The sequence below is a fragment of the Glycine soja genome, unplaced genomic scaffold, assembly GCF_004193775.1.
Source record: "Glycine soja cultivar W05 unplaced genomic scaffold, ASM419377v2 tig00006987_1_pilon, whole genome shotgun sequence".
NCBI lineage: Eukaryota > Viridiplantae > Streptophyta > Magnoliopsida > Fabales > Fabaceae > Glycine > Glycine soja.
Window position 1 is genome coordinate 67 of NW_021143632.1, and position 72,089 is coordinate 72,155.

A 72,089-nucleotide genomic window follows, 5' to 3' on the forward strand; every position below is an offset into this window, starting at 1 on the left:
ATGTTTGTTGATCAGGCTAGTATGTTCCGACTACTTATTTAAGCCTGCAAAAATTTAAATGAAGTTGGTCTAACATCCAGCTATCTTCACTTCATTTTATTTCTTATCCAACCATTTTTAAGGTCTAATATCAAAGAGCTTATGAATTTTACACATATTGTTACAGAAACTTTTGTTATACTATTCCTTAGCTCCAAAATTAAGAAAAAAAAAAAGCTTTCTGTCATATATGGTTCTTATTTTGTGGAAACAAAATATTGCTCTATTGCTCTTTCCGGGAGGTTTACTTGCACTGGGAAAAATATAACAAAAAGAATCAGCTCTAAAACATGATGTTAAAATTATGCAATTAAAGTGCAGAATATTTATTGATAAGACATGCAGAGTAGATTGGAAAAAGAGCATACAAAATCATCTTGATAACTGAATTTATTATTCACATGTAGATATCATAACCATTGTCTGTAACTGAGCAGATAAGAATTTTTTTCTCTTTTAAATATAAAGAAATCATCTCGTTTGAGTTAAAAACCAAGACAAGTTCAGAGAAGCGAAAATATAAAATAAAAACAGAAGTTGTAAAACATATAAGACATCACCGAAACTACTAGAACCCTCTAGAACAATATTTGATTGGACCTAACAACAAAATGTCACATCATGAACTTTTCAGCTGAATTTGAATAAAACAGAGCACCAAATCCTATTACTATAGAGCACACCTAAATTTTAATTAATTTTTCTCCCTTAACTCACGTGGATCAGAATATGTTATCATAGATTAAAATAAGAGTTGCCAAATTGTCAACAATCAATCTTGTTATTATTGTGAGGAAGAAATTCTCAACACAATGTAAACTTTTGCCCTATTATTGAGAGGAAGAAATTCTCAACACATAAAGGTACTAAATAAGCAAAAATAAATTACAATCCCGAGAATCAATAGCTAGGCATTGCTATTTTGATAAGAACAGCAATAGCATCCTCCAAACCTTTGTTATGTGCTGCATATTACAAAATTGTACCAGTCATTAATACCATTTTGCATTATGCACGCTATTTCGTTCCCATTGCTGTTGTGGAAGTACTTTTGCTCCAGACATGGAATGAAAATTGATCAGGAATTTTGTTTTTTTGTGCCATCGATTGAGTTTGTATAAGTGAGGACATGTTGATCTTCTGACCAATTTTGTTTTTGAAATTATAATAATTACTAGTTCGCTATCTAAATTCATGGGAAATTGAAAATTGATTCCCACGAAACTGTATTTTTGTTGTACATTACACTTCTCAGGTGTTCTTAGAAGTCCTCTTCCTACTGCTAAGCCTTATCATATTCACTCTCCCCTGCATTCTGATTTTTACTTATAAATAAGTTAATGTCTAAGAGCAGGGCTGAATGAGCATAAAAAAGGGGCTCACATTCAAGTCTAGAACCTGTTTAGTTTGTGAACTAAAACTTTGTTTTGGTTTTTCCTATCTCTTATGCTATTAAAATTATTCTAGAATTCACCTACAGTTTTTTTACTCAAAAATAAGTGTTGGAATTCTAAGATATGATATCAAGTTTATTTATGTAATTTGTTTGATGACCTATTGTGGAATAATAAATTCAAAAATAACATGGAATTACATTAACCGTTAATTAACTTATAAAGATTTTAACAATAAATAATATGTAATTATTTTTAGTAAATTATATTTTTTTAAATTTCTCATCAGTTAATCTAACATCATCAATTATTTTAAACATATGAAAATATAATAATTCAATTTACCAAAAAATTTACATATAATAGCATGTCAAACTATTGATATTGTCGAGAGGACAATGAACTACCAACATCACTCTTACATAATCAGTAACCTATTGATAGTTGATAGCAAACAACAAATTCAAATATTAAAATTACAAGCACTAAAATATATAAAAAAAAAATCTTTATATATTAAAATTACAAGCACTAAAATATACAAAAAACAATTATTTAAACCCACCAAAAATATGATATGTTATTTTGTCGAAGTACGAGGAATGCAATACTAATTTATCTTTACACTAATGTTTTTGCACAATCTTTGCACTTGTCCCCAATAAATAAAAAAGTCCTTGCAGGTTAGAGTATTTCCAAGTCTTTCTAGGGTTGATATCATTATGTGAAAAGTCTACTAAGAACTAAGATGAATAAATATCATTTGTCATTTGGCTAAAGCGCAGAAAATGCAAGCTTAATTAATTTGTCTTGATATAAAATTTCCACAAAGACTAATAATTTTAAAGTCTATACAATCGTTTTACTTTTAAATTTGGATGTGATTGTGTGTTTAATTTTCTAACCCATTAAAGGAGTTAGAAAACAAAAAAGACAAAAATATCATCTTTTTTTATCATTATTTAAAAGTACTAATATATTTCAATACATGTGAAAATTTTTAAAAAACTATAGTTTATACGCTATTTATTTAAAATATAATCTTTATATTATAATACAAAAATATCACTATTTCATACTCATACAATCAGTATGAATATAATAAACACTATAATTTGTCTAAATATTATTATATATATCATTACTATATAACAATAACATTTACAATATTCATAATCTATTACTATTAGATTCAAATAAAAATCAAATTCTCAACTATATTATTTATTGAGAGATTCTTTTAACTAATTTCCTGTAATATACTTATTGGTCTCGAAGCTCCACTCAATTTTATCAGGGACTAACAAACAACGATTAATTCATTATATTGTCATGTCTTTATAAATGTCTCTAATAATTTTATTTTTCAAGTGTGCAAAGCGCTTCGACAAATTTACTATTCTTAGTTGAGTGTAAGTGTCACATATTAATTAATATTTTTAGGTAAAGACATATTCTGAATATTTTAAATGAGAGAAGCATACCGATGAGCCAAGATGATAGGACCCTTGATCAATGAAATAGCATGAGGAGAATGAGCGTAGCAAGTCAGATTCTGAATTTCTCTCAATCTAGCTTGTCGAACCCTTTATATAACACTAGAAAATATACATTTAATGTCATTTATTCCTTAATAGAGTCACATAGAGTCTTGGTCTTGGTGAAATACTTACTCTGTCAAAGGATTCCTTAATATCCATAGCCTCCAGTAGGTGAGGATAGTGTCTACTGTCTAGGAAACAAATATTGCTGCGTATACCACCATCAATTCCTCCATGTGGTCACATAAATAACAACCTCGAAATCACCACGATCTCCTAAATTAGGGACTACCAACATTGACATTTAGTTTATAAATGTATTCATCTGGCTTTACCCGAAATCTCATTGAATATAGAGAAAAACATGAAGACTAGAGACGGAGAACACTATTTTAGGATTGAGAATCTCTTTAAATAAAACGAAAGAGAATAGAGGATACAAGAGATATAAGATGGATGGTGATGATAGAGTAATTGCTAACTAGTGATTAGAATTAAGACATTTATTCCTAAATTAGGGAGACTTCGCCTAAAGCTGCAGAAAAAAGAAAAATTAGTATTGCAATAGATTTATTGTAAATACTTGTGGTGAACCTTCAACGAATCATGATCATGATTAGACAGGCTAAGCCCATGATGAACCATACGTGGTCCACTCCTCTCTTGAAAAGGTAGTCTCCAACAGATATTTTCAGTGATAGCAGTGAGAATATGTACTAAGTACTAATGATACCATTTATTGCAGACAGACTTCTTATAAAACTAGAAGTTTGATAGTTTACAACATTTAGAAAAGTGTATCAATTTAAATGGCAGAATACAAATAAAAAAATGAAAATTGCAAAAGAAATGGCAAAACTGCATGAAATGAAGTTGTGTTTTAGACTGCCTATGATCCTTTCCCTTTTCTTACGAAAATAAGGACTAGATGATGGGATCTAATTGGCACTCTCATATTGGTGCAACGGAAGAGAGAGAATTTCAAATTAGCATTCATTGTGTGAATTTCATTTACAGATATACTCTTTTCTATTTTCGTGATAATTGAGATAAATAGATAAAATTTGATAAGTCCAGCAACCTAACACTAGCTTGATGCAATTTTTAATGCTCTACTTGCTACTTTTGGCAAAGCAAAAGTGCATGTACAGAAGGGGTCTAACACAAGGATGCAAATACACTGGTAGTAACTAGGAACAAATAGGGTATCTTGCATTCTTCTTCTCATGCACAAATTTGATTCACAGTTAAGTATAGCTGCACTAGGAGAATATAGTAGAAAGCATTGTTGAAGATGAATATGAAGTGGTGAAATTTTAGATATCACAGATCTAAGCACAATAATGAAAAACAAACAGCATTACAAATATATTATACAATAAATACAACAATAGCATACTAAGTTTCTGGAAACAAGATTTTGCAGTTCATTACTTAAATACAAAACATTGTAAACTCCTATACTAAAGAATTATCTCGCATTTGTAGCTGCCAACAATGGTTTCTTCTCTGATCAGAAGCGTGCAGCACATCTGCAACAATCAGCATTTTTTTGCACAACAATTAATGTGGTGGAATAATTACAAGATATAAACAGAATTATATTTTTTCATATAAAATTGAAAATTGAAGTATACATGCAGGGACCATGGCCCCCATGTTTTTCACAAAGTGTATTTAAAATACCATGTTAAAAGAATTACGGTCCCCTAAAAATTTATGGAAATAAATATTGAAAAATAATACATGTCATCTTAATTGAAACTTAGCGAGATAAAAAGAAAAAAGAAAGAGAAGTTTATGTATAATAGGTAATATAATGTGATAATGTAATAGTAAAAAGTGAGATAAAAAGAAATTAAAGATAATAATAAAGTATTTGTAATGTGTAGGTGTACATTTATAATTATGGAAAATCATTTTAAAGAAATGCATGTATTTGTTTCTTCTATGAATGTATAATTAATATATTTGAAAGAGTTTATGTTTCTAATAATTAGGAATAAAAAAATGTATTTATTTATTTTCATATAAATGATAAAATTAATTAGATAGTAATGGTTTTATGCTTAATATAGTTGTATATTTTTTCTTTATAAAAAAATTACAAGTTAAATATTAATTAGATTAAATTATTATTATTATTCTTGGCCTCCTCTAAGTGAAATACATATTGCTCTTTTTGATCAGTGAAGCAATTTCTTGATATATGTAAAATAAAACAAAGTCAGAACATAAACCATGAAATTGAAAAATAAATCTAGAACATACCTTTTTGCCTTGGAGCGTTCAGCAAAACTTCCCACCACATTCACCATAACCATACATATACATAGTCTGTTAACCTGTTCAGAAATCTGATGTAGGCAATTCTCCAAGGACGCCACAGTAGTAATGGCCCTAATAAGCCCCAAAATCCAGTGAAGTATCCAATCCCCAAGCTCATGTATAATCCCTCATAGAAAACTGAATCATCACCTTTGACTGGTGGTTCTTGATGCTCTGCTGTTGTCTGATCTCCATCCCCAGGACAAGTTTTGTTAAGTTGTTCGCCACAAAGATCAATGTTTCCTTCAAAACTAGAGGCTTCAAAGGTTTCAAAATGTCTTCCTGATGGGATTCTTCCAGAAAGAGAGTTGTGTGACAAGTCTAATTTTCCCAAATAATCAATTTCAGAAAGAGAAGAAGGAATTCTCCCAGAGATGTGATTTCTTGACAAGTCAACTGATTCAAGGGAACTTAAATTCCCAATCTGAGAAGGAATTTCTCCACTCAAATTGTTTCTTGATAGATTCAAAGAAACTAACCCAAGCAAATATCCTACCTCCTTTGGTATTTCACCCATTAAATTGTTACTAGAAAGATCAATGCTCTTGAGCTCTAACTCTGGATTCTTGAACCCCCGTTCCACACCTTTCCACATCCATGTTATGTCAAGCGTATAACCTCCGAATGAGTAAAGACCATAAATTTCAAAGTAAGTGTTATTATTCCAATATATATGAGACAGAGTGTCACTTGAGTTGATGCTCTGTTCAGACATTGCAGTCCAATTCTTTAAGCATGTTGGAATTCCTCTTGACAAGTTATTCCTTGAAAGATCCAACAATTGAATACGCTTCAAATAACAGAGATGAATGGGTAGATTTCCGGAGAGGTGATTTCCTCGCATGTTCAGGATTATCAATTGATGCATACTTTCTCCAATCCATGATGGTATTGGACCCGACAACATATTTTCACTCAGGTCCAGCATAAATAAACTGCTGCAATTCTTCAAAGAAGAAGGCAACTCACCCATCAAACTATTGTTTCGTAAAACCAAGGCTTCCATATTAACAAGGGCGCCCATGGACATAGGAATCTTCCCTGACAATTTATTGCTGCTTAAATCAAGGAACAGTAATTGCTTTACTGATTTCCAACAATCTGGCAGTTGCCGCTTTATTTGATTGTGTGACACATCTAAAGTGCCCAAATTTGAAGCTGTGCCTTGGTCACATAAGAATGAAAACAAATCTGAAAAATTATTTTCAGAGAGCATCAGCTCGGAAGCTTGTAGTAAAAATGACGGAATTTTACCCTCAAACTGATTGGAATTCAGAAGTATAGACGGTCTGTTAGGAAGCTTCAATGATATATTAGGAATTGCACTAATGAGATAATTGTGAGACATATTTAATAATATCATATTTTGCAACTTATTCCAAAACCAGTCTGGTACAGAGTCATTAATCCCGTTATCAGAAATATCAAGCTCATACAACGAACTTTGAGTCTTGAGCCAACTAGGAAAAGTGGGGCCCAACTCGCAAGAACGGAGTCCCAACTGTATTAATTGGAATGGAGGAACCCAACTCGGGACAAATTTCAGAGACAACTCTGATAGGCGCAAGTATTTTAATTTGGAAAAATTAGAAAGATGGGATTCAGTGACGTCACCCTCCAAAGAATTCCCAGCCAAGTTAAGATACTCCAACTCTGATAGCAATCCAATGCTTTTAGGTAACATGCCAGTCAACCGGTTATAAGATAAACGCAACATCCTAAATATGTGTCTGTTGCACCATGAAGAATTTCGGAAGAAGCTAGAGAATTCCCCGTTCAACTTGTTATTTGAGAGGTATAAACTCTGCAATGCACACATGTTACCAAAGAAAGATGGAATCTTGCCTTGCAGTTTGTTACCGTAGAGCTCAAGAACTTCAAGAGAGTTCATTACTTTCCCAAATCCATCTGGAATGGGACCTTCTAACATGTTATTATTAAGTAAAAGGTTATGAAGATTGGTGGTGGAGTTAAAGAGCCAGTAAAATATAGTTGATGATTTCAAAAGATTTGAGGAGAGATCAAGGGAAACAAGAGAAGATGAAGAACGCATAATGAAAGAAGATGACATAGGAAAACTTCCATCCGTAAGACTACAATTTTGCAAATCAAGATTTTGAAGTTTTGAACTGAAGTTGAAACCACCTTGAAAGACTGATGATGTCATATTATTATAGGAAAGGTCAAGGATAACAAGAGAAGGAAAGTTTGACAACAGTTGAAATGTTGAGGATGTGAGCTTATTTGAAGAAAGATCAAGGATGGTAAGAGCAGTGGAAAAGTTGGAAGGTGAATAAAACAGAGATTGAATATTTGTATCTGAAAGAGAACAACCAACTAGCCTCAACTCTCTTAAGTTTGGAATAAGCTTGCTGATCATTTGTAGCCAGTGATGAGAAGAGGAAAGGTTGTGTAGTGAACTTAGCCTAAGTTTTGTCAAGGAAGAAAGATTTGTCAACCACTCTGCATCCTTAGATTTCACATCAAAATTGCCACCAAGTCCAAGAGTGTGCAACAAACAAAGATTCCCAATCTGGATAGGGAGTGCTCCCGAGAATGAATTCCCCCCCGCAAGATCAAGATACCTCAACTGTGAGAGATTTCCAAGTTGATAAGGGAGTTCCCCATCTAGATCATTATCACTTAGATCAAGATATTGTAAATGTGTAAGGTTTCCAAGTTGATAAGGGATTTGTCCATAGAGATAAAGATTCTTACCTAGATCAAGAGACAGTAAATGTGTAAGCTTTCCAATATCAGAAGGAATAATCCCAATAAAAAAACAATGAGAGAGATTGAGATATCTTAAGTTGGTGAACGAGCCCATGTGTTCTGGGATATGACTCCATGGAAAAGAATTAGAGCTGAGATCCAAGTGTTCAATAATTTCAAGGGCAATCAATGAAGAGATATTGATTGCACCTCTCAAATATTGTGTATCCTGACCACGGAGATGAAGCATCTCAACATGACCAGTTTGATTGTTGCATTGAATGCCTTTCCATTTGCAACAGTCTCTGTTACTGTCATCGTCACTCCATGTAGAGAGAATGCCATAGCCATCTATGAGGCCATGTTTGAAGTTGAGGAGTGCTTGTCTCTCAGTCTGAATGCACTTAATTTCTGCGCTATTGGGAAGGCTGTTGAATCCAAGAATGGATACTGCAGCATGCAATAAAACCAGCAAAAGTGCATAAAATAGTTTCAGAGAATAACAACTCATTATGAAATGACTAAGAGTAAAACAAAGATCGGTTACTGTGACCAGTTTTCTCTTAAATTGTCAAGTATGAAACACCAGGATTTATATAGCTGATAGTATGGCTAAATGACAGAGTCGTGTTAATTCTTGTTCACTTATCGAAGACAACAAAATAAGGATATTTTCTCTTAAAAAAAACTTTATTTTAAAAATTAAAATACGAAGACTCCATATACGAGGCTTATATATTTTAAATTCCTTTATTACACTCAGGTGATAAGCAATTTATAATAAAAAAATTCAATAATTATATAATTGTGTAATAAAATTATCTCATATATTAACTACAGGTCCATCAAACTCTACTTCATATTGTACCAGCAAGTTGTAACAACTAAAATTTCATCAGATAATTCGACAAAAAAATGATGTTACAAATTTTAATAAATAAAAAATATAACTATGATTTTATTTTTAGATTATCAAGGGAATTTTTGTAATGTCATTAAATTACACCACGTGAGCTGCACATTAAAGTATTTGAGTTTGTCACTTTAACGAGCACACGATGCTGAGAAAAGTCTATGTAAAATTAAAAAAAACAAGGCTTAAACAACATTTTGGCTCCTATAAATTATTAGTGTTTTTGTTTTAGCCTTTCAATAATGTTTAGTCCCAGTAAAAATTAAAAAAATAAATCTGTCCATATTATCAAAGTAAGAACATTAATTGACTACATAACATGTAGTTACATTAACCATTCATTGACTTCTCATGCTATCAAAGATCTTAATAATAAATAATGTGTAATTTTTTTAAAATCTCTCATCAACTAATCTAGCATTATCAATTATTTTTAACACATGAGAATTTGAAGATCCAAATTACTACAAAATTTACACATGACAGTCTATCAAATTCTCATTAGTAACGTGACGAGTCAATGGACAACCAACAACATTATTACATAATCCGTAAATGTTGATAGTAAGGACTAAAATCAAGTATTAAAATTACAAGGACTAAAATATAAAAAAAAAATTTATTTAAGCCCACCAAGAAATATGATGTGTTATTTTGCCAAAGTACAAAAATTGCATGACTAATTTGTCTTTACATGAATGTTTTGTATAGACTAGCAATTTCAAGTCTTTGCACCGGTCCCCAAGAAATAAAAAAGTCTTTGCACATGTTTTTAAATTCACCAATGGTGGGGAGATATTTTGCATCAGGTAAAATGAGCTTTTTAAATCAATTCTAGAACCAATATGTAAATCTTGTCTATGTAAAATGTATTTTCTTTTTTACATCAATTGTTTTGTAACCAACATAAAAAGTGTCTTTCTATATCAATTATGAAACAACCAATGTAAAATTATCACTATTTCTGTCATTAATTTTTCTCCCACAATAATCAGCCCAGATCCACATCAAAATCACACCTTAATCCATCTTTCCCCCCATTCAGATCACCCTCTTAAAACTCATGAAAGAGAAATGAAAGGAAACAAAGCAACCACACAATGTGAAGAAAAACCAAAAAGAACAAAACAACCATCCTCCTCAACAAGTAAGTTTGGATGAGTTACAACAAATACAAGAAAAAAAATAAAAAGAAAAGTTGACCCGACACATTGATCCAACATAACTGCCCCTTTACCTACCAAATATATAGGTTGAACCTATTTTAACAATAGGTTGGAAATTTAAACTTATATTGCTTTGTTTAGCATATCAAATGGGTCAATCCAATGGATTAAACTTATTTTGTCATCCCTAATCAAAATCTCACAATTAGATCATTGATCATGGAAAATAAGATAAGGAGCTTTATGTTAATAATAAATTTCTCAAAGTAATCCTTATTTTATAATCAAAATCTACCTATTAGGCTGCTTCAAGAACTTACAAAGATTAGGTCTTAATTCAATCAAATTTCATAATTTCTTGAAATAATTGTTTAAATATACTTTTGGTCCATCAAATTTAGATTACTTTTGTAGTTGATCCCCCAAATTTTAATTTATTTTTATTTCCTTAATTTTAAAAAATGTTTTTTTAGTCCTCCTCCTACAAAAAATGCCACAAGTTATGCATTTAAATCGTCAAAAATCAGTCAAGAGGGTTTAAAAAACATTCTTCAAAATTGAGGAACTAAAAAATGAAAAATTAAGTTTGGAGGAAAAAAACAAAGATAATCCAAATTTAAAGGACCTAAAAATATATTTAAATTAAAAAAATTGATAAAAAAAAAGTATTTTAGAAAAATAAGGGAAATCTTAATGTTTAAAATTACTAGCATGCTCTAAAGTAAAATAAGGTCCTAATATGTTTTCTAATTCAAGAGAATAAATGAAATGACAAAAAAATCCTAAGTATTTAGTATGCTCTCTTCAAGCCTAGAAGACATATTCTCTTAATTGTGAACCAAATTAAAGGTTATATGAAGGAAAAATAAAAAAATGCACTTAGCCAATGTAATAAGAGAAAATTGTGGTTTCAGTGGTAAAGTGATTGCGCCGGTGGAAATATAAAAGAGAAATATCGTTAGTGACAGTGTCTAGTACTCTTTTGTTGGTTATAAAGAAAAAAAAATCTTTTTTTAATGTTGTATATTATTGACTAAAAATTATTAAAAATTATAAATTTAAATTGGTGAGTTCTATTTTTTATTTAATGATTATATATATTTCTTAATTTTGATGTGAAACCATTAATTAAAATTTGTGATTTTTTTATAAATTTTAATAAATAACAGAAAAGAGTATTGTTAGTCTTCCTCAAAGATAAAATAGGTGTAAGGTGTATAAAAGAAGAAAAATAAAAAAGGGGAGTGATGGAAATGTGTGTTACTTTCGGCCAATTAAATTTTCCTTCCTTCTAATTTTTTAAATTCAAATTTTAAACCTTTTTTACCCTTTTTCATTTTCTTTCCTCTCTTCCAAAACATACGTAAGTTGCACGTTAGAATATTTCTAAAACTTTCTAGGATTGATATCATACTAAGAAAAGTCTACTTAGAATTAAGACCAATAAATATTATGTGTCATTTTGCTAAAGCACAGAAAATGGAAGCTTAATTTGTCTTTATATAAAATTTCTACAAAGACTAATAATTTCAAAGTATATGCAATCATTTTACTTTTTAAATTTGATGTGTTTGTGTGCTTAATTTTTTAACCCATCAAAAGAGTTAGAAAACATAAAAGAAGGAAATATTATTTTGTCATTATTTGAAAGTACTAATATATTTCAATACATGTAAAAATTTACAAAAAAATATAATGTATATCCCACATTTATTTAAAATATCATATTTATATTACAATACAAAAATATCAATATTTCATACTCATATATACAATCAGTATGAATATAATAAAAACTATAATTTATCTAATTATTATATATACATCATTATTATATAACAATAACATCTACAATATTCGTATTCTATTGTTATAAGACTCAAATATAAATCAAATTCTCAACTATATTATTCGTTGAGAGATTCTTTTTACTAATTTCCTATAATGTAGTTATCGGTCTTCAAGCTCCCCTCTATTTTTTCATGGACTAACAAACAATCATTAATTCATTATATTGTACTATCTTTATAAATATCTCTAATAATTTTATTTTTCATGTGTGCAAAGCACATCGACAAATTTACTTTTATATTTTCTTCGTTGGATGTAAGTGTGACATATTAATTAATATTTTTAGGTAAAGACCTATTAAGTAATATTTTTAATTTGATATAACTTATATATTATATATTATAGTATTTTTAAAATGAAATACATAATTTTTTTAAAAGGAAAAACGAGAATTCTATTTTCTAACAATAAAAACTAATAACTGGCACACCTCAAGAGGTGGTCCTTCCAACCATAAACATTGTATCGTATTGAAAAAGGAGAAGTCAATACATTTATTAGCTTATTTTCTGATCAACCCTAGTGGGTATAGGAGCAATATAATTGAACTAATTGTCATAATCAAGCAATATTCCATGATGTTATTAATCAATTGTTAATTGAAACAGGTCCAAACCAATCATATTTTTCCTGAAAAAATATTAATTGCAATTTGAGTATCCCATCGTTCATCTCGGCTCAGCTAAAAGAATATTGTGTGTTGCAGAAAGATGTTAATAACTCCGCAATAATGTTGATGCTTCCTGAAAAATCTTTGGAGCTACAAGATGCACGAATAAGTATTTGAATGAGTATTTATAAAAATTAGAATAAAATTGATTTTTAAAATAATAATTTTGATTAAAATCAATTTTAAAGTAAAGTGATTGGATGTCATGGCATTTTTTTTTTTTGCATTTCTTCTAGAATTTCTTTTTAGCACCTCAATTTTACTACACCCACTAAATTTTTATTTTATTTTTTTCCAATAATATCGCTCTTACAAGTGAGTGTAGTATCATTACTTCAGAATTATGTTAAAAATGAAGTGAGTTTCATAATTTAAATTCTAAAAATTATATGCATAAAACCTTTTGATTTTAAATTTTGGAATTATGTAAGCTACACAATTAAAATTAATAGAAATGATAGTTGTGTTCACATGTGAAAAATAATATATTTAACAAGAAAATGAATATTTGATTTTCATTGTGCGTAAAAATTATCTTTGGTCACTGACAACCACATTATAAGCAAAATTAGTCTTTGACTCTCTGAGTCAAAAGATGACCGTGATCTCAGATGTAAGACAAAAAAATTAAAATGTTAGTAATAATGTATCTAAAACACTCTCTTTAACATCTTACTCTACTATTGTTTGGAATATTTTGAAAATTGTAAAATTTTAGTTTCACTTTCATCTAAATTAGAAGAGAGACTTTCATCTTAATATACAAATAGACTTTTAGAAATTTAATCCTGAAATGTGGAATTGACTTTCAAATGTTTAATTCTGAAGCATATAGATAGACTTTTAAAGATTAAATTTTGAAACAACAAAACTATGATTATTAATAAAGAGCATTATTGAAAAAAAAAATAAGGGAGTGTGAATAACAAAATAAAAAAAATGATGTGTTAGAATGTGGGTATAAATCTCTCAATCATATAAAACTGGATTATAATGTGACAAATGTCATCCACTTATATATATTATTTTGGTATCATTACTATAAAACACATTAAAATTTCTCGAGCATGAAATTTGCAAGATTTGATATATACAAGTAGTTCAATAACAACCTGATGTGTAGCCCAACAAGACTTACTAGAATAAGTTCTAATATTATCTTAAAATGTGAATTTGATTCTAATTTAATTATACAAAATCGGTTTGTAACATGTGGAATCTCTAACAGCAGACGTAAAAAGTTACTTCTTTCTTTCTTTTTCTGGTTTCAAGAAGGGGCAAAGCCCATAAACAAAAAATTTTAGTTTGGTTCCTAACCAGCATACTCGTGATGAGATCCATCATGTGAAAGTAAGGATTGAATTGACGAAAACCCTTATAAATAAGGGTGAACAACTGTTCAAGAGACACTCGAATAAGGTCCTCTTAAAATGATTCTCCAAAAAGCTATTTGCATAACTGAGTAGATTTTAGTGAAAAGGTGAAAAGAAGAGATGATTTTCATCTCTCTTGACAAGGACGGAAACAATTCTCAAATCTGGTTAACACATCCGGTAAAGGCTACCCAGTACCCATCTTTCAGTAGATCCCTAACAACAATAACTTGGATTTTACTTTCTGGATCTCCCTTTTTTCTTCTTGCACCTCCCTTTTTTGCTCCTTGCACCTCCAAAGGACCCGAATGGACACAAATACCCTGTCTCTCCCAAGCAAGCCAAGCCTCCACCGAAACCACTGTCGATTGTCAACCCAAACGCCATTGTTGCAACCTCCTTACACCACCACCAAACCAGCCTAATGCAGAAAAGAAAGCACAAAGCCACCGACGAAGTTAGGAACAAAATAAAAGTTCCAAGAATATACAATTTTTTATTCTTTCATAGAAGCCTTTCCAAAAGTATAAAAACATAATTCTGCAAAGGTCTATAAAACATAATTCCTGAAGAGCCTTTTCAGAAATATAAAAACATATTCTGGAAATGCCTTTTCATAACACTAATTTTTTTATATTTGTGGAAAGGCCTTTTCAAATGTACAAAAATATAATTTAGGAAAAACCTTTCTTGAAATATAAAAAAAAAATTAATGTATTCTAGAAAGACCTTTCTGAAAGTTATTTTTGTTCTTCTGGAATACACTTTTCTATATTTCCAAAAAAGCCTTTTCAAAAATATGTTTTTGTTTTTCTAGAACCGCCTTTCCAAAAAGGTCATCTTGGAAATACAAAAAAAAAAAAAGGAAGTTAAGTGTATTTCAAAAAAATCTTTCCAGAAAGTATAACATGTGAAATTCCAGTTTGGCCTTTTTGTAAAATTGATATGAATTTTTTAAAAAATATGTTTTACAAATTAATGGTTCAAGTAAGAATCGAATCTATTATTTTCGCATTATTAGCACAATGTTTTAATCAACTGAACTAATAAACCAATTATGTTATAAAATAATTAATGTCATTATATATAATATTAAAATTTCTAATATATATGTAATGTACATGTAAATTTACATAATGAATTTTGTGACAATTAATTTTATCTAATAATTAATTTTTTATATATATAATTTCTAAATAAAAATCATAAGTTTAATAAAAATTTACATATGTAAAAAAATAAAAAATTTGTTTAATTATCAGTAATAAATATCTAAATACATCATTCAATTAAATATTATATTTGTTTAATTTTCAATCATTGTAATACACATTCAAATACATCATTCAAATAAATACTAAATTTGTTTAACTATTAATTATTATAATAAATATCTAAATACAACATTCAGTCAAATTTGTTTAATTAACAGATTTTGTAAATAAATTAAATGTATAAAAAATTCTAAATAAATTATAATTTTAAAAAGTTCAAAACATACGGATTGGCAATCCGTATGATTCATAAGAATTGACAATCTGTATGGTTTGTACAGATTCATATGAATCATACGAATTGTCAATCTGTATGAATCATACGGATTGTCAATCTGTATGTTTTGAAAAAAAATTTGCACCTCTTCTTCTCCGACAACAAAAAATCACTGAATTTCACTGTATATCTGTAAACAACACGTGTACATCACCGGCGATTACAAATACTTACAAAAGAATACTAACGGAAGAAAGTTACACAAAGGGAGTGCGATTTCCCAAAAAAGAAAGATGTTGTAGAAATGAAAAAACTAATTTGCTGTTTATAATCAAAAATACCCATAAGAACATTTTGGTGGGTATTTTTGGTATTTTTGATATTTTGAAAAACTGTTGGGTGTACCAACAAAAATGATGGGTGTTCCAAACACATCCCTCATATGGCTCATGCTTGCATTTTTTTTTTATAATTTCGGTTAGATATTCTGCCCGTTAATTGGGTCTCAAATGATGGAGTTTTGTTTGATTTACATAAGGCCATTGTTTTTTGTTATTTCACACCTCGCTTCAATTTTTTAATTTCCGATAATACCCTAAATATTGATGAGTGTAGTTTCATTGTTGCAGAGTTTAAATTCTGAAACTAAGCAAAAATAATTTCCAAAATTTAAATTTGAAATTTATGTATGAAAAAATACTTTTTAATATGCATTGTCAAATCATGCTCTAAAGTTACTATATTCTAATTTCAAACAACTTATGCTCAATTTTGCTTAGATATAATTGTTCTGATATCAAATAATAGGAAAAAAGTTAAAATAGAAATTTTTATTTTGTTTGAATATATGAAGATAAGATGACTATCGGCTAGCATGAGACACTATAGGTATGAAACTTCAACTGCAAAGGTAAGGTTGAAGGAGATGTTTTTAAGACTATTTTGTCTATAACTTGTTTTTGTTTTAAAACCTTATTTTGTGTGTCAACTTAAACTTTTGCTCTAGATCTGGATGCTTTTTATGATTTTCTTCATGACAATTCATTTGGAAAACTTCTAATCAATTGTGTTTCGTTGCTATTTTAGGTGCATTTACCTCAATAATACTATATTGAAAGTTAATTAGGAAGTAATAAAAAGAGGATAAGTCGGATTTGGTTGAAGCCAATACTTGTTTTCTGCCAGTTTCACTTTGACGCATTGCTATAAACTTTAGGACAGAGATTACTTCGTCATATAGCAAGATAAATGTAGTTACTATAACAAAACTCCTATTGAACCATCTAAAAGATTAAGATGTATGGGACTGAAGAGATTACAAACGAAATTAATCAAGTTTAAACCATAAGCACCATTACGAAAAGTTTATTGTCATTGTTAGTTTGGCAAATTCGATATGCATGGTCTTATTATTATCCTGCATTGCTTTCATTTTATGTTTCAGAGATTCTAACGTGGTGGAGCCAAATTTTCAGGTAAAGTGTCAGTGGGTGTATAATAATGTAGGTATGGAAAGAAAAGAACACAATAAAAGCCAGATTTGTCATACTGATGAACTGTAATAAACCATGGGTGTCACACTTTCAGATCTTCATTCCTTACATCTCTAATCCTTTTTTTTTGGTAATTATTATTCTAACTATTGTAAATCATATATTGAAAAGTTGATCAGTACTTGAGTTACATGCAGTTAAAGAGGTTTAGTTTGAGAGAGGTACTAATGCCATGGGAAGGAAAGGAATGTATGATTGTTAGCAAATAATATGATTGTTATCACATCTATGATTTTAAATTGTCGAGTTGTGGGTCATCATGAATGTAAAGTCCTGAAAAATCTTAAGTAAAAAAAAAAGTAGTAAAATGTAAGGTAAGTATTGTTGTTGAAATCTGATTTTATAAACCTTAAAAATCTTAATGTTATGGCCGTTATTGCATTAATTTTAGACTGCAGTTTAATTAAAACCTTGATAATATCCTATATATACCCAAATTGATAAAATAGTGTTTTTTCCTCTCTTTCCATACCATACAATTAATATACTTTACACCCACTACCATTAACCTGAAAATTTGGCTCCACCACACATTATTGGAGTCTCTGAAACATAAAAGCAATGTAGGACAACAATATAATTATGCATTCGAATTTGTCAAACTAACCGTGCTAACAAAACTAATTTTGATAATGATGCTCATGATTTAAACTTGATTTTGTTAAAACTGTACATATATCCCTATATAGGGGGGAATGATATATGATGTGAACGTAAAGATAAGTCAAAGTCACAACTTGACCATATCAATATGCAAGCATATCATCTCTTCGATTCCAATCCCAAACCTATTTTGCCCCCACCATCATATTTTAATTAGAATGCATTCATGAAGGAATAAGCATTTATTTATCCAAACTATATTGTTGACAATGACAAGGGTCACCAACAAATAAGACAATAGGCAAAGGCAGGCAACTAGTTATTCCTTTAAAGTGTACTAACAAACAAAAGTAGGGTTCTTGCTAGGAATGTTGCAATCACCCCAAGTTTGGCCCATATCAAAACAAAGTTCAGTCTCTCTCTCCTTTTCCCTCTCTAAGCTAGAAAAGGTAGTTGAGGAGGCCAGGTGGGTGCTGCAAAGCCAAAGTAGCTTATTACTTGGAAAACACTTTTCTTTATGGTACGTCTAATGCATGTATGACTAAAATTGTTCCTACAAAGTTACTTTGTTCAAGAGGGCTAGCTTATGTCTAATGAGTTGCACAAGAAATATCTATTGTTAGTGATTTTTTTTTCGTACAGCACCATAGGTTTACTATCTTCCTTTCAAATATGTCGATAAAAAGAAAATGGCAAAAGGTTTCAATTTTTTTACAATGACGAAAATTACATTATTATTATTATAGTATTAAAATTATAATTAAAATAGTTAAAAAAAAGAAAAGATACAAATAATTAAACACTTAACTTTTGGAGGTAGAAATTAGTTGCAATACTTATAGAACAAATAGAAACTTCTCACACAAGACGTGCTTGGCAAAAGGTGATAAACTTTAATTATGACTAAGTTTTAAATTAAGAATTAATCTTTAAAGAATTAAAATATGCAGAGATACTTCAAAGTCTCACAGAGGAAAAAATGTCCTAATTATGATATTTATAAAAAAAAATAATAAGAACAAACTTAACTGGAAAAAAATCAAGATATGTTTTTTATGAATGTGTATTACTTTGATGAATGTAGTATATATAATCTTATTAATACGTTTAATATGTACGGGATCATTTTGGATGAGCGAAAATCAAAGGGACCCATGCAATCACGCGGGTATCATACTAATTAATGCCTAAAAGTACATATTAAGAACATGTGACTAATTGAAGTAACGAACTCCAATAAAAAATGCTAACTTGTACGAAAACTGTAGTGTAGAACAAAAGCGACTTTCCTTTGATTCTACGTACAATTGGGTATAATAAAATGAAGCCAAATAATTACAATTAACAAATTAATTCAAAAATTCAGAAAGTAATTTAAACCTTACCCAGACAGCAAGGCATCTCTTGCAAACACATCATTTTGTGTCCCTTCTTTGCTCACAATGGTCATCATCATACCAATGACTACTCAAAATGACAAATTCAAACTGCATCTGATTTGGAGTTCAGTTTCCTTTGCTTTTAGCACGAGAAAAGGCTACCAATGTATTGTTGCTCATAAGACAACGGCAACACAGTGAAAAAATCAAATGCAGATTTGAAGGTTTTAAGTACCTTTTTATTCAAATTTGTTGTATTTATTGTCCCTTAATTAGTCCTTGTAAAGGTCAATGTTTGCTGAATTTGTAAATGTCAATTGTTAAGGAAAAAAAACTGTACTAAATTATTGTCTTAATTTGCTTTTAGTATGAAATTAAAGGACTCAAAATAAAAGAAACGTAAGGGTTATAATTAAGTAGTGAGTTGAAGGCAAAGAAGAGGAGAGAAAATAAGAACATGTGGAAAATTAAAGACACCTGTCTTCAACCTCATATATAAATGAATTGCCCTGCGTGCTCTGCGTTGTTAATTACCTAACAAATGTTATTTTTTAATCAAACCATGAGAACAATGTTGACGAAACCTTAAAGGCCTCAGCAAGAACGGTGAAACAAGGTGAACCCATATATCTTATGGAAAATAGAACAATGTGTTCATAGTTCATACACATACCAAAGGTAGTTGAGGAAAAGTTGTTGCCCAACAAATGGTCTTCATCACACAGTCCCTTTTCACTAACCAGTCAACACATTAAAAATTTTAACAATTGGCTCAGAATTTATAATATTATAATTAAATAGATTTCACATCTGCTATAATTTTAGAACGTAATCAGAATAATGAAACTTTCATTTTTATAATCGTTTATATGTCAACTTAATATAAAATAGAGCGCATTTTACACACGCTATAATTTTAGAAACGAAATCAGAACAATAAAACAAGCTTTATTTAAAAATAATAATAGTAATATTTATGTATAAACATAACATATGCACGAGTGTATTATCTATAATTTACTCCAAATAAGAAAAAAATCTAAAGACGCTAATGAGACTGTTCCCACACCTAAGGTCGAAGACAGGTTCAAATGAATATTAGAAATTAGAAGTGAATCCGCCAGCTTTTCACATCTCTGGCATGAAAATATAATAAAATAAATGAATAACACGAAATAAGCACGGAATTTGCAGTTTATGGCCTATTAGCTTCAAAATTTCAATCTGGGATGAAAGCTTTATGAATAGCTGAATGAGTGCGATATGTACTATGTAGTATTGATGTTTGCTATGCAATGCAAAATGAGTGTTTGGAAAAACCTATTGATTTGGCATATATATACCATAATCTTTAGGAAACTTGATACAACTCGTCCTCTATATAGTGTATTTACTTGTCTGTTACATCCTGCTGCACCACATTTGTCTCTGGCTTGATGTTCAGAGACACAACAATCTTTAAAATCGCCACTTTTCTCTTTGGTGCCTGAAGCTTGATCCTGAATAGGAGACTTGGAAGCATAAACATCAGATTAGGCATAATTCTTCATTCCAATTGACGACATGTTACATACATAATATTGTTACAGAAACTTTTGTCATACTATCCTTAGCTCCAAATAAAGAAAAAAAAAAAAAAGCTTTCTGTCATATATGGTTCTTAATTTGTGGAAACAAAACATTGCTCTAGTGCAGCTCTTTTCCAGAGGTTTACTTGCACTGGGAAAAATATAACAAAAAGAGTCAGCTCTAAAACATGATGTTAGAATTATGCAATTAAAGTGCTTGGCGTCTATGTGATAACCATTTCCAGAATATTTATTGATAAGACATCAGAGTAGATTGGAAAAAGAGCATACAAAATCAGCAGTGCTAACTGAATTTATTATTCACATATAGATATCATAACCATTGTCTGTAACGAGCAGATAAGAAATTTTTCTCTTAGAAATATAAAAGAAATAATCTCGTTTGAGTTAAAAACCAAGACAGTTCAGAGAAGCGAAAATATAAAATAAAAACAGAAGTTGTAAAACATATAAGACATCATCGAAACTTCTAGAATCCTCTAGAACAATATTGGATTGGACCTAACAACAAAATGTCACATCATGAACTTTTCAGCTGAATTTGAATAAAACATAGCACCAAATCCTATTACTATTTTAGTTAATCTTTCACCCTTAACTCACGTGGATCAGAATATGTTATCATATATTAAAATCAGAGTTGCCAAATTGTCAACAACCAAACTTGTTATTAATGGGAGGAAGAAATCCTCAACACAAAAAGGTACTATGTAAGCAAAAAGAAATTACAATCCCCAGAGTCAATAGGCATTAATTGCAATTTGGATAAGAACAGCAATAGCATCCTCCAAAGCTTTGATATATGCTGCAGATTACAAAATTGTAGCAGTCATTAATACCAATTTGCATTATGCACGCTATTTTGTTCCCATTGCTGTTGTGGAAGTACTTTTGCTCCAGACATGGAATGGAAATTGAACAGGAATTTTGTTTTTTTGTGCCATCGATTGAGTTTGTATAAGTGAGGACATGTTGATCTTCTGACCACTTTTGTTTTCGAAATTATAATAATTACTAGTTCGCTATCTAAATGCATAGGAAATTGAAAATTGATTCCCACGAAACTGTATTCTTGTTGTACATTACACTTCTCAGGTGTTCTTAGAAGTCCTCTTCCTACTGGTAAGCCGTATCATATTCACTCTCCCCTGCATTCTGATTTTTACTTATAAATAAGTTAATGTCTAAGAGCAGGGTTGAATGAGCATAGAAAAAAAAGATATTTTCTATGAAGTTTTAAAACAAATTTTACCGAATTACATTGTAATTGATCAAATTCCAGAACCAGCCATTCAATATTCCGTTCTGTTAGGCTCTAACGTAGCTAACCCTACTGCGTATGTATACGAACTGGCTTAGCACACTTTACATTAGTGGTTGGCTCTTGAACATATATAGTTTGTTATGCTTTAAATTAATATTATGCATTGTGCTACTTCTATGATTGGGACAGCTAATAGAGGATGGGGTTGGATTTTGGAAATGAGGGGCTCACATACAAGTCTAGATCCTGTTTAGTTTGTGAACTAAAACTATGTTTTGGTTTTGCCTATCTCTTATGCTATTAAAATTATTCTAGAATCCACCTACAGCTTTTTTATTCAAAAATAAGCATGGGAGTGTTAAGATGATAGTGTCAAGTTCACTTATATAATTTGTTTGGTGACCTATTGCGGAAAATCTCTCTCGTATTTACTCTCTTCGATTTTTCAAAAAATTGATATCAGAGTCAATGGTTTGACTTGGTCACTGACATAGACGAGTAAGATGACGTCGATGGATTCATGTATATAGAGTTCTTTGTATCAAAAGTCTTTCTGACGGATAAATTCATGCATGAATGTCAAGTAGCAAAGTTGCAGGTGTTGCAATAGTGCAAGATACTAGAACATGTTGTAACAATGGCTAGACAAGCTGGGGGCAGTAACAATTATGCTCTAAGAGTCATAATTGAATATTCCTAGATTAAAAATGGCTTATGCTCTAGGGGAAGGCTAACATGTGAAAGAGACACAAACTTGAGGGAAAAGATTATTAAAGTACAAGTACTAACCGAAGTCTCACATGATAGAGAAATGAAAAAGTTGAGTACCATATAATAAATGAAGAAAAAATTATAAATATGAGCCTTATAATTTTAGGATAAGATGTGATGTAAAAATCGCTACTCGGGATAAAATATTGAGAGGAAAGAGAATTGACTTAGAGCCTTTGTCTTAGTTTACACGTCGTTGTGTCATTAACAATTGATAATTCTGTCTAGCATGTTATATTGTGAACATAAATATTTCTCTCCTTATTTGTTCATTTTACATATTTCCTGGTGTAAAAATATTCTTTTTATTGTATTTTTATATCCTTTAAAATAAATTTGCTTTTGGAATTTTCTCTTGGACCAGATACCATTGAAAGAATTTCAGATAATGTAAATGCACGGGGTTCTTTCTTATTTTTTATTTTGTGGCATTTATCTCAATATTTGGTTGATATATTTGAAACTTGATAGCGATTAGCTGATGTATCAGTCAACGGACCCTAGTATGGAAAAAGAATACCGTGAAGACAGAATTTTTCCACAAACTAATGTATCAGCAGCATGAGTTTCCTTTAATCTTCTTTTGATTTAAATATTTTTGTGTGCGTGTTTTAATTTTCCTTTTTGATGTGATTGGCGAGCTTAATTTTCTAACCCATATTTTAAGGGTTGGCAGACTTGGAAAACAATTGCTTGGATTTAACTGAAGTGGCTGTTTATACATGTTTTCTTTTTAGAATCATATCACATATATGTAGTCTGTTGATGAAGTAGATAGTGGGAGCTTATGTTTTGGGCAGAAATTGTGTCCTCAAACTTTCATGTGATAAGACAAATTAACTTCTGAATTTTCACAATAATATTCTTCTATGCTATCGTAAGAAGAAGAAAAAACCACCAATAACTTGTAGATGCATGTTCTGTTAAACAGGTGGTATTCTTCTAGACCAAAAAAAAAAGGTGGTATTCTCTGTGTTCAATTATATCTTTTGGCTGGAATCTTCCGTGTTCATATGTTGGGGATTAAAATATTTAATAGGGATTAATTAACATGAACATATCCAGAAAATAAGTAGTGGAGGAGTAAAATAATAACAAGCTTAAAAATACAAAATTATGTTAATTAATAAATGTATTCAACAGGCTTCACCCGAAATCTCATTGAATATAGAGAAAAACATGAAGACTAGAGATGGAGAACACTATTTTAGGATTGAGAATCTCTTTAAACAAAACGAAAGAGAATAGAGAATACAAAAGATATAAGACGGATGGTGATGATAGAGTAATTGCTAACTAGTGATTAGAATTGAGGCATTTATTCCTAAATTAGGGAAACTTCGCCTAAAGCTGCAGAAAAATGAAAAATTAGTATTGCAATAGATTTATTGTAAATACTTGTGGTGAACCTTCAACGAATCATGATCATGATTTGACAGGCTAAGCCCATGATGAACCATACGTGGTCCACTCCTCTCTTGAAAAGGTAGTCTCCAACAGATATTTTCAGTGATACCAGTGAGAATATGTACTAAGTACTAATGATACCATTTATTTCAGACAGACTTCTTATAAAACTAGAAGTTTGATAGTTTACAACATTTAGAAAAGTGTATCAATTTAAATGGCAGAATACAAATTAAAAAATGAAAATTGCAAAAGAAATGGCGAAACTGCATGAAATGAAGTTGTGTTTTAGACTGCCTATGATCCTTTCCCTTTTCTTACGAAACTTATTCCTAAAATAAGGACTAGATGATGGGATCTAATTGGCACTCTCATATTGGTGCTACGGAAGAGAGAGAATTTCAAATTAGCATTCATTGTGTGAATTTCATTTACTGATATACCCTTTTCTATCTTCGTGATAACTGTGAGATAAATAGATAAAATGTGATAAGTCCAGCAACCTAAAACTAGCTTATGCAATTTTTAATGCTCTGCTTGCTACTTTTGGCAAAGCAAAAGTGCATGAACAGAAGGGATCTAACACAAGGATGCAAATATACTGGTAGTAACTAGGAACAAATAGGGTATCTTGCATTCTTCTTCTCATGCAAATATTTGATTCACAGTTAAGTATAGCTGCACTAGCAGAATATAGTAGAAAGCATTGTTGAAGATGAATATGAAGTGGTGAAATTTTAGATATCACAGATCTAAGCACAATAATGAAAAACAAACAGCATTACAAATATATTATATAATAAATACAACAATAGCATACTAAGTTTCTGGAAACAAGATTTTGCAGTTCATTACTTAAATACAGAACATTGTAAACTCCTATATTAAAGAAATTATCTCGCATTTGTAGCTGCCAACAATGGTTTCTTCTCTGATCAGAAGCCTGCAGCACATCTGCAACAATCAGCATTTTTTTTTACAACAATTAATGTGCTGGATTAATTACAAGATATAAACAGAATTATATTTTTTCATATAAAATTGAAAATGGAAGTATACATGCACGGACCATGACCCCTAAGTTTTTCACAAAGTGTATTTAAAATACCATGTTAAAAGAATTACGGTCCCCTTAATATTTATGAAAAAAATATTGAAAAATAATACATGTCATCTTAGTTGACATTTAGGGAGATAAAAGAGAAAAGAAAGAAAGAGAAGTGTAGGTATAATAGATAATATAATATGTTAATGTGATAGTAAAAAGTGAGATAAAAAGAAATTAAAAAGAATAATAAAGTATTTGTAATGTGCAAGTATACATTTATAATTATGGAAAATCATTTTAAAGAAATGCATCTACTTGTTTCTTCTATAAATGTATAATTAATATATTTGAAAGAATTTATGTTTCTAATAATTAGGAATAAAAAAACGTATCTATTTATTTTCATATAAATGATAAAACTAATTAGAAAGTAATGTTTTTATGCTTAATATAGTTGTATATTTTTTCTTTACAAAAAATATAAAAGAAATTACAAGTTAAATATTAATTAGATTAAATTATTATTATTATTCTTGGCCTCCTCCAAGTGAAATACATATTGCTCTTTTTGATCAGTGAAGCAATTTCTTGATATATGTAAAACAAAGTCAGAACATAAACCATGAACTTGACAAATAAATCTAGAACATACCTTTTTGCCTTGGAGCGATCAGCAACAATTCTCACATTCACCATAAGCATGCATATACATAGTCTGTTAATCTGTTCAGAAACCTGATGTAAGCAATTCTCCAAGGAGGCCACAGTAGTAATGGCCCTAATAAGCACCAAAATCCAGTGAAGTATCCAATCCCCAAGCTGATGTATAATCCCTCATAGAAAACTGAATCATCACCTTTGACTGGTGGTTCTTGATGCTCTTCTGTTGTCTGATCTCCATCCCCAGGACAAGTTTTGTTAAGTTGTTCGCCACAAAGATCAATGTTTCCTTCAAAACTAGAGGCTTCAAAGGTTTGAAAATGTCTTCCTGATGGGATTCTTCCAGAAAGAGAGTTGTGTGACAAGTCTAATTTTTGCAAATAATCAATTTCAGAAAGAGAAGAAGGAATTCTCCCAGAGATGTGATTTCTTGACAAGTCAAGTGATTCTAGTGAACTTAAATTCCCTATCTGAGAAGGAATTTCTCCACTCAAATTGTTTCTTGATAGATTCAAAGAAACTAACCCAAGCAAATATCCGAACTCTTTTGGTATTTCACCCGTTAAATTGTTACTGGAAAGATCAATGCTTTTGAGCTTTAACTCTGGATTCTTGAACCCTCGTTCCACACCTTTCCACATCCATGTTATGCCAAGCATATAACCTCCCAATGAGTAACTACCATAAATTTCATAGTAAGTGTTATTATACCAATATATACGAGACATAGTGTCACTTGAGTTGATGGTCTGTTCAGACATTGCAGTCAAATTCTTTAAGCAAGTTGGAATTCCTCTTGACAAGTTATTCCTTGAAAGATCCAACAATTGAATACTCTTCAAATAACAGAGATGGACGGGTAGATTTCCTGAGAGGTGATTTCCTCGCATGTTCAACATTATCAATTGCTGCATACTTTCTCCAATCCATGATGGTATTGGACCCGACAACATATTTTCACTCAGGTCCAGCATAAATAAACTGCTGCAATTCTTCAAAGAAGAAGGCAACTCACCCGTTAAACCATTGTTTCGTAGAATCAAGGCTTCTATATTAACAAGGGCGCCCATGGACGTAGGAATCTTCCCTGACAATTTATTGCTGCTTAAATCAAGAAACAGTAATTGTTTTACTGATTTCCAACAATCTGGGAGTTGCCCCTTTATTTGATTGTGTGATACATCTAAAGTGGCAAACTTTGCAGCTGTGCTTTGGTCACATAAGAATGAAAACACATCGGAAAAATTATTTTCAGAGAGAATCAGATGGGAAGCTTCTAGTAAAAATGATGGAATTTTACCCTCAAACTGATTTGATTTCAGATGTATAAATGGTCTGAAAGGAAGCTTCAAGGATATATTAGGAATTGCACCAATGAGATAATTGGAAGACATATTTAACAATCCCATATTTTGCAACTTATTCCAAAACCAGTCTGGTACAGAGTCATTAATCCCGTTATCAGAAATATCAAGCCAATACAAAGAACTTTGAGTCTTGAGCCAACTAGGAAAAGTGGGGCCCAACTTGCAAGAACCGATTCCCAAGTATTCTAATTGGAATGGAGGAACCCAACTCGGGACGAATTTCAGAGACAATGAGTTCTCTGATAGCCGCAAGTATTTTAATTTGGAAAAATTAGAAAGATGGGATTCAGTGACCTCACCCTCCAAAGAATTCCTAACCAAGTTAAGATCCTCCAGCTCTGATAGCAATCCAATGCTTTTAGGTAACATGCCAGTCAACCGGTTATCAGATAAATCCAAGTTGTAAATATGTCTCTGTTGCACCATGAAGAATTTCGGAAGAAGCTAGAAAATTCCCCGTTCAACTTGTTATTTGAGAGGTCTAAACTCCGCAATGCACACACGTTACCAAAGAAAGATGGAATCTGGCCTTGCAGTTTGTTACCGGAGAGGTCAAGAACTTCAAGAGAGTTCATTACTTTCCCAAATCCATCTGGAATGGGACCTTCCAACATGTTATGATAAAGGGAAAGCTTATGAAGATTGGTGGTGGAGTTAAAGAGCCAGTAAAATATAGTTGATGATTTCAACAGATTTGAGGAGAGATCAAGGGAAACAAGAGAAGATGAAGAACTCATACTGGAAGTAGATGACATAAGAAAACTTCTATCCGTAAGACTACAATGTTGCAAATGAAGATTTTGAAGTTTTGAGCTGAAGTTGAAACCACCTTGAAAGACTAATGATGTCATATTATTATAGGAAAGGTCAAGGATAACAAGAGAAGGAAAGTTTAGGCAGAGAGGAGATGACAAAACAATGTTATTATCATAAAGATAAAGCTCCTGAAGATTAAGGCTAAAGTTTGACAACAGTTGAAATGTTGAGGATGTGAGCTTATTTAAAGAAAGATCAAGGATGGTAAGAGCAGTGGAAAAGTTGGAAGGTGAATGAAACAGAGATTGAATATTTGTATCTGAAAGAGAACAACCAACTAGCCTCAACTCTCTTAAGTTTGGAATAATCTTGCTGATCATTTGTAGCCAATGATGAGAAGAGGAAAGGTTGCGTAGTGAAGTTAGCTTAAGTTTTGTCAAAGAAGAAAGATTAGTCAACCACTCTGCATCCTTAGATTTGACATCAAAATTGCCACCAAGTCCAAGAGTGTGCAACAAAGGAAGATTCCTAACCTGGAAAGGGAGTGCTCCCGAAAATGAATTGCCCCTCGCAAGATCAAGATACCTCAACTGTGAGAGATTTCCAAGTTGATAAGGGAGTTCCCCTTGGAAATCATTATAACTTAGATCAAGATATTGTAAATGTGTAAGGTTTCCAAGTTGACAAGGGAGTTGTCCATGGAGATATTTATTGCGACCTAGATCCAGATACAGTAATTGTGAAAGGTTTCCAAGTTGATAAGGGATTTGTCCACGAAGATATCCATTACTGCCTAGATCCAGATACCGTAAATGTGTAAGCTTTCCAATATCAGAAGGAATACTCCCACGAAATAAAGAATGAGAGAGATTGAGATATCTTAAATTGGTGAACGAGCCCATGATTTCTGGGATATGACTCCCTTGAAAATCATTATTGCTGAGATCCAAGTGTTCAATATTTTCAAGGGCAATCAATGAAGAGATATTGATTGAACCTCTCAAATATTGTGTATCCTGACCACGGAGATGAAGCGTCTCAACATGACCAGTATGATTGTTGCATAGAATGCCTTTCCATTTGCAACAGTCTCTGTTACTGTCATCGTCACTCCATGTAGAGAGAATGCCATAGCGATCTATGAGGCCATGTTTGAAGTTGAGGAGTGTTTGTCTCTCAGTCTGAATGCACTTAATTTCTGCGCTATTGGGAAGGCTGTTGAATCCAAGAATGGATACTGCAGCATGCAATAAAAGCAGCAAAAGTGCATAAAATAGTTTCAGAAAATAACAACTCATTATGAAATGAATAAGAGTAAAACAAAGATCGGTTACTGTGATCAGTTTTCTCTTAAATTGTTAAGTATCAAAGATGGAGCCTGCGGCCGGATTTATATAGTTGATAGTATGGCTAAACGACAGAGTTGTTTATTCTCGTCGAAGACAAAAAATTAAGGAAATTTTCTCTTTAAATTTTTTTTAAAATTAAAATATGAAGACTCCATATACAAGGTTTATATATTTTAATTTTCTCTACTTGAGCACAAATCTCCTAATATAATTTTCGTTCATACATCTAATATTTACCAAAAAATATTGATCCAATAGTGTTGTCATCTCCATTTCTGGTAAATATTGATTATCAAATTAATTATGAACAAAATTTAAAATATGGAAAGACCAAATTTACAAGAAAAAAAAATGGTGGACCAAATTTCAAAGTTGGCAATAAACAAATTAAACTAAAATAAAACTTAAGTGCCTAATTTCTGATAATGACCTTTCGATGGCAATGTTGTAACAACCTTAATAATTTCTGACATTTCTGGGCGCGTTCCATCTTTGCATAAATTGACTTCCAAGTCAATGCAAAACAAAAGACACTGGCAAAGTTTTGCATGTGATAGAAAATTGGAAACTTTGTGTGGAACTTTTTGGCTAAAGAAACCTCTACTCACCCACAACACACTTTCTATCCCTGTCATTCTCTCCATTGATGATATTTGCTTTGTTTTATACTAATAAATAAGCAAATTGTAATCACCCCATTAACAAACTAATTTTTTTTAGTAATCCAATTAACAAACTCATTTGCAAGATTTCTTTGACTAATTTATGTGATTATGATTTCTAAACTTTTTGGGATACACATACCAATTATATATGTATATAAGTTCTAAAAGACAGAAACTATATAATTCTATTACTATAATAAAGATCTATTCTTTTTTAATTGAAAAATTATTTAGTTTATTAATTTTATTTATTCAAATTAATTTATTCAATATTATTTAATTCCAGTAAACTACTTGCCAAAACTGATTACCCCCTTCACTGAAGTCTGAAGGTTTTTACAAATTACAAAATGCATTTTAAAGATAAAAACCTAAACAATAAAATTGATACATGAAGTAGAAAAATCAAATAAATCATGTTTGCATAGAGTTCCAATTTAATTCAAATGAAAATCCTGGGCACTACCTGAGATAGCTTAACGAAAGGGTTAAAGAATGAATGTTGGTTTGCATGAGAGATGGGTTGTTCAAGTGTGTTTGGTTGGGTGTTAATAAAATTGATTTAGATTAAAATTAATTTTGAAGTGATGTGATTTATGTTTGAATATTTTATTATAAAATTAAGTTAAAAATAAATTAAAATTCAATACAAAATTTTCCATCCAATACAGAACCTATTGAAAGTTGCTTCAACCTAGGTAGAAATAATTATGAACTCACGATTAATTATCATGACTTCTTTTCTAACATCAAACCAAACAAGTAGAAATATATTCAAAATCAATTCTCGAACAGAAAATCTAACAGGCACCTATAAAAGCTTTTGGGACCACATGAGACCCAAAGGAGGCCGAATGACCAATCAAGGATTTTTTTTTATCAAATTTATCATATGAGAATAAAATTTAAATTAATATTCTAAAAAGATAAATCGTGACAAATATTATAACTTCTGAATTAATTAAAGATTGTAACATATGTTTCTTTTACACTAAAATCATGAAATAAATTATAACTTTCATTTTTTTCATTTTTTTAAATACGACTTTAAAGTTATAACAATTTTTTTAATGACTCAAAAGTTGTAAAAGAAATATTTTGATTGAAGTCATAAATTATTTTAAGATTTGAATTTTTTACATGTATTTTTTAAATCATGAATAGTTGTTTACTTTAATTATTTAATGAATTAATATATGTTTTCTTCTTTTAGTTTTTTTTTTATATTTTTTATTTTGTTTTATTTAATATTTTTTAAAATAGTTTGCATATTATTTTATTTAATATACATTTTTATATTTTTTTTGACATAACTGGAGAATGTCTTGTTCCATACCTGCCATCTTTGAAAACAAAACTTATGGGAAAGAAATTTATCACACTGCATTGCATGGGAGATCTGGTTCAAAGTTTTGCTGTAATATGAATGTGTTATACTTTTGCTTTTTTGTGTGTTCTTTTTTTGTTTGTTATGTGTAGAAGAGTGCGATGTACTTCATTTGGCTTGAGCTTGCCCTTTTGATTTATTTACCGGTGGTTCATATGTCTAGTACTTAGAAACACGTCATTATAAAAATGCGCCACTAGACCATAATATAATAGCATATTTGGTCTTCACCAAAAAACAAGTATATTTGGTCTTGACACTTTACCAAAAAAAATATTAGCATATTTGGTGAATCATGACGCATATCTTAATCTTAAATACTTGAAAATACAAATGTTTTATGCTACATTAAAGAGTTTTATTACATTGAATATTCTTTCTAAAATTGATCTTTAAAACCTACAATTTTATATAAAAAAAAAATGCGTGTAATGTTCCATCTTTGACAAAGTGATCTTTTAAAATTTTGAAATTTTACAAACATTTACTGATTCTCTTTTCTGTCGATCACAGTGGCTTAATTAGTATTAAAATTTCAAAATTTAGATGCTAAAGGACGAAAACTGCAATGTGAAAAGTGAAAGTTGTTACGTACGTGGAAGTATATATGGTAAAACGAAAAGAAAAATTGAAAAGAACAAACTCCGTGCAAGCATCACTAATCAATAATTAAAGTTAAAGTTGGACTAATTAAATTAAAAGAACCAATAAAAGCAAAAGTAAGAGCACTAACTAAAGTTAAAGTTAGACTAAATAAAAGAATTAATAGAAACAAAAGTAAGAGAAATAAAAGCTAGGCAGCAGACAGGTAGCGCTACACATACTTTCAAGCTTAACAAAATAATGAAAATCTAATAAAAAAAATGGAGGAAATAGCCAACATACCTGCTATATATGACCATGCATTTTTACATCTGTACCCTTGTTTTTTTTTTTTTTTCACCTTTGTTACCTTACGCTTAATTTTGACATTAGGATAGATTTGATTGTTTTTTACCAAAATCAATGGGATATTATGAAGCGAACTTTTTGTAAAGAAATTTAAAATATTTTTTAGAAGTTTACCTTAATGATTTCAATCAATAAATTTTTTATCCTTTTGATGGTGAATGACAAAAATCTATATAATTAATAATCAATAGTATTTATTTTTTTAAATTAAAAGACACTTATTTATATATATATATATATATATATATATATATTATAAATGATAATAATAATTTAATACAAATAACGGATTAATTAATAAATTTAGATATAAAAACTCATGTGTCAGACCAAATTTAATGAGTTTAATTGATTCAAATTTAACCCAAAATAAAAATTATTTAACTCAAATTATTTAAATTAATTTAGGTCTATTGAGATATCCAAGTAACCCGCACCCGCTTACCTCACAACATACCAAATTTAGGTCTGTTATTGTTTTTCATTCCCCAACTTGTCAAGTTGCATTTTCCACTATAGGCAATGTGCCACTACACATCTTTGTCGTCCATTTTTTTTAACTGGTAAATTAGTTAATTCAACAATTGAATATGAGCTTGCCGTGAAATCAGATTACTGTCCATTTTATACTCTTTTATGCAAAGAAGAACATATTTATTTATTAAAATAAATAAATTAACAGCAACATATTTATTAATTAATAGGAACATGTCTATTCCAAATTGCAACAAATGCCATCGATCATGATCAGCAGTAAGACATCAAACAAAATGATCATCAAATGTATGATGCATGTGGAAGGATCTTTCAAAAACCTCAAATCATAACAGAAAGGCTTGCCTACAGTCTCAGAACAAACAGAATCCCCACAAATCATGCTCCAAAATTCCTCCATCTTCTTTGGAGCTTCTCTTTGCTGCTCAAACTCTGTAACTTAATAAACGGTAACACAAACTGTGTATTTACTCTCTACTAAAAGCTAGCCAACTTCCAAACATCATGATAAGCAAACTTTCAAGGGAAAAATAATTATCTAAGACATATATAATAACAATAACAAATATTAAGCTGCATACTTTTCAGAACGTAAATAGTTTAATTTAATCATATATATTAAAACTGTATATATCCCAAAAAGTGAACAGTTTAATCATATGAATTACAAACAAGACACTCCTAACTGTGTAGAGCAATTTGATTAAAAAGACAAAATCGTATTGGGTACCAGAGTAACAAAATAATATCACTCACAGTTAAAATAAGATATGAGAAAAAAATAGGAATGGACGTAATATTACTATAACATGAAAGATCATCAATGGATAAGGAGAATATGGAAAGACCAAATTTACAAGAAAAAAAATGGCGGACCAAATTTCAAAGTTGGCAATAAACAAATTAAACTAAAATAAAACTTAAGTGCCTAATTTCTGATAATGACCTGCGTGCAAATCAATTTCGATGGCAATGTTGTAACAACCTTAATAATTTCTTTGACATTTCTGCGCGCGTTCCATCTTTGCATAAATTGACTTCCAAGTCAATGCAAAACAAAAGACACTATGGCAAAGTTTTGCATGTGATAGAAAATTGGAAACTTTGTGTAGAACTTTTTGGCTGAAAAAACCTCTACTCACCCACAACACACTTTCTATCCCTCTCATTCTCTCCATTGATGATATTTGCTTTGTCTTATATTAATAAATAAGCAAATTAGAATCATCCCATTAACAAACTAATTTTTTTTAGTAATCCAATTAACAAACCAATTTGCAAGATTTCTTTGGCTAATTAACACGATTATGATTTCTAAATTTTTTGGGATACATACCAATTATATATGTAAGTTCTAAAAGATAGAAACTATATAATTCTACTACTATATTAAAGGTGTATTCTTTTTTAATTAACAAATTATTTAGTTTATTAATTTTATTTATTCAAATTAAATTTATTCAATATTATTTAATTCCAGTCAACTACTTGCTGAAACTGATTATCCCTTTCACTTTTTACAAATTATAAAATGTATTTTAAAGAGAAAAATTAAAACAATAAAATTGATACATGAAGTAGAAAAATTAAATAAATCATGTTTGCAGAGAGCTTCAATTTAATTCAAATGAAAATTCTGGGCCCGACCTCAGATAGCGTAGCAAAAGGGTTAGAAAATGAAAGTTGGTTTGCATGAGGAATGGGTTGTTGAAATATTTGTTTGGTTAGATGTTGGTAAAATTGATTCTGAATGTAATTAATTTTATAAAATTCATTTTAAAGTGATGTGATTTATATATGAATATTTATTATGAAACAAAGTTAAAAGTAAAATTTAATATAAAATTTTGAATCTAATAGAGAAATTATTCAAAGTTATTTTAACCTAAAATTAATTATTAACTTAAAATTAATTTTGAATTCTTCTCACGGGAAACAAAATAAGTACAATAACTGAAAATATATTCAAGATTAATTCTTCAGTACTAAATCAAACACGCTAACACCGAATCTTGAAGCTCTTGGGATTGTATGAGACCCAAAAGGACCAACGATCAATTAAGGATAATTTATTTTTTCAAATTCACCATTTGCTGATAAAATTTAAATTAATATCTCAAAAGAAATAAGTTATAATAAATATTGCAACTTTTGAATTTAAAGTTGTAAGATCTATTACAATTTTTTTACCCTGGACCTGTAACAAATTTTACTACTTCATTTTTTCATTTTTTTTTAAATACAATGTCAAAGTTGTAAGAGTATTTTTTCACGCTCTAAAGTCTTAAAAGAAATTTTTTTTATTAAAGTCGTAAATTATTTTACTATTTCAATTGTTTTGCATGCATTTTTTAAACCATAAATAATTCTTTACTTTAAATATTTAATAAATTAATGTATGAGTTCTTTTTTTAGTTTTATTTAATAATTTTTATATTTTTTTACTGATGTTAACTAAAAATTATTATCTATTTTATAAATTAAAAAATAATACAAAAGACTTAATTTTAAATAAAAAATAAAATCTACCATACATTTCTTTAACAAAAATATTAAAATGTTTTGTTACTAATATTAAAAACAAAATTAACCTATAATTTATCAAATAATATTAATAATTTATAATTTATAAAATAAATAATAATCATTAACATTAGTAAATAATATAAAAATATTAGATAAAACAATATAAAAATATTAAATAAAACTAAAAAAAATAAAACATACATTAATTTATTGAATAATTAAAATAAAAAATTATGTATGATTAAAAAAATTAAAATCATAAAATAATTTACGACTTCAATAAAAGACTTTGTGACTTTAAAATCATATGAATTTTTTAAAGATTTTGAGTCGTATAAAATAAAATTATTACGACTTTAATGTCTTGTTTATAAAAATAAAAAATTGATGTTGTAAAAAAAGTTTCGACTCCGATGTAAAAAAAAAAGCCGTAACATTGATAACAATTTTTAATTCAAAAATCATAATAAATGTTATGATTTATCCCTTCCTAAATATTAATATAAATTTTAGTCTATAGGATGAATTAAAGCAAAATATCCCCAAATAGTCGTTTGACCGACCCAAACACATCACAATTGTTCATAGATCCAAACAAAGACAACTGTAATGGAGGACTGAACGAGTTGTTGGAATTTAATGTAATAAGACAAGGTTATGTTGACTTGGAATAAGCTATACTCCAAACGAAAACTCAGTCTTCCTATGTTGACTTGTTTTTTAGTGATGGATGGGTTGTTGAAGTCTGCAAGCTGCTGGGACCCCTATCAATGCTTAATTTTAGTGTGATAAGACCAGCAACCTAACACTAGCTTCATGCAATTTTTAATGCTCTGCTTGCTACTTTTGGCGAACCAAAGGGGTCCAACACAAGGATGCAAATATACTGGTAGTAACTAGGAACTAATAGGGTATCTTTCATTCTTCTATCCCTCATGATTTTAGTGTAAAAGATACATATGTTACAATCATATGCATTGTATCGTATTGAAAAAGGAGAAGTCAATACATTTATTAGCTTATTTTCTGATCAACCCTAGTGGGTATAGGAGCAATATAATTGAACTAATTGTCATAATCAAGCAATATTCCATGATGTTATTAATCAATTATTAATTGAAACAGGTCCAAACCAATCATATTTTTCCCGAAAGAATATTAATTGCAATTTGAGTATCCTATTATTCATCTCGGCTAAAAGAATACTGTGTGTTGCATAAATATGTTAATAACTCCGCGCGCAATAATGTTGATGCTTACTTTAGGGATACTTCCTGAAAAATCTTTGAAGCAACAAGATGCACGAATAAGTATTTGAATGAGTATTTATAAAAATTAGAATAATATTGATTTTTGAAATAATAATTTTCATTAAAATCAATTTTAAAGTAAAGTGATAGGATGTCATGGCATTTTTTTGCATTTCTTCTAGAATTTCTTTTTAGAACCTCCATTTTACTACACCCACTAATTTTTATTATTTTGTATTTTTTCCAATAATATCGCTCTTACAAGTGAGTATACTTAGTGTCAAGTCATTAGTTCAGCAGTTATAAATAGAGAGTCAGTCTAAGGCGGGACGAACACGCAGAACCCCTATAATAGGGGTTTCATTTACTCCCTTTCTTTCACCCCTTCTCATTGTAAAGCCCTCAATGATCATGAGTGGCTAAACCCTTAGTTAGGGTCTGACAGACCTAGAAACCAACGCGATGTATGATGTACTCTTTACTGTTTATCAATACAATACCAGGTTTTTCTTTCCTATTTTCTTTTCTGTTTCTATTTCTACCTTGCATACTCATACTCATTTTATGTTCTGTTAGGAAGAGTTAGATGCTCGAGAGATGGTAACTTCTAAATAACATTTAAAGAAGATATGTCTAATATATATGACCATCCATTGTTATATCTGTACTTTTTTTTTGTTACCTTACCTTTTCAACATTAGGTGTTTGCACAAATACCAACCCAAATGAGGTAAAAAAAAATTAATAAACATAATAAGGAAGGATTTTAAACATTTTTTTTCTATCAAAATTAATGAAATATTATAAGATCTACTTTTTTAAATAAATTTAAAATCTTTAGAAGCTCATATCTCAAGTAGTTTCAATGAATAAAACCTGTCATTTTGATTGTAAAGGATAAAGATGTATTGATATTTATTTAATTTGTGTTGATAACTTTATGTAATCAATAAACTAATATTTAATTTTAAAAAAATTTAAATAAATATTACAAATAATAATAATAATAATAATAATAATAATAATTTAAGATAAATAATAGATCATTAAGTTCATATATTAAAACTCATGTTAAAAACTAAACTCAATGATTGGTTGAGTTTAGATCTAACTCAAATATAAAAATTATGAAACTTAAATTATTTTAATTGATTTTGACCAATTCAGATTTAGTAAGCAACCTCTGGCGCTTAGACTCCTTCAATTCTTCACTCCACACCGTACCCCGAAGAATTCGCTCATGGAGTTATTGTTTTTCATTCCTCAACTTGTGAAGTTGCATTTTCCACTATAGGCAATATGCCACTGCACATCTAATATGATTTGTATGGTAGAAAATTAAGTCGGTCAATAACGTGAGAGGATATGAACTTGGTCCAAAGGCTTCGAGCTTTAGGTCTGTATTTAACCACAAATAATATAATAAAATTTATCGTTTAATAATTTAAATTAAGAAAGAGTTTAATATTTATGTAGTGATAATTTAAAATTATTTTATATTATTATTTAATTACATGTTATCTTTGAATTATATTTAGATAATTATTTTAAATATATAATAAAAAAATTATATTATCATTCAATTACATGTTACTATTTAAATTATTTTAATATGATTATTTTAAATATATTATAAATTATAATTAAATTACTGTATAAAATTTTTTATAACCATTTTTATCTTAAAATAATATCTCTCATCAACAACCATTATATATACCACATTTTTTTGGATATGCTGATACGCATTTCTTTGTCGTCCATTTTTTTTACTGGTAAATTAGTTTATACAACAATTGAACATGAGCTTGGCGTGAAATCACATTATTGTCCATTTTATACTCTTTATGGAAATAGAAACATATTTATTTATTAAAATAAATAAATTAACAGGAACATATTTATTGTCTTTTGCTTTTAAAATAAATAATTTAACAGGAACATATTCATAAAATAAATACCGGAGGAGTAAAAAATAACTAGCTTAATTATGCATACAAAATGATCTTAATTGATAAATTTATAGCGCTACATATACTATATATATATATATATATATATATATATATATATATATATATATATATATATAAATTAAAGTCTATATAAAGGAAAACAATGAGAGTGCAACACAATTCTTTGTCCCATTTGGATCCAGCCTTGCTTGCTAATCAATTATGTCATAGTAAATATTTTAAAAATATTAGTAAATGTAAAAAATGATTGGAAAACAATCATGAATATTTAATTAAAAAAAGTGAAAAATATAAAGGCTAAAACGATAATTAATTTACCTTGATTTTGTCCTTAAAGAACTTCAAACAACCTATTTTCACAATTCAAAACATATTGTTTATTATTCAAAGTGTCATCTAAACGTTTTAAGGACGAAAAATAAAATAAACAAACTTTTTTAAAGATTAAAATAAAAAAAATTACAAAGAAAAAAATAAAAAACACTAAATTATAGGATAAAAAAGTATTTAAGCCTTATTTATTTTAATTCTTTAAATATTTAGTTTTATAATAACAGTGATGATAAAAAAGGATAAATGACTATTTTAGCACTTTATCTTATTTATTTTTCTCAAAATGATCTTTTATTTTTTAAAAGTTTACTTTTGTTCTTTATCTCATTTAAATCATTCAAAATGATTATTTATACTTTAAAATTTTCATTTTAGTAACTTATCTTATTTAAAAAATTCAAAATAATTCTTCAGCCACTTAAATATATTATTTTTTTTTCATCAAATAATACTCAGTTAGAAGATCATTATCAATGTTTAACTAGTTAAAGGACCATTTTAAACATTTAAAATAAAATAAGGTATCAAAATGAATTTAAAAAAAAAATAGAAGACCATTATCTTTTAAAAAAATAGAAGACCACGAAATATATGATAACAAAAATAATTGTCTCTCGTTTTCATCTTTATTCCCATTATCTCGTTTACATCTAATGATTCTATAATTTTCTTTTCGTTTGAATCATCCTACCTTAATTTCTTGCATAGTCAACGAAAACTAAGGGCGTAGAAATTAGCCGTACACAAACTACTTAAATCCTGCTTGCTATGCTTCCACTTTACAATACATCGCAAGTCACATTTGTTGGCGATTGTTGTTTCATAAAATTACATATCTGGAAAATTGTGATGGGCACTTACTCTCTGAAAATCTTGTTTGCAATGTTAGTGTGCTTTTTGCATACCCAAGCATCCATTCTTGGATTCAACTCCTCATCACATGTGAAATGCATTGAGAGGGAGAGACAAGCACTGCTCAACTTCAAACAAGGCCTTCGAGATGACTTTTGCATGCTGTCTACATGGAGCAATGGTGATAACAATAGAGATTGTTGCAAATGGAAAGAAAGGCATCGACTGCAGCAATGAAACAGGTCATATACATTGCAGGCATTATTCCTTAACAATAACAGCTTGAGTGGGGAAATTTCTAGCTTCATTCAAAATTCTTCATGGTGCAACAGACTTGTATTTCAGACTCTGGATTTATCAGATAACCGGATTGCTGGCATGCTACCTATTCTTTCAAATTTTACATCTTTGAGGAGATTAGATATTTCCAATAATCAGTTAACTGGAGAAATACCTAAAAGCATTGGGTTGCTACATGAGTTGGAGTATCTTTCCCTAGAGGAGAATTACTTGGAGGGTGATATCACTGAATCACATCTCACAAATTTTTCCAAATTGAAGGTCTTAGGCATAACAGACCACTCATTGTCTGTAAAGTTTGGTGCTACATGGGTTCCACCTTTCCAATTACATACTTTGGGAGTAGCTTCTTGCAAGTTGGGTCCTAGTTTCCCAAGTTGGCTCCAAACTCAAAGTCACTTGAGCATGCTAGATATTTCTGATGCTGGGACTGATGACTTTGTACCAGACTGGTTTTGGAACAAGTTACCGCATATATATGGTATGAATATGTCTTACAATAGTCTCAAAGGCACAATTCCAAATTTACCAATCAAGCTTCATACCAAACGTTATGGAACATCAATAATTCTAAATTCAAATCAATTTGCAGGTCGAATTCCTAACTTTTTGTCACAAGCTTGGACATTGGATCTTTCAGAAAACAAGATTTCTGACATAAATTCATTCTTGTGTGGAAAAAATGCAACTCATACCTGTACACTTTGGATTTATCAAATAATCAAATAATGGGACAGCTTCCCGACTGTTGGGATGATCTAAATTCATTAGAATATCTTGATCTAAGCAATAATAAATTGTCAGGGAAGATTCCACAGTCCATGGGTACTCTTGTTTATTTGCAAGCATTGGTTTTACGAAACAATAGTTTAATTGGAGAACTACCATTCATGTTGAAGAATTGCACTCATTTAGATATATTAGATGAGAGTCAAAATCTGTTGTCTGGCCCAATACCCTCATGGATAGGAGAAAGTCTACAACAACTGAAATCTTGAGCTTGAGAGCAAATCACTTTTTTGGAAGTGTTCTTGTACATATCTGTTATTTGAGGAAAATTCATCTCTTGGATCTTTCAAGTATATTCTAAAGAGCATTGATCTCTCAAGTAATGATTTATCAGCTGAAATACCAAAAGAGGTTGGGTATTTATTTGGATTAGTTTCTTTGAATTTAGCAAGAAACCACTTAACTGGAGAAATTCCTTCTGAGATTGGGAATCTAACTTCACTAGACTTTCTTGACTTATCAAGAAATCATTTATCTGGAAAAATTCCTTCTACTCTTTCCAAAATTTATCAAACAATGATCTCAGTGGAAGAATCCCATGGGAAGGACATTTGCAAACCATTGATAATGCATCTAGTTTTGAAGGAAATCCTGGTCTTTGTGGTCAACAAATTAACAAAATTTGTCCCGGAGACGAGACAATAGCAAAGCCTCAAGGACCAGCAGTTGATGACAATTCAGTTTTCTATGGAGCATTATATATGAGGTTGGGGATTGGATTCTTCACAGGCTTTTGGGGCTTATTAGGGCCAATACTACTTTGGCAACCATGGAGAATTGCTTACCTGAGAGATTCTTGACAGACTATATACTTCTAACGCTTGAACTGAATGTAGCCAAGTGCGATAGGTGGCTCAAAGGCTAGCAGGTACGTTATTCCAATAACTTTTTCTTTTAAATTCATAGTATTTATTTCTATTTCAGAATTAAATACCTCAATAACTCCTTTTGTGATGGAAAGGGAGAGTGCCTTTAGTTTTCATAACAAAAATGTTCTTTGTGAAGCGAATCTAATTGATTGATTTTATTTATATATTTCTTTATATATCCTAATTATTTGTTAATTCTAACTCCAAGTAATGCAATTTTACTTTATTATATCTCTTGCTTATGCATCTCTCCCACACGCACATATTGGCTTTCATCAATTTAAACATTGAGTATATCTAATTCTCCTGTTCCTTTACTTCTGCTGTTACTATCCGTAGTTACATCTCCAAGAAGTGATTATTTTTCTTGGAAAGAAATTATAGGTTGTGTTCCGTTTAGAGAAATTCTTTTGTTTTCAAATGATTTCTCTAATGAATTAGCTTCTTAATAATTCTTAGAGTTATGTACATTTTTGTACTCTAATGGCTAGCTAGATTTTGAGTTTCATTTAGTTTAATTTATTACTATAATTCAGTCTCTAATTTTTGTCCATCAGTTATCTGAATTGTGGCACAAAATTTGCAGTTTATGGCAGTTTTTCTTCAAAGTTCTGATGAGGGATGAAAACATATCATGGATTGCATGAAGCGTAACATATAAAGTATTGAAGTTTACAATGTAACATGTCAAAACAATGATTCTGAAATAATGACTTGGTAAATCACTGTGTCAAGAAACTTATTGATTTCATAGTTTTTTATTGTATAATGTATAATGACTTGAAAAATCACTGTTTCAAGAAACTTGTTAATTTGATAGTCTTTCATTGTATAATGTATTTGTAATTTTATTGCATAATGTATAATGACTTGGAAAATCACTGTTTCAAGACAGTTGATATATAATCTCTGAAGGTTTTGCATTCTACTCCATCTCGAATCATGATGCTTGCTAGTCTGCCATATTCAAACTGACTACTGAAAGTTGTGCGTATCGGCAATAATGTAATATATCCAAATAATGTTGGTTGATTCAATTAGAGTGTGCATATCCCATTGCGGCTTGTGCAAATGGACTTCGAGGGTCCAGAACCTCCTTACTAAAAGAATAAACAAAAGGGTAATTTCTCATTGATTCTTGCTGGTGAATTACATGCTTATTTATATTGCAACCTCTAACAGAATTGCAATTGTGACAGCTAGAGAATATTACAAAATGACAAATGCCGTTATGCTTGTTTCCCTACTGCGGTAAGGATAATCCAGCAAGATCCTATGCCAGCTCATCTCAGACCTCACTCATAATCCTGGAGGTAGGCCGGTTTTGTAATCTTCCTTTTCTCTCTTTTTACTATTTGCACCTCTGCATTATTGTTCCCTGAACTTGCCCCTGCATTTGATTCTGTTTCTGCTGCTCTGCTAACACTCCATGGCCCTTGCAGAAGCACCTTGTCCTCAAGGTGGTAGTCTCGACATAAAGTAGACCAATCCTCCCATGAAGTGTCATCAGGAGGAAGTCCTTGCCATTGGACCAATACCTCCCAACGTGGAGGGTCCTGTGAAGTTTGACGATGATCCAGAATGGCCAGAGGAGTGATGATGGGTTGAGTGCCAAAGAACTTCTCAGGTAATTGCACTGCTGTGATGTCTGATGGAGGGGTGCCTTTAAATGGTTTTAGTAATGAACAATGAAAAACCGGGTGTACGCGAGTGCCTGTTGGGAGTTGGAGACGATAAGCAACAGGGCCTATGCGTTCCAGAACTGAGAAGGGCCCGTAAAATCGCTTTGCAAGCTTGCCCGTGTATTCCTGTGGGCCTCGAAGAGAAACTTGTCGATGTGGCCGAAGTTTGAGCATTACCCAGTCACCCACTTGGTATTCAACGTCGCGGCGACGCGTGTTCGCGTGCTGCTTCATCAGACTCTGAGCTTTAAGGAGTTTTCTTCGAATACACTTGAAGGTCTCCTCCCAGTCTGTCAATACTGCATCTACCGCAACAATGTCAGAAGTGCCTACAATATAATCTGGGATCGTGCCCGGCTTCTTCCCAAACGTTATCTCGTAGGGAGTGGTACCCGTGGCAACATTCCAAGAAGTGTTGTGGGACCACTCGACCCACGGTAACAATTTCCCCCACGTCGCCGGTCGCCGGTGGACGAAAGCCCTCAAATACTGCTCAATAACTCGGTTCAAGGCTTCAGTTTGTCCGTCACTTTGGGGATGATAGGATGAACTCATCCTCAATTTCGTGCCACTCAACCTAAAGAGGTCTTGCCAGAAATTGCTTATGAAGAGGGGGTCGCGGTCTGAGACCAGACTTCGGGGTAGTCCGTGTAGTTTGACCACAATATCGATGAATAAGCTAGCCACTGTGTGAGCCGTATGTGAGGGAGGAAGCTTTCCCAAATGAATTCCCTTGGAAAATCTATCCACAATCACGAGAATGACAGTGTATCCCTGACACGGAGGTAGACCGGTAATAAAATCTAAAGAAAGGTCCTCCCAAGGACGATGAGGCACGGGTAGTGGGCATAATAATCCTGCAATGCGCTTTGTCTCATACTTAGTATGTTGGCAATCAATACAGGTGGTAACAAAGTGAGTAACGTCACCACGCATGCTGGACCAGTAAAAGTTTTCAGAGAGTCGAGCTAGTGTCTTCACGATACCGGTATGCCCTCCTATAGGAGTTGAATGATACTCCGCGAGCAACATAGGGATGATGGGTAATCCCTGAGGCAACCAAATTCGGTTCTTGTGTAGAATTAGTTTATCAGTGAGCTTGAAGTCAGGGTACTTGGCAGGGCACCTTTCTATTTCTTCGCACAAATTGAGGTATTCCTGGTTGGTCTCTAACTGATGATGAATCTCAGAGAGGAAACTGTAACAAGGTATAGAGAGTATCATGCATGTGGGAGTCGTCTGTTCCGGCAAGCGCGATAAAGCATCAGCCGCCTGATTGTTGGCTCCTGATCGATACTTGATCTGATAATCAAAACCCATCAATCGTGCAAGATATAAATGTTGCTCCGGCGTCTGAATCACTTGGGTGAGAAGTTCCTTTAAACTCCGGTGATCCGTAAGAATGGTGAAATGTTGACCAAGTAAGTACTGTCTCCACTTCTTAACTGCTGCCGTAATCGCAAAAAGCTCCCGGACATAAGTTGAAGCGCGCAGAAGCTTCGAAGTAAAGGGCTTGCTGAAAAAAGCAATTGGGTGGCCTTGCTGAGATAAGACGGCACCCATTCCTACCCCTGACGCGTCCGTTTCGACCGTGAATGGTAATTGAAAGTTGGGCAAAGCTAGAACAAGGGCCTGAGATAAAGCTTTCTTCAGTTGATCGAAAGCAGCTTGAGCTTCGTTTCCCCACTGAAGTGGTTCTGTTATCGTGGCCTTGACCAGAGGGGCGGCAATGGTGGAATACCCCTGAATGAAGCGTCTATAGAACCCCGCAAGTCCCAAGAAACTGCGGAGAGCCCTGGTTGTCCTAGGTGTTGGCCATTGATCAATGGTTCCTAATTTAGCAGCTACTGGTGCTACTCCTCCTTGTGACACAACATGGCCCAAATATTCGACCTGGGACTGCGCGAAGAAGCATTTAGATAACTTAAGAACAAATTTGTTGTCAAGAAGTACCTGAAAAATGGTCGTTAAATGTTGCAAATGCTCACGAAAAGAGGCGCTATAGATTAAGATGTCGTCGAAGAAGACGATAAGGAAACGACGGAGGAGCGGCCAGAAAATCTGATTATTGTCGCCTAGAAGGATGATGGTGCATTGCACAACCCAAAGGGCATTACCTTAAATTCGTAATGCCCATGGTGAGTTCGAAAAGCGGTCTTGGGTATGTCGCCGGCAGACATCCGAATTTGGTGGTAACCCTGTAATAGATCAAGCTTTGAGAACCAACGAGCTTGACCCAATTCGTCAAGTAGTTCGTCTATAGTCGGAATCGGGAAGCGGTCACGGACTGTAATGGCATTTAAAGCTCGATAATCAACGCAGAAGCGCCACGAGCCATCATTCTTTCGCACCAACAGGACCGACGAAGAGAACGGACTGGTGCTGGGTTGAATGACACCCTGCTGAAGCATAACCTCTACCTGACGCTCAATCTCACACTTCTGGTAATGAGGGTAGCGGTAAGGTCGTACATTGACTGGGGTAGCCTGGGGAAGGAGGTGAATGTGGTGGTCAGTGGGTCGTTCTGGCGGTAAGGTGGTCGGAGGTTTGAATAGAATCTGGAATTGGGCTATCAATTCTTGGATTTCCGACGGGTAGTGGTCATGGGGATGATTCATAGTGTTCTCCTGGGTGACGGAAATGTGGAAGAAAACCCCTGAACTTTGCTTCTTAAGCAACCTATTGAATTGTGGTGGTGATAGCAGGTGAGATGTTGGCTCAAGGTCGCCCCTGAGTTCCACCAACTGGCCTTCATAGAAGAACTGCATACGCAAAGTGTTATAATCAGTAAGCACTGGCCCCAAGGACTTGAGCCACTGAACTCCGAGAACGACATGGGCTCCGGCAATGGGAAGGACGTAGAGGTCAAGAGAAAATTGGACTGATTGAATATCAATGGTGAGCGCCTCACACCACCGTGTACACTCCAGATGCTGTCCATTTCCGACCATGACCCGTAAGGGCCGTGTCTCACGCGAAGAAAATCCCAATTGAGCAACAAGGGATTCCTGGATGAAATTATGTGTATTGTCGCCATCTATAAGGATGACGACAGGGTGGCCGGCAATGGAGCCTAGTAATCGGAGTGTCTCCGAGGCCAAATGACCCGCAAGAGAGTGTAGGATGATTTGGGCCTGGGTCGGGTCGGTCTCGTCGGGTGGGTCCGGTTCCGGGTCAGGGGCATCTATATTAGAGAGACACGGGTCCTCAGCATCAGCTACCAGGAAAAATACCCTAGAGGCACACCTGTGACCTCTATGATATTTTTCGTCGCAATTGAAACACAGGCCGCGGTCGCGGCGGGACGCGAGCTCTTCCGGCGACAAGCGTTTGAGGCCAGGGGCAGGCGGTCGCGCTGGTAGAAGTGGCGGTGGTGAGGGAAGAAGTATGGGTGAGGAGGGAATAGCAGGGGTCGTGGACGACGAACGTGAAGGGGTCGCGGAAGACACAGGGGGTGGTCGTCCCCGAGGGAAGGCTCTGTGCTCGGCGAGCTTCTCCTCTTGAAGTCGTGCCAAACCGGCCGCTTGAACCAACGTCAGAGGCTGTAGGGCCTGCACTTCGCGACGAATCTCTGAGTTGAGCCCAGAGACAAAACAACTCAAAAGGAACTGCGCCGGGAGTCCGACAACACGATTCGCGAGCTCCTCGAACTCAGCCAGGTATTGAGCTACTGACCCACGCTGTGTGAGTTTGAAAAGGATCCCTGTGGGGTCTTTGTATTGTGAGGGTGAGAACCTCGTCTGGAGTGCCTGGAGAAAACCTGGCCACGACGTGAATTGACCATTACTGGTCATCCACTGGAACCAGGCGAGGGCGCGTCCCTCCATGTAAAACGAAGCAATTGTGAGCTTGTCCTGTTCTGAGGTGTGGTGGTAATCGAAGAACTGGTTGATCTTAAAGATCCAACCAAGAGGGTCGTTACCATCAAACCTAGGAACGTCTAATTTCATTTTATGGTTTGTGGCAGGTGGAGTGGAAGGACTGGTCGCAGAGGTGGAAATTGGTGGAGGAAAGGGAAAAGGGGATGAGAGGCGTTGCAGAAGAGCATCGAAACGAAGGTTCATGGACTGAACAGATTCGCCAAGGGTCAGGTTCAATGAGGTAAGCTTAAGGATGGCATCTTCCAATTTCTCAGTGGATGGGGATGAAAAGGGTGGTTCAGACATGAATGTGGTGGGGAAGAAGGCGAACGAGAGCACCAAAATGTTAGCAACTCTGTACCTGGACTTCGAGGGTCCAGAACCTCCTTACTAAAAGAATAAACAAAAGGGTAATTTCTCATTGATTCTTGCTAGTGAATTACATGCTTATTTATATTGCAACCTCTAACAGAATTGCAATTGTGACAGCCAGAGAATATTACAAAATGACAAATGCCGTTATGCTTGTTTCCCTGCTGCGGTAAGGATAATCCAGCAAGATCCTATGCCAGCTCATCTCAGACCTCACTCATAATCCTGGAGGTAGGCCGGTTTTGTAATCTTCCTTTTCTCTCTTTTTACTATTTGCACCTCTGCATTATTGTTCCCTGAACTTGCCCCTGCATTTGATTCTGTTTCTGCTGCTCTGCTAACAGCAAACATATAATTTTATATTTGATTCCTTATAAAATTTTCATCATATCTTATCTGTCGCTAATATTTAAAAAGAATAATGACATGCCCATTCAATATTTAATAACATCATTAGTGATGATTGAACAACAAAATACATTTCAAAATTAAATTTAAGTTTTCTGCTGTTAAAAACTGCAAAACTTTCTCTGCTTCTCCCCGTTATATCTACCTTCCCCCGCCCACACTTTCTTCATTGCTGGCTTGTGTTCAGCTCAAGCCTCTAGGGTTATCATATCTCCAATTCCATTTCCTCTCTCTCAATTTCCAAGGCTTTTGGAGCCACTCAAGACGGAGTTTCCTATTTTGAGATACGCCAATTTTTTTTAAGGTCGATTTTTTTTTTCATTTTTTTCTACCAGCCGTTGAGTTTCAACTTATTTACTATTTTCATATGCACTGCCAAAATCCCAAAACACAGCTTGACATTTGCATCTTGTTGGTCTACACACCCTTTTTTTCTAAAACAATTTAAATTATCTCATCTAAGAGCGTAACTATGTTAAACTGCTGCTTCAATGGCAAGGCAATTGCAAAGAGAATCTGACAGGACATGTACGTATATCATTTGGTGGAACACATGACATGGAAGGTCTGCAAGAGTTTTTACTTTACATGAGAGTTTTTAGAAGCCGAGATTATGATTGACTTGGAGCTTCAACTGTAGGGCAGGATATCAGGAATTGCTGTCAAGAATTGCTATAATTTACTATAATTCTCATTTAAATTAAAAGTAAAAACAATTTTATCAGTGCTGTCGCTTAAAAATTCAAAATCAGACGAAATACCTTTTCCCTAGTCCTATCTCAACAAGATCTGGAAAGGCCAAAATAATCAAACGATTTGAACAAAAAAGAGGAATATGCTTCTTGACTATGGGTTCTCAAACCACTCCTAAACGAAATTAGGTTTAGGTGAACCAGGAAGAATGTAAAAGATAGGATTTTGTATAAAAGACTAAGGTTGGAAATGTAAATGAAAGGTATATAAAATGAAAACAAGAAATCAAAGTAGTAAAGGAAAGTAGTAAAAAAGAAGACAATAAAGGATGAAAATGTTAAAAATAAAATACAAAATAAAATAGGTTTGTGTTTGATTGATGGTCTTCCTATAACATGAAGCACAAGAAATCAAATCCAAAGTTAGGCAATTTATAAAGTTGTGGTAGACCCTTCTATTAGATCATAACTTACAATTACTACTTACTTTTTCTAGTTGTGATTTGAAACCTCCAACAACTCCCCATAGTACATTTTGAATTCCAAAATGTTGCACAACTTGCTTCCTATTTTAGGAATCATTATCTTTTCTTATGATGATTCTATGCACTACACATTGACTTCATCTCTTGTCACAATCTTAACCAAATTATCAACAATTTATCCGTCAAGATATTTTTTTCCGTTGACCATAACCAACCATGCAATTGCAACCATGCTTATTTCGATGATATCGAAATTTCAAAAGAAATTAGTCTCCGATGGTGCCCAAATAAAAATATCATTTCTCACTCCATTAAAAGTGTCTATTAAAAACAGCAATTAGGAATCATATTACTCATAGCATTCAATTAATAATGTCAAAATTATTGCTTGTTTACAATTTATTTAGACAGATATTATAGGTTCTACTGCTCCAATGCCGTTAGTGATCTGTATGATGTTTCAAAAGGAATTAGTCCGTTGCTATTAACTAGAAAATTCCGTTGGTGACAGGAAAAAAATACCATTTCCCACTCCATTAAAAAGTGTCTTAATAAAAACAGCAATTACCTATCATATTATTCGTATATTAAATTCATAATGCCAAAAGTATTGCTTTATTATAATTTATTTGGACAGAAATTATAGGTTCTACTGCTCCAATGTAAAGAAATAATAGAAATATTTCTGCAAACCCAGAAGTCAGAAGCGATACATCACCTCTCAAATATACAGAGAACCTCCGAATTAAATGTACTTGCAGAACAATAAACTATCAATCTGTATTCTGGATATCAGTCGACTTCAGCATTTTTAGAGTTTGAAGTATGCATTTTAATTAGATTTCCCTCATTTTAATTTGACATCTGATAATGTTTAATGATATACTAAAAAATAAAAACTTCAGAATCTTTAGTCATAAATTGTCATACATTCCTGAGAAAACTCCACTTTTGATAGGCATGCATGCATGAGGGAGAAATAATGAATAGTTCATTCAATCAAAGTAGTATCAGAACAATTCTGTACACGCATACTTGATATTAATCAAATAAAAAACCATAGAGACTACCTAAATTAAAAAACCATCAGAAGAATTCTTGAGTTTGTTAAAACTTTAAGAATAATTTTCATTTGAAAATAATACTTTTATTTTCTCATTTTTTATGCTTCACAGTGGCTGAAACCCCGTCGTACATAACCGCAGCAACCTTACTCACCCCTTCATCCCGAACCTGCATCATAAACCTCGTCTTCACCACATCCAACGGCCAATAGAGGATGAGACACTGCCCTCCATTTTGGAGAATGAGGCTTTGCGGTGGGGAAATGGGGGTGTTCACAAAACAAGAGGAGATGAATGGCGGCAACGTCGTCGTTTTTGGCTTTGTCCAACTATTTTCTTTTTGGGTTACAACTTTTACGTGGTGATTCCTGTGAAACCGTGAAAGCAAAATGTTGCTTACAATTTAGAAAAGGTAATTAGAACTGGACTTAAATATATTTTTATTGTTAATGAAACTTTAAAATTTTGTTTACTAATTCTGTTTAATTCGTTAAAAATTATGATATTAAAGATAACAAATAGTTTTGTATTACGTTTTGATTAAGAAACAATACTTATCAAATAGATTAGGACATGATAAAATATTTAATTTTTGTTACTAAAAAAATTATATTACTTTTATTTGACCTCTGCAAAAAAAACATAAAAGATCAAAGAATATTTTATCTTTAAAACTATTACAATAATAGTTAAAAACCGTCAATATATATGTTTAAATCAACTATTTTATATATTTATAAATTAGTTATTTTAAAAATATGAAACACTAACGATATGTTAATGTGAAGCGGGAGGAATCACAAAAAATGAGTTAAGTTGGAAACATAAGGATGAAAATGAAATTTTTAAAGATAAAGGGCTGGAACAAGAATTATTAAAAAAATAAAAAAGAATAAAAAGAGATTTTAGCCGTTTATTTAAATTAAAAAACTAGTTGAGTTAGTTGTCCAAGGTTGTTTTTATTTTTTGGTGTGGGAAGAAAAGAAAAGGCAAAAACTACAAACGAGAAAAGACAACTCCTGACGCATCGATCAGTAAGAAGATGCAGACTAAAAACTAAAGAGTCTTCAGAAGCTCCCTAGGAAATATGAAGATGAAATATAGTAGAAAGCATTGTTGAAGATGAAATATAGTAGAAAGCATTGTTGAAGATGAAATATAGTAGAAAGCATTGTTGAAGATGAAATATGAAGTGATCAAATTTTAGATATATCACAGATCTAAGCACAATAATGAAAAATAAACAGCATTACAAATATATTATACAATGAAATACAATAGCATACTAAGTTTCTGGAAACAAGACTTTCCAGTTCATTACTTAAATAGAAAACATTGTAAACTCCTATACTAAAGAAATATCTCGCACTTGTAGCAGCCAACAATGCTTTCTTCTCTGTTCAGAAGCGTGCAGCACATCTGCAACAATTAACATTTTTTGAACAAAAATTAATACCGATTACAAGATATAGACAAAAGTATATTTGTTTATATAAAATTGAAAATGGAAGTATACATGCAGGGGCCATGGCCCCTAAGTTTTCACAAAGTGTATTTGAAATACCATGTAAAAAGAATTACGGTCCCTTAAAATTTATGAAAAAATATTGAAAAATAATATATGCCATGTTACTTAACACTTAGGGTGAGAAAGAAAAAAAAAGAAAAAAGTATAAGGATAATAGATAATATAATGTGACAGTGTCATAGTAAAAACGTGAGATGAAAAAAAATTAAAGATAATAATAAAGTATTTGTAACGCTGAAGTGTTCATATATAATTATCCAAAATCAATTTATATATATAATTTTTTTTTCTTTTCTTATATATTATCTCTATTCATATATTTAAAAAATAACTAACTAATTCAGTAAAATCAATAAAAAAAATAGTTAAGTTAACTATTTTAATTAAAAATGTCATATATTAAAATTTTATTCTAGAAATACTCATAGATTTATAATTTAAGTAGTAGTTATATTTAATAACATTACTCAATATTTTTTTCGCCTGTGAAATTGACTTAATTGTTAATAAACCAATAAATATATTCCCTTTTGTATGAAATCATTGATCGTCTAATATGTAAACTTCACAATAAAGAGTATAAAAGAAATGCATCTATTTTTTCTTGTATAAATGTATAACTAATATATTTGAAAGAGTTTATGTTTGTAATAATCAGAAAGAAAAAAATGTATCTATTTATTTCTCATATAAATTATCAAATTAACTAGATAGTAATGTTTTTATGCTTAATATAGTTGTATTTTTTTATTTATAAAAAATTATAAGTACAATATTAATTATTAATTTATTCTTTTTTAGAGTAAAAGAGATTTAAATTCACAATCTCTCTCCTTTCCTTTTCTGTTTGACTACAAAGTTAAACTTATAACTTGAAAAATATTATATATATATATATATATATATATATAATATAGTTATTAAATATTTTTATATTATTTATGATGTAAAAATTTAAATTATTATTATTTTTCTTGGCAGCCTCTAAGTGAATTCCTAGCTCGCCCCTGTATATGATAATATTGTAACAAAAAGTACTAATACTCTGTCCGGATCTAAATATAAACAATACAAAAATAATTTTAAAATTAAATATAAATAAATACTAACTAATTTTTATCTCATTTAATCATAACATTCCTATTATATATCCTTTGATTTAATACAATCTTATTTCTAGTTAATCATTTATTCATATTTTACAAACACTATTATTAAGGATAATTTAAAAAAATTGAATTAAATGATATTAATTAAATTTCTTATATGTGTCAAATAATTAAATTTTCTTACATTTAAGTCCAAATAATTATGTCTTATTTGGCATAGTTAATAGGGGAGTTGCCGTTGCAGTTGAGGGATTGGGCTGGAGTTGGCGGTGTTAAGAAATCGACACAAACTGTATCTGTTTCGAAAAATTATAATAAACATTGTCTTTGAATAGAAGCATGGAACATAGAACAAGGTAGTCATATATGCTGAAACAGTACATAGGAACTAAAATATGTGTAGATGGCTGCATCATAAAAAATTTGAAAATTGAAGAATTTGTTATTTGAGAAAAACCTTTCAATAACTTAATTCACTTATTAAAAATCAAAATACGGAATTTCGTAATTAGGAAGACACAAAAATGATACATAATAAATTAAGAGTGCATATGCTGCAGCTAGGTAAGAAACAATTTCTTTTAAACAAAACAGAAAAAAAAAAATCTTAATTCGAAAACTTTCTGCTAACTCTTTCATCATAAAGACATCATAAGACAGTATAAAGCACGCACCTGGATAAAATGTTACCCTAGCTATTTAATACAAAAAACTATTCCATCAATGAATTATCAAACAAAATTAAACATTTCAACAATAAAACTTTTTTTAACTCTTTCAAAGTAGCACTCTAGTTAAAACAATAATTATTAGGGTTAGCACTAACGAATTTGTTAAGTTGGGATGAAGAAATAAATTATTAACTTCTAACAATTAGTTTACTATTAATATGAGCTTTCAGTTCGAAATACATATTACTCTTTTTTTATCAGCGAAGAAATTCTTCTTATATATATATATATAAACAAAGTCAGAACATAAACCATGAACCTGAAAAGTAAAATCTAGAACATACCTTTTTGCCTTGGAGCTAACACTTCCAACATTCACCATAAGCATACATATACTGTTAATCTGTTCAGAATCCTGATGTAAACAATTCTCCAAGGACGCCACAGTAGTAATGACCCTAATAAGCCCCAAAATCCAGTGAAGTATCCAATCCCCAAGCTCATGTATAATCCCTCATAGAAAACTGAATCATCACCATTGACTGGTGGTTCTTGATGCTCTTCTGTTGTCTGATCTCCATCCCCAGGACAAGTTTTGTTAAGTTGTTTGCCACAAAGATCAATGTTTCCTTCAAAACTAGAGGCTTCAAAGGTTTCAAAATGTCTTCCTGATGGGATTCTTCCAGAAAGAGAGTTGTGTGACAAGTCTAATTTTCCCAAAAAATCAATTTCAGAAAGAGAAGGAGGAATTTTCCCAGAGATGTGATTTCTTGACAAGTCAAGTGATTCTAGTGAACTTAAATTCCCAATCTGAGAAGGAATTTCTCCACTCAAATTGTTTCTTGATAGATTCAAAGAACCTAACCCAAGCAAATATCCGACCTCTTTTGGTATTTCACCCATTAAATAGTTACTAGAAAGATCAATGCTTTTGAGCTTTAACTCTGGATTATTGAACCACCGTTCCACACCTTTCCACATCAATGTTATGTCAACTGTAACATAAAGACCATAAATTTCATATAAAGTCTTATTAATCGAATATATACGAGACATAATGTCACTTGTGTTGATGGTCTGTTCAGACATTGCAGTCAAATTCATTAAGCAAGTTGGAATTCCTCTTGACAAGTTATTCCTTGAAAGATCCAACAATTGAATACGCTTCAAACAGCAGAGATGAATGGGTAGATTTCCAGACAGTTGATTTCCTCGCATGTTCAAGATTATCAATTGATGCATACTTTCTCCAATCCATGATGGTATTTGACCCGACAACATATTTTCACTCAGGTCCAGCATAAATAAACTGCTACAATTCTTCAAAGAAGAAGGTAACTCACCCATTAAACCATTGTTTCGTAAAACCAAGGCTTCCATATTAACAAGGGCGCCCATGGACATGGGAATCTTCCCTGACAAGTTATTGCTGCTTAAATCAAGGAACAGTAATTGCTTTACTGATTTCCAACAATCTGGCAGTTGCTGCTTTATTTGATTGCGTGATACATCTAAAGTGCCCAAATTTGAAGCTGTGCTTTGGTCACATAAGAATGAAAATAAATCTGAAAAATTATTTTCAGAGAGCATCAGCTCGGAAGCTTGTAGTAAAAATGACGGAATTTTACCCTCAAACTGATTGGAATTCAGAAGTATAGACGGTCTGTTAGGAAGCTTCAATGATATATTAGGAATTGCACTAATGATATAATTGTGAGACATATTTAATAATATCATATTTTGCAACTTATTCCAAAACCAGTCTGGTACAGAGTCATTAATCCCGTTATCAGAAATATCAAGCTCATACAACGAACTTTGAGTCTTGAGCCAACTAGGAAAAGTGGGGCCCAACTCGCAAGAACGGAGTCCCAACTGTATTAATTGGAATGGAGGAACCCAACTCGGGACAAATTTCAGAGACAACGAGTGCTTGTCTCTCAGTCTCAATGCACTTAATTTCTGTGCTATTGGGAAGGCTGTTGAATCCAAGAATGGATCCTGCAGCATGCAATAAAAGCAGCAAAAGAGCATAAAATAGTTTCAGAGAATAACAACTCATTATGAAATGACAAAGAGTAAAACGAAGATCGGTTACTGTGATCAGTTTTCTCTTAAATTGTCAAGTATCAAAGATGGAGCCTGCGGCAGGATTTATATAGCTGATAGTATGGCTAAATGACAGAGTCGTGTTAATTCTTGTTCACTTATCGAAGACAACAAAATAAGGATATTTTCTCTTAAAAAAAATTTTATTTTAAAAATTAAAATACGAAGACTTCATATACGAGGCTTATATATTTTAAATTCCTTTATTACACTCAGGTGATAAGCAATTTATAATAAAAAAAATTCAATAATTATATAATTGTGTAATAAAATTATCTCATATATTAACTACAGGTTCATCAAACTCTACTTCATATTGTACCAGCAAGTTGTAACAACTAAAATTTCATCAGATAATTCGACAAAAAAATGATGTTACAAATTTTAATAAATAAAAAATATAACTATGATTTTATTTTTAGATTATCAAGGGAATTTTTTTAATGTCATTAAATTACACTACGTGAGCTGCACATTAAAGTATTTGAGTTTGTCACTTTAACGAGCACACGATGCTGAGAAAAGTCTATGTAAAATTAAAACAAACAAGGCTTAAACAACATTTTGGCTCCTATAAATTATTAGAGTGTTTTTGTTTTAGCCTTTCAATAATGTTTAGTCCCAGTAAAAATTAAAAAAATAAATCAGTCTATATTATCAAAGTAAGAACATTAATTGACTACATAACATGTAGTTACATTAACCATTCACTGACTTCTCATGCTATCAAAGATCTTAATAATAAATAATGTGTAATTTTTTTAAAATCTCTCATCAACTAATCTAGCATTATCAATTATTTTTAACACATGAGAATTTGAAGATCCAAATTACTACAAAATTTACACATGACAGTCTATCAAATTCTCATTAGTAACGTGACGAGTCAATGGACAACCAACAACATTATTACATAATCCATAAATGTTGATAGTAAGGACTAAAATCAAGTATTAAAATTACAAGGACTAAAATATAAAAAAAAATTATTTAAGCCCACCAAGAAATATGATGTGTTATTTTGCCAAAGTACAAAAAATGCATGACTAATTTGTTTTTACATGAATGTTTTGTATAGACTAGCAATTTCAAGTCTTTGCACCGGTCCCCAAGAAATAAAAAAGTCTTTGCACATGTTTTTAAATTCACCAATGGTGGGGAGATATTTTGCATCAGGTAAAATGAGCTTTTTACATCAATTCTAGAACCAATATGTAAATCTTGTCTATGTAAAATGTATTTTCTTTTTTACATCAATTGTTTTGTAACCAAGATAAAAAGTATCTTTCTACATCAATTATGAAACAACCAATGTAAAATTATCACTCTTTCTGTCATTAATTTTTCTTCCACAATAATCAACCCACATCCACATCAAAATCACACCTTAATTCATCTTTCCCCCATTCAGATCACCCTCTTAAAACTCATGAAAGAGAAATGAAAGGAAACAAAGCAACCACACAATGTGAAGAAAAACCAAAAAGAACAAAACAACCATCCTCCTCAACAAGTAAGTTTGGATGAGTTACAACAAATACAAGAAAAAAAATAAAAAGGAAAGTTGACCCGACACATTGATCCAACATAACTGCCCCTTTACCTACCAAATATATAGGTTGAACCTATTTTAACAATAGGTTGGAAATTTAAACTTATATTGCTTTGTTTAGCATATCAAATGGGTCAATCCAATGGATTGAACTTATTTTATCATCCCTAATTAAAATCTCACAATTAGAACATTGATCATGGAAAATAAGATAAGGAGCTTTATGTTAATAATAAATTCTTCAAAGTAATCCTTATTTTATAATCAGAATCTACCTATTAGGCTGCTTCAAGAACTTACAAAAATTAGGTCTTAATTCAATCAAATTTCATAGTCTCTTGAAATAATTGTTTAAATATACTTTTGGACCATCAAATTTAGATTACTTTTGTAGTTGATCCCCAAATTTAAATTTATTTTTATTCCCTTAATTTTAAAAAATATTTTTTTAGTCCTCCTCCTACAAAAAATGCCACAACTTATGCATTTAAATCATCAAAAATCAGTCAAGAGGGTTTAAAAAACATTTTTCAAAATTGAGGAACTAAAAAATGAAAAATTAAATTTGGAGGAAAAAAAAAAGATAATCCAAATTTAAAGGACCTAAAAATATATTTAAATTAAAAAATTGATAAAAAAAAGTATTTTAGAAAAATAAGAGAAATCTTAATGTTTAAAATTACTAGCATGCTCTAAAGTAAAATAAGGTCCTAAGTATTTAGTATGCTCTCTTCAAGCCTAGAAGACATATTCTCTTAATTGTGAACCAAATTAAAGGTTATACGAAGGAAAAATAAAAAAATGCACTTAGCCAATGTAATAAGAGAAAATTGTGGGACAACGTGATGGTTGTTGTGATTTCAGTGGTAAAGTGATTGCGCCGATGGGAATATAAAAGAGAAATATCGTTAGTGACACTGTCTAATACTCTTTTGTTGGTTATAAAGAAAAAAAAATCTTTTTTTTAATGTTGTATATTATTGACTAAAAATTATTACAAATTATAAATTTAAATTGGTGAGTTCTATTTTTTATTTAATGATTATATATATTTCTTAATTTTGATGTGGAACCATTAATTAAAATTTGTGATTTTTTATAAATTTTAATAAATAACAGAAAAGAGTATTGTTAGTCTTCCTCAAAGATAAAATAGGTGTAAGGTGTATAAAAGAAGAAAAATAAAAAAGGGGAGTGATGGAAATGTGTGTTACTTTCGGCCAATCAAATTTTCTTTCCTTCTAATTTTTTAAATTCAAATTTTAAACCTTTTTTATCCTTTTTCATTTTCTTTCCTCTCTTCCAAAACATACCTAAGTTGCACGTTAGAATATTTCTAAAACTTTCTAGGATTGATATCATACTAAGAAAAATTTACTTAGAATTAAGACCAATAAATATCATGTGTCATTTTGTTAAAGCACAGAAAATGGAAGCTTAATTTGTCTTTATATAAAATTTCTACAAAGACTAATAATTTCAAAGTCTATGTAATCATTTTACTTTTTAAATTTGATGTGTTTGTATGCTTAATTTTCTAACCCATCAAAAGAGTTAGAAAACATAAAAGACGAAAATATTATTTTTTGTCATTATTTGAAAGTACTAATATATTTCGATACATGTAAAAATTTACAAAAAATATAATGTATATCCCACTATTTATTTAAAATATCATATTTATATTACAATACAAAAATATCAATATTCCATACTCATATATACAATCAGTATGAATATAATAAAAACTATAATTTATCTAATTATTATGATATATATATATATATATATATATATATATCATTATTATATAACAATAACATCTACACTATTCATATTCTATTACTATAAGACTCAAATATAAATCAAATTCTTAACTATATTATTGTTGAGAGATTCTTTTTACTAATTTCCTATAATTTCCTATAATGTAGTTATTGGTCTTCAAGCTCCGCTCTATTTTTTCATGGACTAACAAACAATCATTAATTCATTATATTGTACTATCTTTATAAATATCTCTAATAATTTTATTAATATCTCTAATAATTTTATTTTTCATGTGTGCAAAGCACATCGACAAATTTACTTTTATATTTTCTTCCTTGGATGTAAGTGTGACATATTAATTAATATTTTTAGGTAAAGACATATTAAGTAATATTTTTAATTTGATATAACTTATATATTATATATTATAGTATTTTTAAAATAAAATACATAATTTTTTTAAAAGGAAAAACGAGAATTCTATTTTCTAACAATAAAAACTAATGACTGGCACACCTCAAGAGGTGGTCCTTCCAACCATAAACATTGTATCGTATTGAAAAAGGAGAAGTCAATACATTTATTAGCTTATTTTCTGATCAACCCTAGTGTTTATAGGAGCAATATAATTGAAATAATTGTCATAATCAAGCAATATTCCATGATGTTATTAATCAATTATTAATTGAAACAGGTCCAAACCAATCATATTTTTCCTTGAAAAAATATAAATTGCAATTTGAGTATCCCATCGTTCATCTCGGCTCGGCTAAAAGAATATTATGTGTTGCAGAAAGATGTTAATAACTCCGCAATAATGTTGATGCTTCCTGAAAAATCTTTGGAGCAACAACATGCACGAATAAGTATTTGAATGAGTATTTATAAAAATTAGAATAAAATTGATTTTTAAAATAATAATTTTGATTAAAATCAATTTTAAAGTAAAGTGATTGGATGTCATGGCATTTTTTTTTTGCATTTCTTCTAGAATTTCTTTTTAGCACCTCAATTTTACTACACCCACTAAATTTTTATTTTATTTTTTTCCAATAATATCGCTCTTACAAGTGAGTGTAGTATCATTACTTCAGAATTATGTTAAAAATGAAGTGAGTTTCATAATTTAAATTCTAAAAATTATATGCATAAAACCTTTTGATTTTAAATTTTGGAATTATGTAAATGCACACTGTTTGCTACACAATTAAAATTAATAGAAATGATAGTTGTGTTCACATATAGAAAATGATATATTTAACGAGAAAATAAATATTTGATTTTCATTGTGCGTAAAAATTATCTTTGGTCACTGACAAAACCACATTATAAGCAAAATTAGTCTTTGACTCTCTGAGTCAAAAGACAACCGTGATCTCAGATGTAGGACAAAAAAATTAAAATGTTAGTAATAATGTATCTAAAACACTCTCTTTAACATCTTGCTCTACTATTGTTTGGAATATTTTGAAAATTACAAAATTTTAGTTTCACTTTCATCTAAATTAAAAGAGAGATTTTCATCTTAATATACAAATAGACTTTTAGAAATTTAATTCTGAAATGTGGAATTGACTTTCAAATGTTTAATTCTGAAGCATATAGATAGACTTTTAAAGATTAAATTTTGAAACAACAAAACTATGATTATTAATAAAGAGCATTATTGAGAAAAAAATGAGTGTGAATAACAAAATAAAAAAAAATGATGTCTTAGAATGTGGGTATAAATCTCTCAATCATATAAAACTGGATTATAAAGTGACAAATGTCATCCACTTATATATATTATTTTGATATCATTACTATAAAACACACATTAAAATTTCTCGAGCATGAAGTTTGCAAGATTTGATATATACAAGTAGTTCAATAACAACCTGATGTTGTAGCCCAATAAGCCCAACAAGACTTACTAGGATAAGTTCTAATATTATCTTAAAATGTGAATTTGATTCTAATTTAATTATATAAAATCGATTTTTATCATGTGGAATCTCTAACAGCAGGCGTAAAAAAGTTACTTCTTTCTTTCTTTTTTTGGTTTCAAGAAGGGGCAAAGCCCCTAAACAAAAAATTTTAGTTTGGTTCCTAGCCAGCATACTCGTGATGAGATCCATCATGTGAAAGTAAGGATTGAATTGACGACAACCCTTATTAATAAGGGTGAACAACTATTCAAGAGACACTCGAGTAAGGTCTTCCTAAAATGATTCTCCCAAGCTATTTGCATAACTGAGTAGATTTTAGTGAAAAGGTGAAAAGGAGAGATGATTTTCATCTCTCTTGACAAGGACGAAAACAATTCTCAAATCTGGTTAACACATCCGGTAAAGGCTACCCAGTACCCATCTTTCAGTAGATCCCTAACAACAATAACTTGGATTTTACTTTCCGGATCTTCCTTTTTTCTTCTTGCACCTCCCTTTTTTGCTCCTTGCACCTCCAAAGGACCCGAATGGACACTAATACCCTGTCTCTCCCAAGCAAGCCAAGCCTCCACCGAAACCACTGTCGATTGTCAACCCAAACACCATTGTTGCAACCTCCTTACACCACCACCGAACCAGCCTAATGCAGAAAAGAAAGCACAAAGCCACCGACGAAGTTAGGAACAAAATAAAAGTTCAAGAATATACAATTTTTTATTCTTTCATAGAAGCCTTTCCAAAAGTATAAAAACATAATTCTGCAAAGGTCTTTTTAGAAGTATAAAACATAATTCCTGAAGAGCCTTTTCAGAAATATAAAAACATATTCTGGAAATGCCTTTTCATAACACTAATTTTTTATAGTTGTGGAAAGGCCTTTTCAAATGTACAAAAATATAATTTAGGAAAAACCTTTCTTGAAATATAAAAAAATTAATGTATTCTAGAAAGACCTTTCTGAAAGTTATTTTTGTTCTTCTGGAATACACTTTTGTATATTTCCAAAAAAGTATTTCCAGAAATATGTTTTTGTTTTTCTAGAACCACCTTTCCAAAAAGGTCATCTAGGAAATACATAAAAAAAAAGAGAAGAAGTTAAGTGTATTTCAAAAAAATCTTTCCAGAGAGTATATCATGTGAAATTCCAGTTTGGCCTTTTTGTAAAATTGATACGAATTTTTAAAAAAATATGTTTTACAAATTAATGGTTCAAGTAAGAATCGAACCTATTATTTTTGCATTATTAGCACAATGTTCTAATCAATCGAACTAATAAACCAATTATGTTATAAAATAATTAATGTCATTATATATAATACTAAAATTTCTAATATATATTTAATGCACATGTAAATTTACATAATAAATTTTGTGACAATTAATTTTTATCTAATAATTAATTTTTTATATATATAATTTGTAAATAAAAATCATAAGTTTAATAAAAATTTACATATGTAAAAAAATAAAAAAAATTGTTTAATTATCAATTGTTGTAATAAACATCTAAATACATCATTCAATTAAATATCATATTTGTTTAATTTTCAATGACTGTAATACACATTCAAATAAATACTAAATTTGTTTAACTATTAATTATTGTAATAAATATCTAAATACAACATTCAGCCAAATTTGTTTAATTATCAGATTTTGTAAATAAATTAAATGTATAAAAAATTCTAAATAAATTATAATTTTAAAAAAATTCAAAACATACGGATTGACAATCCGTATGATTTATACGGATTGACAATCTGTATGGTTTGTACAGATTCATATGAATCATACGGATTGTCAATCCGTATGTTTTGAAAAAAAATTCGCACCTCTCCTTCTTCGACAACAAAAAATCACTGAATTTCATCGTATATCCGTAAACAACACTAACAGAAGAAAGTTACACAAAGGGAATGCGATTTCCCGAAAAAGAAAGGTGTTGCAGAAATGAAAAAACTAATTTGTTGTTTATAACCAAAAATACCCATAAGGACATTTTGGTGGATATTTTTGGTATTTTAAAAAACTGCTGGGTGTATCAACAAAAATGATGGGTGTCCCAAACACATCCCTCATATGGCTCATGCTTGCATTTTTTTTTTTAATTTCGGTTAGATATTCTACCCTTTAATTGGGTCTCAAATGATGGAGTTTTGTGTGATTTACATAAGGCCATTGTTTTTTGTTATTTCACACCTCGCTTCAATTTTTTAATTTCCGATAATACCCTAAATATTGATGAGTGTAGTTTCATTGTTGCAGAGTTTAAATTCTGAAACTAAGAAAAAATAATTTCCAAAATTTAAATTTCAAAATTATGTACAAAAAAATACTTTTTAATATGCATTGTCAAATCATGCTCTAAAGTTACTAATCAATTGTGTTTCGTTGCTATTTTAGGTGCATTTACCTCAATAATACTATATTGAAAGTTAATTAGGAAGTAATAAAAAGAGGATAAGTAGGATTTGGTTGAAGCCGAAATACTTGTTTTCTGCCAGTTTCACTTTGACGCATTGCTCTAAACTTTAGGACAGAGATTACTTCGTCATATAGCAAGATAAATGTAGTTACTATAACAAAACTCCTATTGAACCATCTAAAAGATTAAGATGTATGGGACTGAAGAGATTACAAACGAAATTAATCAAGTTTAAACCATAAGCACCATTACGAAAAGTTTATTATCATTGTTAGTTTGGCAAATTCGATATGCATGGTCTTATTATTATCCTGCATTGCTTTCATTTTATGTTTCAGAGATTCTAACGTGGTGGAGCCAAATTTTCAGGTAAAGTGTCAGTGGGTGTATAATAATGTATGGTATGGAAAGAAAAGAACACAATAAAAGCCAAATTTGTCATACTGATGAACTGTAATAAACCATGGGTGTCACACTTTCAGATCTTCATTCCTTACATCTCTAATCCTTTTTTTTTTTGGTAATTATTATTCTAACTATTGTAAATCATATATTGAAAAGTTGATCAGTACTTGAGTTACATGCAGTTAAAGAGGTTTAGTTTGGGAGGTACTAATGCCATGGGAAGGAAAGGAATGTATGATTGTTAGCAAATAATATGATTGTTATCACATCTATGATTTTAAATTGTCGAGTTGTGGGTCATGAATGTAAAGTCCTGAAAAATCTTAAGTAACAAAAAAAAAAAGTAGTAAAATGTAGTAAGGATTGTTGTTGAAATCTGATTTTATAAACCTAAAAAATCTTAATGTTATGGCCGTTATTGCATTAATTTTAGACTGCAGTTTAATTAAAACCTTGATAATATCCTATATATACCCAAATTGATAAAATAGTGTTTTTTCCTCTCTTTCCATACCATACAATTAATATACTTTACACCCACTACCATTAACCTGAAAATTTGGCTCCACCACACATTATTGGAGTCTCTGAAACATAAAAGCAATGTAGGAGAACAATATAATTATGCATTCGAATTTGTCAAACTAACCGTGCTAACAAAACTAATTTTGATAATGATGGTCATGATTTAAACTTGATTTTGTTAAAACTGTACATATAGCCCTATATAAGGGGGAATGATATATGATGTGAACATAAAGATAAGTCAAAGTCACAACTTGACCATATCAATATGCAAGCATATCATCTCTTCGATTCCAATCCCAAACCTATTTTGCCCCCACCATCATATTTTAATTAGAATGCATTCAAGAAGGAATAAACATTTATTTATCCAAACTATATTGTTGACAATGACAAGGGTCACCAACAAATAAGACAATAGGCAAAGGCAGGCAACTAGTTATTCCTTTAAAGTGTACTAACAAACAAAAGTAGGGTTCTTGCAAAGAATGTTGCAATCACCCCAACTTTGGCCCATATCAAAACAAAGTTCAGTCTCTCTCTCCTTTTACCTCTCTAAGCTAGAGAAAAGGTAGTTGAGTAGGCCAGGTGGGTGCTGCAAAGCCAAAGACCAAAGTAGCTTATTACTTGGAAGACACTTTTCTTTATGGTTTGTCTAATGCATGTATGACTAAAATTGTTCCTACAATGTTACTTTGTTTAAGAGGGCTAGTGATAGCTCTGGAATTCGAGGTCCAGAATCCTCCTTAAAAGAATTAAGAAGAGAAGATAAGAAGGTAAGAAAAAGCTTGAATATTCTCATTGCCTCGTAATTATTATTACATGGTATTATATAGATGGTTTTCCTAACAGAATTGTGCTGAGCTGGCTAAGTAGGAATCATTCTAGAATATAGAGTAACAAAATTGGTTATATATTTCTCTTAACAATTTCCTATTAAGCATGAGGCTGAGTGTGTGAGGCTGCTATGTAATTCTCTAAACGTAATCCTTTAAGTAGCTGGGCTTAATAATCCTTCTTTTGGGCTTTTCTTCTCCCTGCACCCCCTCATTCTTCTCTTGAGCTGAACTCTGGTCTTCTTCTTCCTCAGTACCTTCTTCTTCATACCCTGTACCTGTATCATCCCCCGGTCCATGCAGAATCACCTTGTCCTCAAGGTGATAGTCCTGGCGGAGCTGGTCCCAATCCTCCCACGACGTCTCCTCCGGTGGAAGGCCCTGCCATTGCACCAAAACCTGCCAAGGGCTATGAGGATCAGAGGTTGCGCGGCGAGATCCTAGAATGGCAAGAGGGGATATGAGTGGTTGATTCTCATGAAAATTGGGTGGCAAGGGAACTGAGGAAATGGACTCTGTCTTGCCCCGAAAGGGTTTGAGGTTCGAACAATGAAACACCGGGTGAATGCGAACGCCTGCCGGAAAATCCACGCGATATGCTACGGGCCCGAGTTTAGCTGTGACCTGAAATGGGCCATAATAACGGCGAGCTAACTTCACATTGGTTGAGTGATCCCCTTTTGCAGAGGACTGTCGGTAAGGACGAAGACGAACCAGAACCCAGTCCCCAGGAACAAATTGGACATCCCTACGATGCTTGTCCGCGTAGAGCTTCATCTTGCTCTGAGCCTTCAAGAGCTTCTTATGAATTAATTGGAATGTCTTGTCCCTCTCAGTTAAGAGGTAATCTACAGCATCGACCTTCGAAGAACCCACGAGATACTCTGGAAAATTGAAAGGTCGACGACCAAAGGTGATTTCATATGGGGTAGTGCCCGTGTTTGCCATCCAAGAGGTATTATGGGACCACTCCACCCATGGGAGTAGTCTTTCCCAGCTCGTAGGACGCCGGTGGACAAACGCGCGCAAGTATTGCTCCACGACCCTGTTCAGGACTTCGGTTTGCCTGTCACTTTGGGGATGATAGGCCAAACTCATGCGAAGCTGAGTTCCACTGGCCTTGAATAGTTCCTGCCATAGTTGGCTGACGAAGAGGGGATCACGATCCGAGATTAGACTTCTGGGCATGCCATGGATTTTCACCACTATTTCCAAGAACAATTTCGCCACCGTGAGGGCTGAGTGGCTCGGAGGTAACATGCCTAAATGAATACCTTTAGAAAAGCGATCCACGGTAACAAGGATCACAGTGTTGCCACGATATGCAAGTAAGCCCGTAATGAAGTCTAAAGATAAGTCACACCAGGGTTGACTGGGCACTGGAAGAGGGCAGAGAAGCCCTGCGAGCTTCTTGGTTTCGTACTTCGTGACTTGGCAGTCAACACAGTGAGCAACAAAGCGAGAGACGTCATCGCGAAGACCAGGCCAATAAAAATTGGTCATGAGTCGAGCTACGGTCTTTGCGACACCGGCGTGGCCACCGGTAGGGGTGGCATGGTATTCTTTCAGCAGGGTGGTGATGATGGGCATGCCCGGAGGCAACCATATACGGCGCTTATATAATAGTAACTTGTTGGCAATGGAGAAGTCAGGGTGGTGCTCGGGGTGATTCTGAACATCAAGCATCTTTTGCTGAAATGTCGCATTCGTGCGTAACTGAGCATGGAGCTCGTCTAAAAAAGTGAGACAAGGGACGGAGAGGATGAGAAAGGTCTGAGGAGCACCTTCCGGTAATCGGGATAAGGCATCTGCCGCCTGATTATGATTCCCTGAGCGATATTGGATATGATAATCATATCCCATTAAGCGCGCTAAATAGGTATGTTGTTCTGGAGTTTGAACAACCTGGGTCATGAGTTCTTTCAGGCTTTGGTGATCTGTTAAGATGGTGAAGCTATGCCCGAGAAGGTATTGCCGCCACTTCTTGACGACGGTGGTAATGGCAAACAATTCTCTGACATAGGTGGAAGCCCGGAGCATTTTTTGACTGAAAGGTTTGCTAAAAAATGCAATTGGGTGGCCCTGTTGTGACAAAACAGCCCCCATGCCAATTGCAGATGCATCAGTCTCAACTGTGAAGGGTAATCGGAAGTCAGGGAGGGCGAGTACCAGCGCAGACGTCAAAGCTGCCTTCAAGGTCTCAAAGGCCGTCTGTGTGGCGGGGGTCCAGTGAAGTGGCTCAACAGAGGTAGCCTTGACCAAGGGGGCAGCAATGGTGGCGTACCCGCGAATGAACCGGCGATAAAATCCGGCGAGACCCAAGAAACTGCGAAGAGCGCAAACTAATCGTGGAGTGGGCCACTGTGTAATGGCGTTAAGCTTCGAAGCAGCAGGTTGAACGCCGCGGTGAGAGACGAGGTGGCCCAAATATTCCACCTGGGGTTGGGCGAAAAGACACTTGGAGAGCTTCAGAACGAAGTGATTCTCATATAACACCTGGAAGGTGGTTTGAAGGTGACGCAGGTGGTCGTTGACGGAGACGCTGTAGATGAGGATATCGTCAAAGAAGAAGATGATAAAGCGTCGAAGGTATGGCCTGAAGAGAGTGTTCATCGTCGCCTGAAACGAAGAGGGTGCGTTACACAGGTTGAATGACATAACTTTAAATTCAAAGTGCCCGTGGTGGGTTCTGAAAGCTGTCTTGGGAATGTCCTCCGGTTGCATGCGTATCTGGTGATACCCTTGCAGCAGGTCTAGTTTTGAGAAGCAACTCGCGCCTCCGAGCTCATCCAAGAGCTCATCAATGGTGGGAATTGGGAAACGATCCTTGATCGTTAATGCATTCAATGCTCTGTAGTCCACGCAAAACCTCCAGGTATTGTCGGACTTCTTCACCGACAGCACCGGCGAAGAGAAAGGACTCTTGTTGGGCTGAATGATGCCTCATTGGAGCATTGCCTCAACCTGGGTCTCTATCTCGCGCTTTTGGTAATAGGGATACTTGTATGGTCGAACATTGGCTGGGGTGGCATCTGGACGCAAGTGGATTTGATGATCAGTCTCCCTCTCTGGCGGAAGCGTTGTCGGTTCCTGAAAGAGAACGGAAAATTGATGGAGAAGTTGCTGGACTTGTGGGTCAACGGAAACGGTCAACGCGGGTTCTGAATCCTCAGGAAGCACTGTAATGTGGAAGCAAATGCTATTGGGTTGATCGCGGCAGACACGACGGAATTGCGGGGAGGAGAGCACTTCGTGTTGAGCAGCAGGATCACCCTGGAGCTCGACTATCCTGTTATCATGGAAAAATTGCATACTGAGCTTAGTATAATCAGTTAAAACAGGGCCTAGAGATTGTAACCATTGCACGCCAAGAATAGCGTTAGCGCCGCCGATTGGAAGGACATAAAGATTGACGGTGAACGAATGATGTTGAATGTCAATGGTGGTGGAGTCACAAGTCGTGTGGCACTGCAAATGCTGACCATTGCCAACGAGGACCTTCAATGGAGTGGTGGGCCGATGAGGTAGTCCCAATTGGGCCTCAAGTTGTTCCTGAATGAAATTGTGGGTACTCCCACTATCAATCAGGACCAGGACAGGGATGCCGGAGATGTGACCGATGAGACTCAGGGTCTCAGGGGCAAGGTGGCCTGCGAGGGAATTGAGGCTAATGTGGGCTGGGGTCTCGGTTATCTCAATTGGGCCTGGGGTCGGGTCGCCCGGATCGGGTAGGTCTATATTAGAACCCACGTGCTCGAGAGGGTCATCCTCATCTGCTATCAGCAGGTGAACCCTAGTGGCGCACCTATGCCCCTTGTGGAACTTCTCGTCGCAAGAGAAGCAAAGGCCGCGCTCGCGGCGGGAGGCCAGCTCCTCCGGGGTCAAACGGCGGACCATGGGTGGTGGTGACGGTGACAGACGCGGAGGTAAAGGCAAGAGTGGAGGAAGGGGCGAGACGCGGGGAGAGGCATAGGTCGTGAGTGGTTGAGGTTGGGGCGGAGCCAATAGCGGTGGGGGCTGCGCGCGAGGTCGTGGGTTTTGTCGGAAATCAAAACGGAAGTCGCGTAGCTTCTTCTCATGGAGACGAGCTAGCCCGGCCGCCTGAGCTACGGTGAGGGGTTGATTCACCATCACCTCACGGCGAATCTCCGGCGCGAGTCCAGATACGAAACAGCTGAGCAGGAATGGAGCTGGGAGTCCAACCACCCTGTTGGCCAATTCCTCAAATTCAGACAAGTACTCCGTGACTGTTGTCCTCTGTGTAAGCTTGAACAAAGACCCGGAGGGGTCCTCATATTGTGATGGGGCAAAACAATTTTGCAGGGCCTGTAGAAATACGGGCCAAGAGGTGAATTGGCCGTTGCTTGACATCCATTGGAACCAAGCAAGGGCCCTTCCCTCCATATAAAACGCTGCTATAGTGATGCGATCGTGATCTGGGGTACCGTGGTACTCAAAGAACTTGGTGATTTTAAAAATCCACCCAAGAGGATCAGTACCATCAAATCTGGGTACATCTAACTTCATTCGGTGTGAATGTGCAGGTATCGGACTACGAGGTGGAAAGGAAGGAGACGCAGAGGAAGTAACATGTTGCAGAAGGTCGTCAATGCGTGAAGTAAGCCAGGCTAAGGCAGCCTCGATACGATCATTGTTAGGCTCGGCCATGGAAGTGGGAGGAGCAATGAAAGCACCAGTGATAGCTCTGGAATTCGAGGTCCATAATCCTCCTTACAAGAATTAAGAAGAGAAGATAAGAAGGTAAGAAAAAGCTTGAATATTCTCATTGCCTCGTAATTATTATTACATTGTATTATATAGATGGTTTTCCTAACAGAATTGTGCTGAGCTGGCTAAGTAGGAATCATTCTAGAATATAGAGTAACAGAATTGGTTATATATTTCTCTTAACAATTTCCTATTAAGCATGAGGCTGAGTGTGTGAGGCTGCTATGTAATTCTCTAAACCTAATCCTTTAAGTAGCTGGGCTTAGTAATCCTTCTTTTGGGCTTTTCTTCTCCCTGCACCCCCTCATTCTTCTCTTGAGCTGAACTCTGGTCTTCTTCTTCCTCAGTACCTTCTTCTTCATACCCTGTACCTGTATCAGCTAGCCTATGTCTAATGAGTTGCACAAGAAATATCTATTGTTAGGTTTTGTTAGTGTGTGTAATTTTGGCACGGCATATATGTGGTCACATGCATTATGTAATAACTCAGAACAGAAAAAGCAAAAAGGGAAAGGTTTAAAAGTGGCTGACGAGATCATGTCCTTAATTAATTCATAGCCTTTATTAAAATATACGTTTCTTTGTAAAAAAAAAAAATGGTTATTTCGTGATTACCAGTGAGAAAGGAGGAAAATATTGCTTCCAGTTGACGTATCTTGAAAGACATATCCACACCATGCCATTACCATACTGAAAGGAAGAAGGATATAAATTTTATACGTATAGGAGACGCAGTTTCCATTTTTCTCCTAATTTTAATTACTTAGTTATATTTTATTTTTAATTTGAAATTTTTATTAAAAAAACAGTTGGGAACAGCACCCCATAATTCATAGAAATCAATCAATAGTGATTTTTTTTCTTACAGCACCATAGGTTTACTATCTTCCTTTCAAATATGTCGATAAAAAGAAAATGGCAAAAGGTTTCTATTTTTTTACAATGACGAAAATTACATTATTATTATTATAGTATTAAAATTATAATTAAAATAGTTAAAAAAAAAGAACAGATACAAATAATTAAACACTTAACTTTTGGAGGTAAAAATTAGTTGCAATACTTATAGAACAAATAGAAACTTCTCACACAAGACGTTCTTGGCAAAAGGTGATAAACTTTAATTATGACTAAGTTTTAAATTAAGAATTAATCTTTAAAGAATTAAAATATGCAGAGATACTTCAAAGTCTCACAGAGGAAAAAATCTCCTAATTATGATATTTATAAAAAAAATAAAATAATAAGAACAAACTTAACTGGAAAAAAATCAAGATATGTTTTTTATGAATGTGTAGTACTTTGATGAATGTAGTATATATAATCTTATTAATACGTTTAATATGTACGGGATCATTTTGGATGAGCGAAAATCAAAGGGACCCATGCAATCACGCGGGTATCATACTAATTAATGCCTAAAAGTACATATTAAGAACATGTGACTAATTGAAGTAACCAACTCCAATAAAAAATGCTAACTTGTACGAAAACTGTAGTGTAGAACAAAAGCGACTTTCCTTTGATTCTACGTACAATTGGGTATAATAAAATGAAGCCAAATAATTACAATTAACAAATTAATTCAAAAATTCAGAAAGTAATTTAAACCTTACCCAGACAGCAAGGCATCTCTTGCAAACACATCATTTTGTGTCCCTCCTTCGCTCACAATGATCATCATACCAATGACTACTCAAAATGACAAATTCAAACTGCATCTGATTTGGAGTTCAGTTTCCTTTGCTTTTAGCACGAGAAAAGGCTACCAATGTATTGTTGCTCATAAGACAACCACAACACAAAGTGAAAAAATCAAATGCAGATTTGAAGGTTTTAAGTACCTTTTTATTCAAATTTGTTGTATTTATTGTCCCTTAATTAGTCCTTGTAAAGGTCAATGTTTGCTGAATTTGTAAATGTCAATTGTTAAGGAAAAAAAACTGTACTAAATTATTGTCTTAATTTGCTTTTAGTATGAAATTAAAGGACTCAAAATAAAAGAAACGTAAGGGTTATAATTAAGTAGTGAGTTGAAGGCAAAGAAGAGGAGAGAAAATAAGAACATGTGGAAAATTAAAGACACCTGTCTTCAACCTCTCATATATAAATGAATTGCCCTGCGTGCTCTGCGTTGTTAATTACCTAACAAATGTTACTTTTTAATCAAACCATGAGAACAATGTTGACGAAACCTCAAAGGCCTCTTAAAGAATGGTGAAACAAGGTGAAGCCATATATCTTATGGAAAATAGAACAATGTGTTCATAGTACATACACATACCAAAGGTAGTTGAGGAAAAGTTGTTGCCCAACAAAT

The 72,089-nt window shown here is 32.3% G+C and overlaps 2 protein-coding genes, 1 long non-coding RNA gene and 2 pseudogenes across 4 annotated transcripts; 3 read left to right on the forward strand and 2 right to left on the reverse strand.

Moving 5' to 3' along the window:
- Window positions 1-4,250: 4,250 nt before the first annotated feature.
- Window positions 4,251-29,239, reverse strand: LOC114404205 (receptor-like protein EIX1). 2 transcript variants are annotated; one of them, XM_028367282.1, is made up of 3 exons: window positions 27,978-29,239; window positions 5,246-7,635; window positions 4,251-4,506 (listed from the first exon to the last, which is right to left on the reverse strand). In XM_028367282.1, the coding sequence occupies exons 1-2, from the start codon at window positions 29,171-29,173 to the stop codon at window positions 5,286-5,288; spliced, it is 3,546 nt and encodes a 1,181-aa protein (XP_028223083.1). In that variant the 5' UTR covers window positions 29,174-29,239; the 3' UTR covers window positions 4,251-4,506; window positions 5,246-5,285. The 2 variants fall into 2 exon arrangements, with proteins under 2 accessions (XP_028223083.1, XP_028223084.1); XM_028367283.1 differs by lacking the exon at window positions 27,978-29,239 and having other exon boundaries at window positions 5,246-8,559.
- LOC114404207 lies at window positions 14,089-14,193 on the forward strand (annotated as a pseudogene).
- A 10,365-nt stretch (window positions 29,240-39,604) lies between the features above and the next one.
- On the forward strand, window positions 39,605-42,872 carry LOC114404206 (receptor-like protein EIX1). The gene is made up of 6 exons (XM_028367285.1): window positions 39,605-40,440; window positions 40,552-40,656; window positions 40,764-40,810; window positions 41,013-41,342; window positions 41,585-41,616; window positions 42,800-42,872. Exons 1-6 carry the CDS (start codon window positions 40,038-40,040, stop codon window positions 42,870-42,872), a joined length of 990 nt encoding a protein of 329 aa, XP_028223086.1. The 5' UTR covers window positions 39,605-40,037.
- Window positions 42,873-51,410: 8,538 nt separating this feature from the next.
- On the reverse strand, window positions 51,411-54,395 carry LOC114404203. The gene is made up of 2 exons (XR_003664856.1): window positions 53,833-54,395; window positions 51,411-51,599 (listed from the first exon to the last, which is right to left on the reverse strand). It is a non-coding gene; the product is annotated as an uncharacterized LOC114404203 (long non-coding RNA).
- Window positions 54,396-61,170: 6,775 nt separating this feature from the next.
- LOC114404208 lies at window positions 61,171-61,275 on the forward strand (annotated as a pseudogene).
- The last annotated feature ends 10,814 nt before the right edge of the window (window positions 61,276-72,089 follow it).

Excerpts from the sequence above, each read along its gene's own strand:
- LOC114404205 (XM_028367282.1), bottom strand. The coding sequence starts at position 29,173 with ATGAGTTGTTATTTTCTGAAACTATTTTATGCACTTTTGCTGCTTTTA. Across the intron at positions 7,636-27,977 it reads GTTATCCTTGACCTTTCCTA|TTGTTCTCTTTCAGATACAA; the intron begins TAATAATATGAC and ends GAGGCTAGTTGG.
- LOC114404206 (XM_028367285.1), top strand. The coding sequence starts at position 40,038 with ATGCTACCTATTCTTTCAAATTTTACATCTTTGAGGAGATTAGATATT. Across the intron at positions 40,441-40,551 it reads CAAGTTACCGCATATATATG|GTCGAATTCCTAACTTTTTG; the intron begins GTATGAATATGT and ends ATCAATTTGCAG. Across the intron at positions 41,343-41,584 it reads TAGTTTTGAAGGAAATCCTG|CCAAGTGCGATAGGTGGCTC; the intron begins GTCTTTGTGGTC and ends AACTGAATGTAG.